The sequence below is a fragment of the Capra hircus genome, chromosome 13 (assembly GCF_001704415.2).
Source record: "Capra hircus breed San Clemente chromosome 13, ASM170441v1, whole genome shotgun sequence".
In the NCBI taxonomy this organism is placed as follows: Eukaryota; Metazoa; Chordata; class Mammalia; order Artiodactyla; family Bovidae; genus Capra; species Capra hircus.
Genome location: NC_030820.1, coordinates 41,974,978 through 42,044,848, shown reverse-complemented (window position 1 = coordinate 42,044,848; position 69,871 = coordinate 41,974,978). Strand labels below are relative to the sequence as shown.

The window sequence follows — 69,871 nt, the reverse complement described above, 5'->3', positions numbered from 1 at the left end:
TAGACACGCCCTATTTTCCAACTTACCTTCCCCATTTAGGGCTCGCCAGATAATATACTGGTACACACTTATAATTTAAAAACTCACTGTTCATCTGAAATTTCGATTTCACTGGACCTCCTGTAATGCAATTTGCTAAACGTGGCTTCCTTGCCCTGGCCGGGTTAGTCCTCTCAGGCCTGTCTCTACTTCTTCTCCAGCTCCCGTGAATTTTGCGACCCGGGACAGTCCGGCCGCTAGAGCGCTGGGGTGGGTTTGGCTGGAGGTGGAGTAGGCACGGATTAAATAAATGTTTTCCACTCCTTTCCCCTTGGGGATTTTCAGGGAAGGCCTTGGCTCAGGCGGTGGCATTGGAGGGCTGGCGGGGTTCATATTGGTGGTAATGGGGAGAGTGCGGCTGGGAACGGGGGTCTTGGTCTTAATGGACGACTGGATGCGGGGAGGGCGGGTCCGCGCCGGGCCTCCACCGGGGAATCCACCCGGAAGGGGAGAGAAGACTCCGAAGGAATCTGGAACTTTCGGCGTTTAGAGGTTTAGGGAGGGGACGACTCGCGCCGAGAACCGGCGTGGGGTTGGTAGCGGGGACGACTGGAGAGGAGAGAGGAGAGGGTGCTGACGGAGGGGACCGCAGCTGGGAGGGCGGCGACCAAAGGGAGGGGGACAGGTGGCGTCCCCATGTCGCGGGGTCCCGGGCGTGACGCGTCCGCGCCGCGCTGATTGGAGCCCTCCGGGAGCCCGATTGTATAAAGCGCTCTCAGAGCTGCGCCCCCTCCGCGAAAGTGACGGACCAGAGGGCCCAGCTTCGCCGCTGGAGAAGCCATGACCGGCAGAGACGCGCTTTCCGACGGGCGTGCCAGAAGCAGGGCGCTGGTGCCCGGAGGCCCATCCACCGGCTCGCGCCCCCGGGGCTTCGCCATCACCGACCTGTTGGGCCTGGAGGCCGAGCTGCCCGCACCTGCGGGCCCCGGCCCGGGATCTGGGTGCGAAGGCCCGGCAGCCGAGCCCCGCGTGGGCCCAGGGCTCGGAGGCTCCTGCCCAGCACGCGCAGCCCTTCCGTTGGGCCTCGGTCTCCTCTGCGGTTTCGGCGCGCAGCCCCCTGCGGCTGCCCGGGCACCCTGCCTGCTCCTCGCCGACGTGCCCTTCCTGCCGCCCGAGGGGCCTGAGCCCCCCGCTCCGCGCTTCCCCGGCCGCCCACTGCCCTCGGCCGCCCGCCAGAAACGCAGCGAGAGCGTGTCGACGTCGGGTAAGGAGGCCAGTCCGCGACCCTACTGTCTCTTCCCTCGGCTTGGGTGGGCAGAATGACACTCTGGCGCCCTGTCGGGCCCCACCCCAGTCCCCCAGATCTATAGAAGTGGGGACCCCAGAGCGTAGCCGCGCCGGGAGGCGCATTCTCGCACCAGCACCCTCTGCGCCCCCGCCCCCGCCCCCGTCCCGGCCTCTCCTCTGGGCTTGGTCGCCGCCACCCCGCGGACACCACCACCCGATCAGGACCCGCCCTGGGGTCTCGGCGACCCAGCCTCCGGGGGACACTTTCCGCCACGCGGGGCTCGGCCTCTGGGTGCCGCAGGGGTCGGGAAACCTGGGTGGGCCTACCTCGTTTATCAGCGGCACGGAACCCGGTACCCGCCGGCTCCAGGCGGGATTAGACGAATTGATTGACGGATTGACAGGCCCTTGACAAGCGCGGGGCGGAGGCCTGGATCTGTCCTCCTCCGGGTGCTGAAGAGCGAGTCTGGGCACCCGCTTCTCCCCTACTCCCCGCACCGGAGAAGCGAGCTCTCCCTCTTACAGCAGCTGTGCCCAGATCCTCAGAGAAGTCGGCACGGACTGTAGGGGAAAGCAGGGAGCGGTGGAAATCGACAAAGACAGGGCGGAGAAGTCGAAAGGTTTGGGGCATGGGGGAAGAGAACGGAGAATTTCAGAAGAGTTCGAGGGAGAACAGCTATGTGATAGTAGACTGCAGAGGTGAGCATCCAGGCGGCTGAATGCAGAAACTGCGCTGGTCTCCACTGCTGATTAAAGGAAGCAGGCGCGGTCGGCAGACACCCACTCTGAGAGGACTTTATTTCATGAGTGTCTACTAGGTGCCAAGTTGCTTCGGTCCTGTCCGGCTCTTTGAGACCTGATGGACGGTAGCCCGCCAGGCTCCTCTGTCCATGGGATTCTCCAGGCAGGAATATTGGAGTGAATTGCCATGCCCTCCTCAGGGGATCTTCCCGACCCAGGCATGGAACCTGCATCTCTTGTGTCTCCTGCATTGGCAGGGGGTTTCATTACCACCAGTATCAAGCAAATAACCACCTCCTCCATTAGTTGTCTCACTAAAAATGCAGGAACCGATTTCATACTGTGGATTTTTTCCCCCTGTGAGGACCCATAAAGCTAAGGGAAAATACAACCACATCCTAGCCTGTGAGGGTATTTCTCGAGACCAAGACCAATAGTGTCTTGTGGAATCGTCATGTGACTGGGAGTGTAATGAAAGTTTCTTAGAGCCACAATAAAAAGGAAAATAAATAGGTGAAACATATTTAAATACTATGTCTCATTTAATCCAATACCTACAAAATATTGTCTTTGTATGTGTTATCAATATGAGTTATTAATATTTTACTCTGAGGGGGTCTATTGTTTTCAGTCCATTGGATATTTCACGCTCACAGCTGGTCTCAATTTAGACTGGCCACATTTCAGGGCTCCATAACCTTATGTATCTAATGGTATCAGATTGGACAGCACAGATAGTATAATATCATAATCCAATCTTCTGGTGAACTCACTGATGTAGGAGTAAAACTGATATTATGTTACTACTTTTGCTTTTATTAATTTACATTTAGTATTTTGAAACATATATGCTTTTTAACAACAAACCTGACCATAGTTCTGTCTTCTAAACTTTCTTTCAACTTAAATCTTTCGATATAATGGATTTCAAAAGATAAAGCATAGTGGAGTGGGTTCTTAAAATTGTTGATGTGCATCTGTCAATCATCTGGGTACCCGTGCCAAGAATGAGTTTCCCAGGTCCCACTTTCAGAGATTTGAAATTGGTACAGCAGGGCAGGGGGCCAGCTCTGAGGAGGGTTTTGATGTCACAAACCTCAGTCTTCCCCTTGAGAAGTGGTAGCATAATGGCTAAGATGAGGAACGTGAGATGGAAGCAGAAGGAAGTGTATGAATTTGGAAGCTGAAGGGAACAGGAAATGCAATTAGTGTTCAAGTAGCTTAGGCTTCACACACATTTGGGGTTTGAATTCCAACTTCACTGTTGACAACCTTTGTGATCTTGGGACAAGTTAATCTCTCTGTGCCTTGATTTCCTCCTCTGTAAAAGGAGGATAATAATAGCAGCTGTCATGGAGTTTTTTTTTTTTAATTTATGAAGAATAATGTTGATATGCATGGGCAATCGGTTAAGTGCAGCACTTGGAATATGTCATCAGATGTGAAAACTGTGATCTTGTCTTGTTAAATATTCACATCCCAGACAAGTTCATAGCTTCAGTCCTCAAATTAAAATCCAGAGGGCAAAATGAAAAATGTGCTCACCTCTAAAATCCTCTTCTTCTCCTTGTGCTAACAGATGAGGACAGCCCTTCTGAAGACAGGAGTGACCAGAAGGCGTCGCCGGCCCCCAGCAAGAGGAAGAAGAGGAGGCACAGGTACTAAGATCCCACATGGCGTTCCTCACCCCGCCTTCCTCGAGACCTTGTGCCTGAGAAGGTCTGGTCTTGCCTTGGGGCGGCATGGGAAAGCACACAGTAGCCATCTGGGAATGTAATCCTGCCATTCCTGGGGGCTGCAGGTCAGCCTTTGTAGCATTTTACTAATGATGATGATTATTATTTAAAAAAAGTTTTTGCCACACCATGTTGAATCTTGGTTCCTCAACCAGGAATGGAACCCCCTGCATTGGAAGCAGAGTCTTAACCACAAGACTGCCAGAGCATTTTGAGCACAGCACTATTAGACCCTGGAGCATTTTGAAGACACAATTTTGTGGGCCCTTAAAGTAGTTCTTCTTAAAATGAGTTGGTGGAGTTTATTGAGGAGAAAAAAAAGACCTAAAGAGCTCTGTTTTGCTTGAACCAAACTGTGGACTTCCCAGAGGCTACTCATTTGGAGATGGGGTGCCCAGCTCTCATCTGGGCGCCTCATCTGGGCGCCCCAGATGAGGTGGGCAGAGGTGGGGAGCAGGCCCAGGGTCCCCTGAGGCTGGGAAGCCTGGCCACCTCCTCTGGTCATGTGCCCATGTGCCTCTCTGCAGGACTGTTTTCACTGCCCACCAACTGGAAGAGCTGGAGAAGGCCTTCAGTGAGGCCCACTACCCTGATGTGTATGCCCGGGAAATGCTGGCTGTGAAGACTGAACTCCCAGAAGACCGAATACAGGTGCAGGGGCCCCCTCTCCTCCCAAAGACACCCAGAGACCATGCTGTTCTCACATGCAGTGAGTCAGCCCACAGCCGCCTTGAAACAGCCCCCTCCATCCACAAAATGAGGGTCACTTAGATGCCAGAGTCTTCCTTTGTGTTCATTTAGAGAGGATGACCCCTATAGCCATCCAGCCTTTTTACCTTTTATTAAATCATTCTTAAAAATTATACAGTTTGTGCCACATCTAGAAATTATGTAAAGATATCAATGAAAAAAAATGACTATCCATCCATGGCAGACCCTCAAAGAAACCAGTGTAAGTAGCTGATGAGGACTTTCTGCATACCAGCCCCATGCCATATACACACTTGACCCTGAAATACACACTCATACACACACAGAAGACTGGTCTTTGTCTTCACGTTAAGCCATCTTATGTCTGATAGCACATCCTTTCCAAGTCAGAAGACATGCCATTCACTCCTTTTTTAAAGTTTTACTTTAATTAAAAAATATATTTATTTATTTTAATTGGAGGATAATTACTTTGCAATACTATGGTGGTTTTTCCTATACATTGACATGAATCAGCCATGGGTGTACATGTGTCCCCCATTCTGAAGCCTCCTCCCACCACCCTCTCCACCCTATCCCTCTGGGTTGTCCCAGAGCACTGGCTTTGGGTGCCCTGCTTCATGCATCAAACTTACACTGGTTATTTACTTTACATAGGATAATGTACATGTTTCAGTGTTATTCTCTCATATCATCCCACCCTCGCCTTCTCCCTATAGTCCAGTAGTCTGTTCTTTACATCTGTGTCTCTTTTGCTGCCTTGCATATAGGATCGTCATTACCATCTTTCTAAATTCCATATATACATGTTAATATACTGTATTGGTGTTTTTCTTTCTGACTTACTTTACTCTGTATAATAGGCTCCAGTTTCATCCATCTCATTAGAACTGACTCAAATGCATTCTTTTCTTAGCTGAGTAATATTCCATTGTGTAATATACCACAACTTCCTTATCCATTTGTCTGCTGACGGACATCTAGGTTGCTTCCATGTCCTGACTATTATAAACAGTGCTGCGATGAACATTGGGGTACACGTGTCTCTTTCAGTTCTGTTTTCCTCAGTGTGTATGCCCAGCAGTGGGATTGCTGGGTCATATGGCAGTTCTATTTGCAATCTTTTAAGGAATCTCCACACTGTTTTCCATAGTGGCTGTACTAGTTTGCATTCCCACCAACAGGGTAGGAGGGTTCCCTTTTCTCCACACCCTCTCCAGCATTTATTGTCTGTAGACTTTTTGATGGTGGCCATTCTGACCGGCATGAGATAGTACCTCATTTTGATTTGCATTTTTCTGATAATGAGTGATATTGTTTTCATGTGTTTATTAGCCATCTGTATGTCTTCTTTGGAGAAATGTCTGTTTAGTTCTTTGGCCCACTTTTTGATTGGGTTGTTTGTTTTTCTAGTTTTGGGCTGCATGAGCTGCTTGTATATTTTGGAGATTAGTTCTTTGTCAGTTGTTTCATTTGCTATTATCTTCTCCCATTCTGAAGGCTGCCTTTTTACCTTGCTTATAGTATCCTTCATTGTGCAAAATCTTTTACATTTAATTAGATCCCTATTGTTTATTTTTGTTTTTATTTCTATTACTCTGGGAGGTGGGTCATAGAAGATCTTGCTATGATTTATGTCAGAGTCACTCACTCTTTTTAAACAATATTTGACACTAATCTTTTGTTAAGATAAAGCAATCCAACAACTGCGGTTAGAAGAGACCATTGCTTGGTGAACATTCCCATCAGAGTAAAAACTGGCTTCTTTGCACAGTGTGGGATACTCTGACTTTGTCTTGTCATGCTTGACTCCATGGAAACTTCGGTGGAAATTGATCCGAATCACCTAGCACTACCAGTCCTGTGAGCTGTGAGACAGGCCGGGTGCTCCCAGAGAGGGTAGCTGGTCCTTGCACCCCTCTGTGCTGGGGTGGGGGTGTCCTCCTATAAGCCTCTCTGCTTCCCCTCCTACCTCAATCTAGGTCTGGTTTCAAAACCGGCGGGCCAAGTGGCGGAAGCGAGAGAAGCGCTGGGGCGGCAGCAGTGTGATGGCCGAGTACGGGCTCTACGGGGCGATGGTGCGCCACTGCATTCCGCTGCCTGACTCCGTCCTGAGCTCTGGGGAGGGCGGCCTGCTGGGCTCCTGCGCACCCTGGCTCCTGGGTAAGGAAGAGGGCCTTGTGGCCGCGCCGCTCAGGCAACGTCTGGGGTCCCTATGCCTGGAGGGCCACTGCCAAGCCAAGCAGTGTAAATTTACTCCGATTTTTTAATTAATGACAAGGCCTGGACTCTGATCGGTTGCCTTATTTTTCACTGGAACTGTGTAGGCAGTGTGTGGACAGGTCCAGTCAGCCCCTGGTTCTCTGAGTGGAATGATACACATTCATTACGTGAAATATGTATTTCCAGTGTTGAGTGCTGTCAACCACACAGTTCAGAGCTCATGGCAATAGAAAGCAAGATGGGGCAGGCAGTGAACCTACAGGCCGTTAACTGCATGCACCCTGGAGTCTGGAGGTCTGGTTCTCTGTCCCGGCTCAGCTGATAACAACCTGCGACTTAGCTGTTCTGTCCCCCAGTTTTTGTGCTAGAACTGTCTGCTCTGTTGGAGTTCAAGCTTTGAGGCTGGAAGTTCTAAGAAGCTGGCATCCTTACTGGTCTGTTGGTTATTATCAAAGAACCACAGGCTTGGAGAAATGAGTTATAGACAGCATCTAGGCAAATTAGGTGGAGAAAAAAACAAGGCAGAAAGTTAGGATTAGGGGGATGCTCGCAGGGGGCCAATTTTAGGCTGAGGAGGAGGAGGGTTTTTGTTCAGCGAAACTTTTTTGAACTCTACCCATCTGAAACTATGTTGGGACTGGAGATATCAAGTCATCTTTGCCCTCAAGGACTGGAGAGCTGAGAGGGAATGCTGGGCAGGTCACCCGGCCCACCCCTCTGAGTTTACATGAGCAGGTGGGGTGAGCTTACTGAGTCTACAGGTCTGCGGCCTTACAAGAAAGTAGGCCTCCGGTTGCCAGACTCCTGACTTTTTGAGAGAAGCTGGACATCTGGCTTTTGATGTAAATCTCTTGATTTTAAAATCTTGCCAACAAACTTTAAAATAAAAATTTAAAAACCATTATGTCATCCAAATAATTGTACACTGTTCCCAGTGTACAAACCCTAATGTTGAGAGTTACCTATAAGATTCTCCGGTAGGCCCCAGACAGGCACCAGCAACGGAAATCCTAATGGGATTTGGAGAGCAATGACAAGGAAGAAATTTTACTTAACTGCTATATTTAAAGACTGCAGAAGGAAATGGCAACCCACTCAAGTGTTGTGCCTGGAGAATCCCATAGACAGAGGAGCCTGGCAGGCTACAGTCTATGGGGTCATAAAGAGTAGGACACGACTGAGTGACTACGCACATATTTAAAGATAAATATTTTATTTATTTATTTATTTATTTTCTTCTTCTTTTTTTTTTTTTTTGCTAGGGATGCATAAAAAATCCGCAGGGACGATAAGGAAAGCAGAAAGTGAAGAAAAGCTGGCAGGACTCTGGGGCTCTGACCACCTCAAGGAAGGTTCTAGCCCCCATCAGCTGGGACCCCAGAGGGGCTTGGAGGAAGGCAGTCCTGTGAGCAGTGTGGAAGACGTGGTCATTGATCTCTCCAGCTCCACACGCCAGGACACTGAGAGAGTGCAGCAGGGGGTCAGGGCCCAAGGACGTCCAGACTCTGAGGGGCTAGAGGGGCTCCAACCTGGGAAGGAGGGGGCCTTATGAGACCGCAGGCCTCTACCCCTAACACGCAAAGGCTGGAAATGTGCGCATTCCTCACCAGCATTTTTCAGAAGACAAACGTTGTCCAAGACAAATGCTCTCAGCTGGATTTTCTTCTTCCTGTGTCAGGATAAAATGCAATGTCACTTGCTTTAAGAAGACACATGGTGACTCTTGGAACATTCCACTGCATTCTAGAATGGAAATCATTCCTTGAAGGCACGTGAATCAATTAATTAGATCTAAAACTTGCATTCTCTTCTGTAGGTAGAACTTGAGGAGGGAGGATTTCAAGCCCCAACGCATTCTCACTGCCAGACATCCTGAGGTTTGGTTCAGTAGACTGTGTAGATTCATAGGCTAAGTATGCTGTCCTTACACTGAATCCAAAAATACAGAAGTATTTAATCTACAGAGAATCATGTATCTTCATAAATAGTGAAGACTTTGGGCAGCCCCCATATGAATGAAATATGATATTCTTACCTTGAACCTGGCTTTAGACATTTCCATTTTCTTGTTAGACAATGCTTCTGTGTCCCTCTGAGTATCATTTGATTGGGTCTGTGAGTCTTGGAATGTTTCCTCCGAGGAAGCCCTCTCTCCCTTCCTTTCTGATACAGCAGGGAACCATTTTTGAACAACTGTTGAATATCTTATAAACAGTGTTTTAAGGTCAGATCAGGCTTCTCGGTTTTTTAAAATTTATGTTTGAGAGCACTTTAGAGACTTGATTTCATGAATGTTTCCTTGCCTCTATTTCCTTCCTTTATTTATTATTTAAAAATAAACGTTTTATGGTTTGCTCGGTTCTCATGCACCCCCTCTGTCTACATGTTCATCTACTGCCGCCCTGACCAAGCGCATCCCCATTTCCTGCCCCAAACATCATGCCTGAAGCCTTCATGCTTGGCTGCAGCTTTTACCCTCTGTTGCTCTGTAAACTCCTATAGGGCAGTGGCCGTATCTAACTCCTTTTTTTTTTTTTTTAATGGAGAACTTTTTATATTGAAGTATACCCAGTTAACAATGTTGTAATAGTTCCAGGTACACAGCAGAGCGACTCAACCATATATTATACATGTATCCATTCTCCCCCAAAGTCCCCTCCCATCCAGGCTGCCATGTAACACTGAGCAGAGTTCCCTGTGCCATAGAGTAGGACCTTGTTGGTTATCCATTTTTAAATATAGCAGTGTCGATCTCAATCCACCTGCAATGCAGGAGACCACCTGCAATGCAGAGACACAGGTTTGATCCCTGGTGGGGAAGATCCCTTTGAGAAGGAAATGGCACCCCACTCCAGTATTCTTGCCTGGGAAATCCGGTGTAGAGAGGAGCCTGTTGGGCTACAGTCCATGGGGTCGCAAGAGTTGGACACAGCTTAATGACTAAACCACCCTCACTACATGTCAATCTGAAATTTCCTAACTATCCCCCTCCCTCCAGTCCTTTCTGAGTTCAGAGTCCAGACAGAGCTTTCGGCTCACTGATGGGGAAGCTGAAGGGGAAAACATGCCCCCCAGTCCCCTGAAGAGGCAGAGAGGAAGGAGGGTGGGGACCTTCTACAGGTGACTTCCCCCAGGAATGGGCGCAGCACCCCTCAGCCCGTACATGGCTCTTTAGTCTCTGCAGATGAGAAAACAGAGCCTCTTCCCTGTGGCCTCTTTTCTCATCCTGAGCTTCTCCCAGACTACTGTGGAAATTAAATGTCACCTATCCTTACCGTCACAGCAGCAAACCACAAGCCCCACTTTCTCTCATTCATTCTGGCACCTGGAGATCTCGCTCGAAGCCTGGGCCTGATGGTGGGAGGGTTGTTTTGAGGAGAATCTGGACGTTGATTTCTCTGCCTCCTACTGGACTCACAGAGCAGGCCCCAAGTGACACGGCCACACTTATTCCATTCCGTCTCCTGCCTCCAGCCAGTTCTCAGATTCTTGCCTCCATCTCTTCCTAGTTTATCCAGAGTTGAGTTTGAGGGAGAGAGCTAGTAACCTGTACAATTTATATATATCCCACTCATAAAATAAAATATTCAGTCAGTTCAGTTCAGTCGCTCAGTCGTGTCTGACTCTTTGTGACCCCATGAATCGCAGCACGCCAGACCTCCCTGTCCATCACCAACTCCCAGAGTTCACTCAGAGTCACGTCCATTGAGTCAGTGATGCCATCCAGCCATCTCATCCTTTGTCATCCCCTTTTCCTTCTGCCCTCAATCCCTCCCAGCATCAGAGTCTTTTCCAATGAGTCAACTCTTTGCATGAGGTGGCCAAAGTACTGGAGCTTCAGCTTTAGCATCATTCCCTCCAAAGAACATCCAGGGCTGATCTCCTTCAGAATGGACTGGTTGGATCTCCTTGCAGTCCAAGGGACTCTCAAAAGTCTTCTCCAACACCACAGTTCAAAAGCATCAATTCTTCAGTGCTCAGCTTTCTTCACAGTCCAATTCTCACATCCATACATGACTACTGGAAAAACCATAGCCTTGACTAGACAGACCTTTGTTGGCAAAGTAATGTCTCTGCTTTTGAATATGCTATCTAGGTTGGTCATAACTTTCCTTCCAAGGAGTAAGCGTCTTTTAACTTCATGGCTGCCGTCACCATCTGCAGTGATTTCGGAGCCCCCCAAAATAAAGTCTGACACTGTTCCCACTGTTTCCCCATCTATTTCCCATGAAGTGATGGGATGCAGCCACTAGAAATAACAACCAGGCATGGAAACATGTTCATGAAATGTTGCTGAGTGGAAACACTTCTAAATGAATCCCCCAAAGGATACAAGTAGAAAAAAATAGGTAAAGTAGAATAAAAATGCAATAAAGAAACTTAACTGGCATAAAAACAATACAGATAGTGGACAAATTTCTAGGCAAAATTACCTAAAGGAAGAGAAGGCAGGTAGAAGCAAAAGAGAAAGGTCCTAGAGACAGTAATAGAGGCCATTTAAAAAGTATATAAGAACACTGATGTCTCTGTTTTTTCAGTCATGAAATGGGAATCATAATAGAACACCCTTGTTCCTGAAGAGAACGGAAAGATGTGAATAAAGTGCGTACCTCCGTTTCCAGCGTGGCAGAGAAAGAGAAAAATATTGACTATTGTTGCCACTGTTACTGGCACTCCTCCTAGTCTTCAAGGCTCAAGGAAAATACTTGTCATCATCATTAGGTAACAACATGGGACTCAATAAATAAATCATGGGATACAGGTCGGAGCACCGTGCAAAGAGCTGTTAAGAGCCCCAGGGGCAACGGCTTAACTCCACTCAGTGTCTGCGGGCACAGGAGAGGGACATGCCCAACACGGAGAAACGTGCCTTGCCTGGTGTACTTGAACGTGGGCTGGGCCTTCCAGCAGCTGGGGGACGCAGGCAGGGTCTGTCCTGACTCCTTCGCCTTTCCCCCTGGCTTGTCCCCTCAAAAAAGCTACCGGACCCTCCGCAGGCCTCCTCACTTCCCATTGGTCAGAATTACTATCACTCTTGGGTCTAAACCAATCGTGAGTCAAGGGGGCAGAATTCCTCCTTTGGCTTCAGTTCAGTTGAGTCGCTCAGTCCTGTCTGACTCTGCGACCCCATGAACTGCAGCACGCCAGGCCTCCTTGTCCATCACCAACTCCCGGGGTTCACTCAGACTCACGTCCATCGAGTCAGTGATGCCATCCAGCCATCTTATCCTCTGTCGTCCCCTTCTCCTCCTGCACCCAATCCCTCCCAGCATCAAAGTCTTTTCCAATGAGTCAACTCTTCACATGAGGTGGCCAAAGTACTGGAGCTTCAGCTTTAGCATCATTCCTTCCAAGGAAATCCCAGGGCTGATCTCTTTCAGAATGGACTGGTTGGATCTCCTTGCAGTCCAAGGGACTCTCAAGAGTCTTCTCCAACACCACAGTTCAAAAGCATCAATTCTTCGGCGCTCAGCCTTCTTCACAGTCCAACTCTCACATCCATATGTGACCACTGGAAAAACCATAGCCTTGACTAGACGGACCTTAGTTGGCAAAGTAATGTCTGTGCTTTTGAATATGCTATCTAGGTTGGTCATAACTTTTCTTCCAAGGAGTAAGCATCTTTTAATTTCATGGCTGCAGTTAGGCCAGAAATTCACTGCTGGGGAAGGACATGGCAACCCACTCCAGTACTGTTGCCTGAAAAATCCCATGGACGGAGGGGCCTGGTAGGCTATAGTCCATGGGGTCGCAAAGAGTCGGACACAGCTGAGTGACTTCACTTTCATTTTTCACTTTCACGGATTGGAGCAGGAAATGGCAACCCACTCCAGTATTCTTGCCTGGAGAATCCCAGGGACAGAGGAGCCTGGGTGGGCTGCTGTCTATGGGGTCGCACAGAGTCGGACACGACTGAAGCGACTTAGCAGCAGCAGCAGAGGTTCACTGCAAGGAGATTAAACCAGTCCATCGTAAAGGAAATCAGTCCTGAATATTCACTGGAAGGACTGATGCTGAAGCTGAAGCTCCAATGCTTTGGCTGCCTATGTGAAGAACTGCCTCATTGGAAAAGACCCTGATGCTGGGAATGATTGAAGGTGGGAGGAGAAGGGGACACAGGATGAGATGGTTGGATGGCATCACTGACTCAAGGGACATGAGTTTGAGTAAACTCTGGGAGTTGGTGATAGACAGGGAGGCCTGGTGTGCTGCAGTCCATGGTGTTGCAAAGAGTCGGACATAACTGAGTGACTGAACTGAACTGAACTGAAAAATTCACCTGTGGTCCCCAAGCTCCTCTTGCCCTGAAACTGGACTTCTCCCAGCAAAGAAGAAAAAGGAGTGGCTGCTGACCAGCCAAGGGTCAGGCTGGCCATGGGCAGGATGTGAAATAATGTAAGTGACACTTAAAAAAGAAAGCAGATGAAAATCCTTTGAAACCTTCAGAGCGTTTATCTATGGATCATGGGTTAATGGATACTTCTTCTTTTCATATTTTCTATATTTTGTAAACTTATGTAAAAATAAAACAGTTAATATGAATAGTAATAAAATGATAATTCCTCTTTCTTGATTTAGGGCCAAGTATACACAGGACAAGAATCTCATTTAAAAAACAGCGAAAACATTTTATGGTACAGAGTCTATATTTTGCCTGCATCTCTTGTTGTGTCGATAGAAGTGCCAAGTTGATAGGAAACACATGGTCCCTTTAAACCCTCACTCAAATCATGCAGCCAATGGGAATCTGACCACTGACAGTAGGGCAGAATTGTTCCCAGCTTTCAAAATTGCTTGCCAGCTGAAATTTTGGCTGTAAAAGCCTAAAAGGAGATTTTAAAAAATTATAATTGTAGCAAGGTCAATTTGGACAGATTCCTACTATGAACCAGTGTCACCCTGGCTGCCTTTTGGTGACAGGAGCAGTCCATCAGTGTATGAGAAACGTGTATGACCCCAGGAGATATTTTCAGAAATGACGGAAGAACAAGATATGGCAATCAGTGTTATTTCTGTGGGTTCACCAGTATAAATATAATAAACTATTGCTCTCAGTGGTCTATAAATCATGTCCATATTGTCTTTTTTGATTCTCACAACAGGTGAGAAACTGAGCTGCAGAAAATTTAAGTGAACTTGCTAAGCTGATTCTCAATTTCTAGGGCTCAGGGCCAGAAGAGCTAAGTCACCCTTGAAACAGACGGAGGTGGTGATTTGCTCGGCCACACGTGAGCCCTGCCTGAAACTGTCTGCTCAAGCCCCAGAGCAGACAGCCTGAAGAGCAGGGAGAACAAACGTGTGCAGATACGGAGGTGGCAAGGCTGGCCACCGAGGAAAGCAGTCCCTTTATGTTTTAAAATAGTTATATGGCTGCACCAGGTCTCAGCTGTGGCATGTGGGGTCTAGTTCCCTGACCAGGGATTGAAGTTCAGAGTCTTAGCCACTGAACCACCAGGAAAGTCCTGAAAGTGTTCACTTTTTGATACATTATTGGGACAATTGTTTATCCAAACAGGGAAAAATGAAATGGACCTCAGTTTCATGCCTTACAGGAAAATATGTCCAGACGAATCAGACAAACGTGAAAGGCAGAACTATGGAGCGTTTAGAGGTCTGGGTCTAGAAGATGCTTCAGCTGCCCCAAAGCGATGGTTGAAAACAACCACTTTATTTTGCTCACAGTTTCGTGGGTCTTCTTATAGCATGAGGCTTACCAAGCCTCAGCCTCTCTTTCCATCCATCTATCATCTCATCTCTCTGTCCACACATTAGATACATTTTTCTGAACCATTTGAGAGGAAGCTGTTATTTCTGTTTTTCCAGCATTTATTGAGATATAATTGACATACACCATTGTGTAAGTTTGAGGTATACAGGATGATGATTTGATACATGTATAACTTGTGAAATGTAATAAGGTTAGTTAAACCATCCAAATGGTTACTATTTTGTTGTTATGAACATTAAATGTCTAGTCTCATAGCATCTTTCGGATATACAATACAACACTGTTACCTAGAGTCACTGTGCTGTACATTAGAGCCCCAGAATGTACTGATCTTGTAACTAAAAGTCTGTACGCTTTGACTAACATCTTCCTATTTCCCCCATTTTTCTGCCACCTGGCCACTACCGTCCTACTCTCCATTTCTGTAGGTTTGATATTTTTAGATTCTGCACAAGCCAGATCATATCTTGTCCCACCTTCTCTGTCTGACCTGTTTTACTTAGCAAAATGCCTTCAAGGTCCATCCATGTTGCTGCAGATAGTAAGATTTCTTTTCTTTCTTTTTTTTTTTTTGGCTGCAACGAGTGGCACATGGGATCTTACTTAGTTCCCTGACCAGGGATTGAACCAGAGCTCCCTGCAGTGGAAGTGTGGAGTCTTAACCGCTGGAGGACTGCCAGGGAAGTTCCTGGATTTTCTTACTTTTTAATAGTGACTACCATTCCACTGTACACACGCACACTACACACACTACGTCTTTACCCATTCACCTGCCAATGGACACTTTACATTGTTTTCATACCCTGACTCTTGCGGATGAAACTACAGTGAACATGGGAGGTGCGGATAACTTTTCCAGAAGTGAGTTTTATCTCCTTTGGATAAATATCCAGAAGTGGAATTGCCTGATCATATGGTAGTTCCATTTTTAATTTTTTGAAGACCTCCCCATGTTGTTTTCCATAGTGGCTGTTCAGTTCAGTTCAGTCACTCAGTCGTGTCCTAATCTTTGCGACCCCATGGACTGCAGCATGACAGGCTTCCCTGTCCATCGTTAACTCCTGGATTTTCCTCAAACTCATGTCCATGCAGTTGGTGATGCCTTCCAACCATCACATCCTCTGTCATCCCCTTTTCCTCCCGCCTTCAATCATTCCCAGCATCAGGGTCTTTTCAAATGAGTCAGTTCTTCGCATCAGGTGGCCAAAGTATTGGAGTTTCAGCTTCAGCATCAGTCCTTCCAATAAATAATCAGGACTGATCTCCTTTAGGATGGACTGGTTGGATCTCCTTGCAGTCCAAGGGACTCCCAAGAGTCTTCTTCAATACCACAGTTCAAAAGCATAAATTCTTTGGCGCTCCGCTTTCTTTGTACCTACCCCTTTATCTCTTGATACTGTGTGTATTTTTTACGAATAAGGACATTCTCTTACATAACCTGAGTAGTTATCAACTTCAGAAAACCTGAGTACAATACTTGAAATCTCAATACAAAATTCTAAACCTGAGTAAAATATAGTACTCTGAATACAACACTTTTATCCAACAGAGTTAATTAGATACAATATCAAATACTAGATTAAATACAGTGCTCTCATTTGAATACAAAGCTATTATTTAGTGCCTTTATCTAGTATTGATTACAATATTCTAAATATGCATACCAGACTTTTATCCGCCCCTTTGCTCACATTTCAGTTCTGCCAACTGACAACAATGGCCTCCACAGTTCCTTTGTTTTCCATCCAGGATCCAGTCTAAAGTCTCACGTTGCATCTAACCATCATGTCCTTCATGACATGATGTCCTGCAGCCTTTCTTTGTTTTTTTGTGATATAGATATTTTTTTAAAGAAATTATTTATTTGACTGCACCAGGTCTTGGTTGTGGCATGTAAGATCTACTTCCCTGACCATGGATCAAACCCCAGCCCCCTGCATTGGGTTTTTGGAGTCTTACCTACTGGACTACCAGGGAAGTCCCAGCATTGATATTTTTGAAGAACACGGATCAATTATTTTACAGGATATCCCCTCAATCTAGGTCTGCCTAATGTTCCTTCATGATGAGATTTCAGGTTATCCATTTTTGGCGGGAACAGCACTGAAGTGAGCAGCTTCAAGGACTGAAAGGCTGACTCTGAGCAGAGAACGAGAGACAGGAAGCCAGGGATTCCCAAGTTACCTTCTGGACAGCTTCCCATGTGATTGAATTTTTAACAGGGACATATCGAGCTTCCCTGCCAATTCAGGAGATATAAGAGATGCAAGGTCGATCCCTGGATTGGGAAGATCCCCTGGAGGAGGGCGTGGCAACCCGCTCCAGTATTCTTGCCTAGAGAATCCCATGGACAAAGGAGCCTCCCAGGCTACAGTCCATAGGATTGCAGAGTCAGATACGACTGAAGCGACTTAGCAAACAGTATCGATGCAGTTTTTTAGCATAAGAGAAAGGTACTACAGGAGGGCACCTAGTTTGGAGGTAAGCAGGCAGGCTAATCATCTTCTGAATCCTTTGAGTAGGCCAAGATTCAGTATTTAGGAAAGCCTCCTTTCTGCCCAGTAGAGAAAGCCACTCTCCTCCCTCACCCCTGGCATTTACAGACTCTTGCAGCTGCTGTCCTGGGAGCCTGCTAAATGCTCAGAAGACCCCAGAAGGTTGAGAGTCCTGCCTTCTGTCTGCTCTCTTTTTCCATATTCCTGCTGGGCATGTAACGGCAGCCAGCAAACCTAGGGCTGTGGATCTGATCTTGCTTTGGGTATTCTTAGGGCCTCACTAGGAGAAGGCAATGGCACCCCACTCCAGTACTCTTGCCTGGAAAATCCCATGGACAGAGGAGCCTGGTAGGCCGCAGTCCATGGGGCTGTGAAGAGTCGGACACAGCTGAGCAACTTCACTTTGACTTTTCACTTTCAGGCATTGGAGAAGGAAATGGCAACCCACTCCAGTATTCTTGCCTGGAGAATCCCAGGGATGGGGGAGCCTGGTGGGCTGCCGTCCATGGGGTCGCACAGAGTCGGACACGACTGAAGCGACTTAGCAGCAGCAGCAGCAGCAGCAGCAGCAGCAGGGCCTCACTGTGGAAGCTATGCAGGGGCTGCAAAGGTTTCAGAATCCGTGGAATGGGATCAAGGATTTTGTCCTGTGTACAACCCTAGGGTGACTTCTCTCAGAGAATTACTGGGAAACTCTATGTTTTCCATGGGATTTTATCAGGGAGCCCCCCTTGAGAAGGGCATGGCAACCCACTCCAGTATTCTTGCCTGGAGCACACCCATGGGCAGAGGAGGCTGGCCGGCTACAGTCCGTGGAGTCGCAAAGAGTCAGACACAACTTAGGGACTAACACGCACACACACACGCACCAGAGCACCCACAGGGTGTTCCAAACCCTGTTTGGGTGAAGATCAGCTTCAGCCACACCTTCTAATGCTACAGAAGTTTTCTCCTCTGGGGAATTTCTCATGCAGCTGTATTCAGCCCGAACAAGCGTGCCATGTCCTGATCACCACTGACAGTCCCTGTTAGTGGTCGCCCCATGCTCGTGTAGGGCTCTCCAGTGATACAAAGAGTGCAACAACTTCCGGAGAGAAGAAGTGTGTTGTGCTCTTTCCCATACCTGTAACCTGGCTGGGGAGAGCAGAACTGCACCCATGACATCCGAGCTCAAGGCCCAGATGCAAGACTTCTCTTCCAGGAGCATCTTACATTAAGGCTTCCTCTGGAGTTATCTGTCAACAGGGAACCATAGGGACCCATGGCTTTGTTCTGACTTCTTTGGACCCTCTCCACTTAAAAATTCATCCAAGGCTGACTGCCTTCTTGCTCTTTCCATCAGAATGAATGGGTAAAGAAATCCTCACGGGAGCTTCCCTGGTGGTCCAGTAGCTAAGACTCTGCACTCCCAATGCAGGGGGCCTGGGTTTGATTTCAACTCAGGGAGCTAGATCCCACATCACGAATAACACACTGGCGCCATGTGTTGGCAGGACTGTGGCTGTGCTTGGGCCTGAGTCGAGGGTCTGACTCCGTTTTGTCAGACATCCCGCTACCCCCAGCCCACCCTCGGCCTGCGCAGTGCAGCAAGGGGGAATCCTAGTTCTCCCAGCTAGGCATCCAAGCAGTGCCTCCTGCATTGGGACCCTTGTGTTGGGACCACGGAGTCTTAACCCCTGGACTGCCAGGAAAGTCCCACAAGTCTGATCCATCTAAATGCACAGGTTGAACACATCTGTGTAGAGAAGTTTCTGTTTTTCTATCCTCTTCCTTCCAACCCACCTTCCGCTGTGGGCGTCTCCCTTTTGAAATATCTTCAGCCACATAATTGTCCTGTTAGCCACCTGTTGCTGTGGTTAAGTGCCCAATTTATGGTATTTTGTTATAGGACTCAGACACAAAACCTCTTCTTTTCTCAATTTATGGTCATTTAAAATAAAGAATCCACCTGCCAATGCAGGAGACATAAGAGACCCGGATTTGATCGCTGGATCAGGTAGATCCCCTGGAGGAGGGTATGGCAACCCACTCCAGTATTCTTGCATGGAGAATCCTATGGACAGAGGAACCTGGCAGGCTACAGTCCAAAGAGACGGACACGACTGAAGTGACCTAACTGCAATTCCCATTGTTCCTTCTGCCAAGTCCACCACCTTGATTTCTGATGGCTGCGTACAGTAGATCTCTTCCCTCCTTCCCCATTCCCAAGTTCAAGGCTGCCCTGGGCACAGTCTGACCTAGAGAGATGAGGACTGTTTAGAAGGCCTTGTTCAGGAGATGCTCGTGGACTTCCCTGATAGAGATGTGGCTTCAAGACCCCTGCTCTGTTCTGCCTGGTCCTGAAGCAGCTTAGTTAAAGGTAGAATCCATCACTTCTCTGGGCTTCCCTGGCATCTCAGACAGTAAAGAATCTGCCTGCAATGCGAGCCACCTGGGTTCGATCCCTGGGTCCAGAAGATCCCACGGAGGAGGGCATGACAACCCACTCCAGTATTCTTGCCTGGAGAATCCCCACAAACAGAGGAGCCTGGTGGGCTGCAGTCCATGGGGTCGCAAAGAGTGGGACACGATTGAGCGACTAAGCACAGCACACAGAATCCATCGCCAGGTGGCAGTGTTGGCCAGCTTTAAAGTTTGTCAAAATCCGCACGCCTAGAAATTTGAGCGCTGTTTTCTATCCCTCACCTTCTCTTTAAATCGGTCCACAATCTGTCAATCCAGAATCCTGGGGCCCTGACTCAATCCACACATAACCCTCCTGGGTCCTCAGCTGGCGCCTGCAGGGTTGGGCTCTGTTTATTCTGGGGCCCCCAGGGGCTGACCCCTGAGGAAGTAATCTTCACACTAGGAGGTCAGCACAGGTTTGCTGCTGACCTTTCTCTGCTGTGGCCTTTGTCTCCAAGTCATGCTCCTATTGTAAACCTCCACATTTGGGGTGGTTGAGCCGAGATGCAGAGGAGCCCGAGACTGGTGGTGAAGTGGTTTCAGCTACCTTTGCTGTCTTGGACAGGAAAAGGAACTTTACTTCTCAAATCAGCCCAGAGGCTGCTCCCCGGTTTCACTCTGTCCCTCTCATCCCCCTCTTATCCTGAGGAGCCCAGCATCCAGAGTGATCACTGCCAAACAAGCGTCTAAGTAATGATATCCCCTGGCCTGAGACCTGGAGGGGGCAGGGTGGCCACTGCCATCCTGACCAACCTGTTCCCTTGCCCTTGGCAGTAGAACCATCCTTCCCCCATCCCACCTGCCTGCTGCTCATGGTTGGGTCTCAAAGAAAATCCCGAGACTCAGCAGAGGGCATCCTCCCTAGCTGCCCAGCCCCTGAATGTTAATTTTAAGCATGTTAAAATACAAACCTTCCCAGCCCAAACTGCAAGCCGCCCTTCTCCAAAGCTACTGGACCAAAATCTGTCAGTTGGTCTACCCCTGATTGTACTTGAGTCCAGTTTGGTGTTGGTTCCAGGGGAACTGACTTCAACAGGAAACTAGCAATGATGAGTTGGGGGGTGGAAGGGGGTGGTGATATGGCTACTGGAGTCCTGAAGTGGGAAGAGAAACAGCAGCTGCAGACTGGGGGTGGGACAGCACCTCTCGAGCTGGGACGATGGCAGTCTGCTGAGTTGGGAGCCAAAGAAAGACAGGGAAGGGGTAGGGAGGGTGTAAGGTATGCAGAACTGAAGCCCCTCAGCCCTTAACTAAGTCTGTGCAGCCCCCAAACCTCAGAAGCTATGATTTTTACATAAATTGAAAAAGTCAGCACACCCTTATTGCGATAAACTCACCACTAGGCATCTGAGACCTGAAGGGTTCAGGATATCTCTCCCATTCATTCATTTTGCAAACGACAACACTGAGGTGCTTGCCTTACACACGGTGGGAAGGGGGCAGTGAAGAGGCCTAGTGCAGGGCTTTTGGCTCCTCCACTGTGCCCTCTGTCTACCTGGCTTCCTCGAGGTGGGCAGAGGAGGAAGCCAGGGCTTGGTCCACGCTGACAGTGGTCATGGCTCGCAGTTGTTAGAGACTGGCCCTGAGAGGGACCTCCTGTGTCCTGTGGTTGCCCCTGGCTTGCTGTCACAGCAAGTGTCCAGGCAGAGAGGCGGGAAGAGCCGTGGGTGTGAGGTCTCTGTGGACCTGGGCAGTGAGAGAACCGGTTCCTTCAGGTACCAGTGACACTTCACAGGCAAAGCCACCGTCTTCCCTGATGGCGCTCTTGACCACTGTGGGGTGTGGGGGGTGTCTTCTGGGGGCCACAGAGAACCCCAAGGCCAAAATCCTTTCTGTGCTGTGTGGGTGGTTGACACCCCAGTCTTTCCTGCTCACCGGGGGCTGGAGAAAGTTAAAGGCTTCTGGGGTCTGGTGTTGTCGGCATTTAGGGAATTCACTGAGGGAGTTGCCTGAGAACAGACCTACCCAGAAGTCTGGTGGCTCCTCAGATGGGGGTCCCTGGCTCTGGCGGACACCACTGCCAGCCCTGAGCCACCTGGAGTTCTCTCTGGTTTTCACCTGTTGTCTCTCCCACTCTTTGGTGGTGAACCCTCTCACCCTGGGGACACTGTTCACCCTCCCTCCCGGGGGTCCAGTGTGCATGTTATGGGGCACTGCATGGGGGTTGTGGAGCCCACCACTGCTGAAGCCTTGGAGGCATGTCCCCACTCTCCTTTGCTGCCACTGAGGTCATGGGGACATTGGGAAATGGCGACCAGAGGGCAGGAAGCCTGACAGCCTTGTGTGACCAATCCCAGACCTCCAGCGGCTGCATCCTTTCCTTCCTCCAACCCACTTCAAGGCTCTTAGTGTGGATTTTTCTTTTTGGTTTTGCTTTGCATTTCAGTCATTTGAGCTGGTGCCTGTCTCCCTGGCCCTCCCTCTCCTTGGGCTCAGGGGGTGTGTCTGGTTTATCCTTGTCCAGCTGACAGCCTCCACACTGGCCCATGCACACAGCAGGGAGGGACTCCTCAAATCCTGTCATTGAAGGGAGCTGGGGGAGTGATAACAAGGGCTGAGGAGCAAGGGGGTCCGGTGACTCAGTGCTGAGGGTCTCCTGGACCCTTATCTACAAAGCTGCTCCTTAGAAGGGTCCAGTGGCACAGCTTCGACCAACGCGGGAGGTGAGGCTTAAGAAGGCAAACACCTTTCAGCTGCTCAAGTTGTGAGCGCTGGCGGCTGAGGCTTCCCATTTGCCAGCCATGAGACCTTGGATGGCTTCTCCCCTCTCTGTGTTTGCTAAGTGAGGATCAGAGCATCCTCCTCTTAGGATTGTGAGGGTTGCCATCTCCGACTTGAACATCGGGGCTGAGACGTAAAGTGAGCCCAGTTTCCCTCTCACGCCTCCCGCGTCTGCACCTGCCAATGCACTGCTTTCTGCAGTGGAGGGCTCTGCTTCTATTTTAAGGGCCAGGGCTTCTATGATTCGGGCTGCCTGAAGGGCCTGGCTGTTCTCAGAACAATCCAGGCCCCATGAAAAGCTGTTCTGCGGACGTCACTGGGTGTGGCTCCACCTGCGTAGTTCCCGGAGGAGAGCCGCTTCCAGGAGGCAGTCTTGGCCTTGGCCTCTGTGACCTCACCTCAGGTAACGTTGGGCCACAGGACATGCAGTTCTGTACCACCTGGTTGGCTCTGTAATGTTTTCTGTACACACAGTCACTTCTCTTTATCCAGCCTGAAGGAAAGCCAGTTTCATACGTCTTGAGAGTCAATTCCGTGTACTTTCCCTATTGTTCTTGCAGTAGAGGCGGGCAGGGGGCGGGGCAGGGCTACCCAGCAGTTCTTATCGCTCCACAGTGGCGGCAGTTAGAGGCCCCGCTGCTCCACCAACAGTCAGCTTGCAGCTGTCCCCGGCGGTACAGAGCGCAGTGAGAGGTGGATTGTGGCCTTCTTCCCCGGGCCCTCCAGGCCTTCCAGCCTTGGGGTGGTGGGTAATCCTGGGGCCATAGGGACGGACTGAGGACTGTGTCTGGCAGAGTCCTCACCACAGCTGCCCGCCACCAAGCCCAGGCTCTAAGCGGCAGCAAACCTCTCCCCTATCCCACCTCCAAGACCTGATGGCAGCAGCTGTCTCCATGGGTTGCCGTTTGTGGAACCCCGCCCCACTTTGTGTGGCCTGAGGAGACTTTGTGTGGCCTGTGGCACTTTGAGTGCCATCTGGGGCTGGGTGGGATCTAGGGACCGGGCTGTGAGGGGCTGCCTGCTGAGATCTGTCTCTTCAGCACACTGTGCACTGGTGGGAGGACCCAAACTGGATGCTGGACAATTGCTCCAAAGCAGGGTAACTGGCCTGCACAGGGACCCCTCCTCTTACCAAAGACCTGGGCCTCGCAGGGCAAAAGCTGAGCCTTGGGACCTTGAACCCGTAAAACGAGGGGTAATCATGTTGTTTTGCTTACGAGGTTTGTTAAACGAGGGGTAATCATGTTGTTTTCCTTACGAGGTTTGTTGCGTGTTAACAGCTGCAAGGAGGCACGGAGACAGAATTAAATGACTCCCCTTCCCTTTCTGGTCAGAACAGATACTAATGTTTGTTTTGGTGGAGGTTTATAGGAACATCATGACTTGACCATGAGCTGACCTCAAGAATAAAGGCTCTGACAACATGAAGTCTGCAACAGCTACCCCACCTCTACCTTTCCCAGAAAAGGGCTTTGCTGAAAAGTTTTGGGGAGTTTAGGGTTTTTAAGGCATGAGCCTCCTCCCTCCTTGCAGGGCCCTGCAATAAACCTTTCTCTGCTCCAGACTCAGGTGTTTTGGTGTTGGTTGGCCTTATGTGGACTTGAGTTTGGTAACATTCTCTGCAGGGGTCTCTAGGGCCTGCTTCTGTGGCCTCTCAGGGCCTGGGCTGGGATAGTCGGAGCAGCATTGCTTATCCACTTGTGGGGAACAGATCCTTCCTCTTGAGGGGGAGCCTCTCACCTATAGAGCAAATGCCTGGGAGTTTTCACCCACTGCTCCACCATCTGTAGTCATCTTTGGGACCCCTGGCCACACTTACAGTCTTTCTGTATTTCAGTTTTATTATTTATTCTATTAAAAATGGTGATTCAGGGAATTTCCTGGCAGTCCAGTGGTTAGGAATCTGTGCTCTCACTGCGTAGGGCCCAGGTTCAATCCCTGATTGGGGAACTAAAATCCTGCATGCTGTGTGGTGAGGCTTAAAAAAAGAAAAAAGTGATTCAGGCCAAGTGGTGAAGCAGAAATTGAGGCGGGAGTGGGGTTGCTGCCCAGCACGTGTTTATTTCTTAGGGCTCAGCGTCCTCATATGTTCCACTTGGGAGCTGAGAGTGGGCACGACTTGATAGCACCAGATAACTTTTAAATTAAGTAGAAAAATGCAGGTCAAGCACTTGGCACAGAGCAGCGCCCATGTGTAAGTGCTAACTGTTCTCACTGGACCCCAGCACCTCCAGCCTTAAAAAGCAGGCACCATGTGCAAGCAGGCAAGTGCACGCAGGCGCACAGGAGAGGGGGCACACACACACACACACACACACACACACACACACACACACACTGGGGCTGACAGCAGAAGTTCCTCTTACAGCTAATGGGCTGGAACTCAACCGACCAACTAACTTTCAAAATTCCCCTCTCCCTTCTGTTTATCTTATTTATTATGTGTTTAGTTTGTGGGTGTTGTGATATTAGAGTCTGGCTGAGGCAAGTTTCTGTGGGTTCCCTTCTATCTTTCCTGGCTTGATAACTGGGACATAGCCTCCATTCCCGGGCTTCCTGGGTACAGCTGGGGGAGAGAGATATCATGCGTTTCCCCCTCCCCAGGGCTGCATAAGAATAAATGAGTTGGTGTCTGAAACTTGCAGCCTGGGAGGGACACCCAGGGAGCTCAGTAGCCGGGGTGGTGTAGGCACAGGGACCTTTAAGGAACTCACCCGAGGTCAGAGAGCTAGAAACGTCAGGTTTTGAACCCAGGACACAGAAGCTGCAGCAGCAGGCCGAAACCCCCGGGCGTTTGCTTCGTTGTCACAGGAATGCGGTGGACCCTAGACCACCTCCCTGGGTACCCCCACGGCCTCTTGGGTAGAGAACCCCACTTAGTCCACGGAGCGGGGGTGCTGCTTGTGTGTGTATAGTTTGGCGGGGGTCCGGTGCAGGCAGACCTGCGTGTTCCTTTTCCAGGGCGCACGAAGAGACGAATGCCTTCGGCCTCTGAGATGCTGAATGGACCTAACTGGTGGTTCGCTGGCTCCGTGATCGCTCCCGCACTTGTAAGAGCCTGCGTCCCCGGGTTCCCCATCTTTGCGGTTCCCCGCGCCGCGTAGCCGTCGGAGCTGGAGGACGCACCGGTTCAAGCGCCGGCAGCCCGCCCCGGGACCCCGTACCCTGCGCTCCGGGAGGCCCCCCTTCCCCAGCTGCTCCCCCTCCCTTGGTGCCCAGCTCTGGAGCGCAAGCTGAGGGATTGGGAGGGGCGGGGCGGGGGCGGTGCCTGAGGGCGGGCCCGGGGCGTTGGCCGGAGGGGCGGGGAGGGGGCGGAGCCAGGGAGGGGCGCGAGCGCGCGAGGACTGGGAGAGGGAGCGGGATTGGGCGAGGGCCGGGGCGTTGGCAGGGGGGCGGGGCCTGGGGCGGGGCGGGGCCGGGGCGGGGCGCGGGCACGCGGGCGCCGGGTTGCCACAGGGCTCTGAGGCGCGGGACTCTGAGGCGCGATGGCGGCGCGCTGCTTGGGCCGCGGCGTCGGACGGCTACTGGGGGGCCTCCGCGGGGTGGGGGTGCGGGCGCTGGCGGCCCCGCGGCTCTGGAGCAGCGCCTCCGCCCCCGCAGCGCCGCCCGGCTCCTACCAAGAGCGAATCAAGCTGGCAGCTCGCGAGCCCGCCGCCTTCTGGGGGCCGCTGGCGCGGGACGCTCTCGTGTGGGACACCCCCTACCACACGGTGAGCGACTGCGACTTCCGCAGCGGCAGGATCAGCTGGTTCCTGGGAGGCCAGTTAAACGTGTCTGGTGAGTGGGCCTGGGGACCGGGGAGCCCCAGCTCGCGCGCCCAGGGGACCCCGAGCCCAGCGTGCGGCGGCTCCACACGCCCCCTCCTCGGCGCTCCGGCATCGCTCCCCCGCAAGCGACGCGGCCACCCCGCCCCCACCCCGCCCCCACCCCGCCGGCCCGGCCCCGACTCCTCGGTCGTGGCTCGCGCTCCCCGGCGCCCCCCCGCCCCGAGTCTAACGGTGGCCCCCACCGGCCCTAACACCGAGCGTGCCGCACGGGGGGTGGAAGGCAAGGGGCGCGCCAGGAGCAGGACTTCCCGCCCCCGGGGCCGGCCGGCGACAGAACCGAAAAGCTTCTGGCCGTTGTTACCGCCAGGTGCCGGCCGGCGACCCGTCTGGGGAGCAGCCCTGCCCATGTAAACAAACGGGGCTTCGCCGGGTGGCGGGGAGGAGGAAGCCGCGCCGGCAGCCGGAGTCAGCCCGCGGGCGGGCGGGCGGGAAGGAAGCAGTAGTGGGACCTACCCGCTCTCAGTTTCACCTTCGCCCCGAAGACCCAGGGGGCCGGTCTTCCGAGGTCTCAGAAGCCAGCTCCATCGCCAGTCTGTCCTCTCTGGCCCCTACTGGAGATTGAATCCCCTACGGTTCTGTCCAGACTTGGGACTGGGGTTCACACTGCCAGCCATGCCCCGGCCCACCAGGGGCAAAAGGCCCAGCAACTAAGGGAAGGAGGAGACAGGCTAGGCCTGGAGTGTGAGCAGCCAGATGGGGGGGCGGTCAGAGGGGCTGCCTGTCAAGGAGGAAGTGGGTAATGGGATAGATGGGAGTCTAGGGGCTGTTTAAGGAAAGGTCTTCCTGACCAAGGCCTGAACTGGGCAGTGGGGTCTAAGTTTCCAGGTTCCACTTCTTTACTGGTCCAGTTTTTCTGTTCCTCTGAGTTTCAGCATTCTCCTGTGTAGACTGCTGCTGCTAAGTCGCTTCAGTCGTGTCTGACCCTGTGAGACCCCATAGACGGCAACCCACCAGGCTCCCCCATCCCTGGGATTCTCCAGGCAAGAACACTGGAGTGGGTTGCCATTTCCTTCTCCAATGCATGAAAGTGAAAAGTGAAAGTGAAGTCGCTCAGTCTCTCTGACTCTTAGCGACCCCATGGACTGCAGCCCACCAGGCTCCTCTGTCCATGGGATTTTCCAGGCAAGAGTACTGGAGTGGGGTGCCATTGCCTTCTCCGCCTGTGTAGACTAGAGGGCACAATACCCACCTGAGGGGCTGGGTTGTGATGACCAGGCACACAGGGTATGGAACAGGCCCAGTACTTACTAGTGAGCAATAAGTGGTAGTGATTTTGACTCGTGAAATTTAGAAGTAGCCAGAGTTACAGGTAGTTTCTTGCGGTTATTTTTCAAGCAAAGATATTTAAAGGAACTTTGGACCAGACTTTTTTTTTTTATATTGTATATTGCTTTGCTGGTTTAATAAAAATGACTCAGTAGATAAGTGTCTTCTCTAAAATTGAGTCAGCACAAAGTGTCCTTGGACTAGTGGGAGAAAAGCTAAACCCTTAGGTTTGCAGGGTTGGTGGAATGCACCCTGGATCGAGAGAGCTGCGTGCAGGGGGAAGGGGTGGAAGGTTGCAATTCCTTTAGAAGCTGCCTTGGACTTGGGAGACCTGAGGCTGCCAGGGACATTCAAGGTGAACACGTGCCACCTTTCACTCTCAGATAAGAAGGGGGGAGTGGTGGTGGTGTAATGACAGATCCGGTGCGACGGGCAGCCAGGGCCTTGTGAGCCCTACTCGGTCAGGTTCAAGGTCAGGGTTAGGGTGTACAGCAAGACACTCTTCTGCCTCTTTTTCTTCATTTATTTCTCCTTTATGGTTACCTTAGCCAGAAACTGAACTTCAGAAAACTGCCTTGTAGAAAAACAGCATTTCAGCCACATTCTCTCATCAAATGTGTATGTGACGCACTCATCTGTCAGAAATATCTCTGATGGTCGCCAGTGTCTGCAAATCAGAGGTGATCATATGAAAAAGGACCAGACCAAGTTATGGCTATCCTGGGAGCCACTAGAAAGTTGTGGGCTGGGGTGGAACGGGGTGTGTTTTGGCATGCTCTGTCTGTCTGTGTGATGGTCATGTGATGTTGGCTTATTCCAAAGGAGCATCACTTAAAACTCCATTTGCTCCTTCAGGAAGGTCTGTATGTACAGTTCTCAAAGTGTGGTCCCTGGACCAGCAGCATCGGCAAGACCTGTGAACTTTGTAGAAACATCCTAGATGGCCAGAGCCAGGAACCTGGGGGTGGATCCTCCAGGTGATCCTGATACACACTTAAGGTTGAGAACCACTGACCTGTGTCCAACCAGGGCAGGTGGGGCACCACTTAATGGGTGGATTGGGATGAATGCCAATCTGTCTCTCTCAAACAAACAAAGAGTCTGTGGGTGGTACCGTACACTTCAGTGGTGCTGGGTGTGTTTTTGGAATCATACCTGAGTTTGAATACTTGTTTTCCCCTGATCATTTTTTTTTTTCTTTCTATCTAAAGTCTCGCCAAGTGCTTAATTTTTTAAAATTCATTTTTTTTTGGAGTATAGTTGGTTTACAATTGTGTTAGCTACACAGCAAAGTGAGTCAAGTATATATATACACATATCCACTCTTTCAGATTCTGTTCCCATATAGGTCATTACAGAGTACTGAATAATTCCCTGTGCTTTACAGTAGGTTCTTATTAGTTTACACTATTTTATGTATAATAGTGTGTCTGTGTCAATCCCACTCTCCTAATTTACTCCCCCTGCCCTCCCCTGAATGTTCTTTGGTGTGTCTCCTCATTTGTAATGTGAGAACAGTGCGTAACTGAAATTCTGTTCCAGTTCCTATCCGTGCCATTTTCTTAGTCTCTCGGATTCCGTGGGTCAGGACTTTGGACAGGGCCTGACTGGAGTGGCTTGCCTCTGCTCCCCACCTGTGGGACTCTAGTCATCTACCTTGCTCACTCCCATGTCTGCGGCCTGGCCTACAGGCTGGGCTTAGTTGGAGCTGTGGCCTGGAGCACCCACAAGGAGCTTCTCACAAGGTGGTGACTAGACCCAGGGCTGTTGGCTACCAGAGGTCCCAGAGACCAAGGCAGAAGCTGCTAGGCTTCTGACCAGCGGCAGGTGACCTGGGACTACTGTTAGCATTGAATGTGAAAACGCTTGTGAAGCATTCTGCACTGTCTTCAGAACATTCCTTGCACCCAATCACTGGCCTTTGTTATTTATTAATGAATCCGGGGAGGAGGCTGTAACCTTGAACCTGCTCTTCAGCCGTGCTGCTTTGCCTCTGAATGGGACCACACAGGTTTTCCATCTGACCAGCCTATTCTGGGAAGCAGGCTGGGGAGGGCATGCAGGTGGCTGACGTGGCTCTGAAAGCCCTCCTGGACCATGGGAGAGCCAGGCCGGTGGGGGGTTGTGGTGTCAGAGGGCCCTGGGCGGGGTGGGGTTGGGGGGGGTAGGTAGACCTGACACCCCCTGCAGTGAACTGGTTTGCATGAAACCCGAAACTCTTTAGAAAGCCACGTTCTGATAAGGACTCTTTTCAGCTTTTGAAGTTTGGCTCTTTCCCTCACAGGACTCAACAGATGTCTTTGCTCCGTGGGTATAAACTTGAGACATCAGGAAGCTGCAGATGCAGAACTGGAGGGTAGTGACGTGTTGCTTTCAGAATACAAAACGAAACTCTATTTTGAGTCTGAATTTGAAACACGCGTGTGTGTATTCTTACTTTCAAGCTCAAGGATAGACTGTTTATAACTAGCATTGAACACAGAGATTCCTTGGACGCTTTTTGGAACATTCCTTGTAGCAGTGGAAACCATTTCGCTGTAGCTCTCTCCTCTTCATGACGTGCCTCGAATAATTCAGACGGCAGAAACGTTGAGATGGCAAGAGCCTGCCTTTGAGGCTGCATTTCCTCCCAGTGGCTGAAGTAGCTCACTCAGGTCCTTCAAGGAACTCTCAGTGAATACATGACCTCAGGTCTCAGGAGGAGGGACCCTCGGAAAGCTCTGAATCCTCCCCAGTTGTTAGAGACATGACTTGCTTTAAATAGCAGATGTTTCTGGAAAGTTGGCAAATATAGTTTTTGTGATTGACGTAATACCTCAAATTATGCCAGGGAGGTTTTCTTTAAATAGAAGAACCTATTGTGACTCCTCTTGTGAATATTAACTCTCTCATCTCTTTGGATTAAAATTAAATTTTTGTAAAAGGAGGAGGGGCAGGGATGCATTTAAACAACCAACAAGTTTGTTGGATGGAAATGCCTGCATTTTTGTGTACATGTTTATGATGAAACTGATGACCCTCTGGTCACCTTTTCTTTTTTAATAATGTCTTAATTTTTTTATGTGGGCTATCTTTTAAAAGTTTTTATTGAATTTATTACAACATTGCTTCTGTTTTATGTTTTGATTTTTTTGGCCTCAAGGCTTGTGGGATCTTAGCCTCCTGAACAGGGGTCAAACCCACACCCCTTCATTGTTACGTGAAGTCTTAACCACTGGATTGGCAGGGAAGTCCCTCATCACCTCTTCTTAAAAACAAACCCAAACTCACCACACATACCCACTTACCTGCTTGCAGAGCCACATCAGGCCCGGGTGCAGACTTGCCCTTAGGTGAACTTTGTGATGCCTCATCTCATGACATCCTTGTGACACCAATTTGAAGTGTCTGGTGGCCCCATTGTACAGATGTGGATGTAAGGGCTCTAGCTCGTGTTTGGTGGGGATCACGCATAAAATGCCCCAGTGCCTCAGAGCCTGCGTTCTGATGAGGAGAAGGACCACAGATCAGTAAAGGAGCAGGTCCACACTGGTGACAGTGCTCAAGGTTTTACAGCTGCTAAGGGGAGAATTAGGAACTTTGTCCCATCATCCCCCCCTTCCGAGGTGAAGGAATCGTAGGGAAGTGGTCCCTGCCCATAGGGACCTTGTGACCCAGTTGGGGGCGGATTTAGCAGAGCTGATGTTGTGTCAGAATGGGGGCTGCTGGGAAGATGAGTCAGTGCCGAATGGAGTTGTGGGAGGAGAGATTGCTGTGTGCTGGGAAATTTGGAAAAGGATCAAAATAAGAGATCGGGTTTGAGCCAAGCCTTAAGTTGCTCTCTCCTTGCCCAATTTTTCTTGGAAATACTTGGAAATGAAATTCTGTTGTCTTGCTGCCCAGTTCTTTGGTGGAGACTTCTTTTTTTTAAATGAGAGATGTAAGGGTTTCCTTCCTTTCCTCCACAGCAGGAGCCATGCAGATGTGTTAAAAGTCAACATACACATGGCACCATAGAGCCACGTCGCCTCAGACCCAGCCCTGTGCTTTCTCTGGACACTGTCGTCTGAGGGTTGTCCATGGCAGCTGTGAACTCAGTTTCCCTTGGGGACACAGTCGCACCCCATGGCCGGAAAACTCCAGTGGCATCTAATTATTACCATGCCTCCTAGAGTCCGGAACCATTACCACCACCAATTAGGAGAGTAAGATTTAGAGGTGGTGTTTAGAGATAAATAGACGAGTCTACGGTTAGTGAGTGGTCAGACAGTGGCCTGACTCTAGAGTGTGATTTTAACCGTGACCCCAGGCTGCCATCCAATGAGGGCACGGCCGGATGTCTTGCAGAGATGGCAAGGGTCTTTAATTATTCCTATCCAGGAGTTGGACACGACTTAGTGGCTAAACCACCACCACCACCACTGGAAAAAGAAAGCTCCCCGGGACTCTGGACTGTACGCACCAGAAGACATATGTGTGTGTGTGTATGCACCCGCCTGTGTGAAAGAGGTCCCGGACCTGCAATCACACATCAAGTTGGATCCTGGTAGAAGTGAAATCCTCAAGACCACCCAGACCTGTTCAGTCAGAGACTCAGGGTGGGGTCTCGAAAGTTACAGGCTCACAAGTCATCTGGGATCCTTGGGAAATCAGAAGCCTTGATGTAGGCCCCAAAAGGAAACTTCTTGAGGGACAAAGCCAGGAAGATGAGAAGAGGTCTGTTCCCTCTCCCAGGCACGCACCCAGCCTGGTGTCACCTGGACCCCACATCATCCTCTAACTTGAGGACTTGGCAGGTCCATCCATCATCCAGAACTTAGGGCTTCCTGTGCTCGGAGCCCTGGGTCAGGCTGCAGGTGTCCAAACAGGAACTGGGCATGTGACCCCTGCCCACAAAGGGGCAGCAGGTTGGAAACACCACAGGGGCTGTTACAGTCTGGGAGGCATAAGGTCCCAGGGAGGAGTAGTGCTCCATAGCGGAGTGAGGACGTGTTGGCTGAGACCTGGGGGAGGCTGGGTACCAGATGGTGTGCAGTGGTGGGGAGGGTGGGACGATGTCCCCCAGGGAGGGAGAAACTGCAAAGGCCCTGAGGCAGGACCCTGAGCAGACTTGGCATGGCTAGCAAGGGGAGGTGCCAGGACCCACTCCTGCTGAGAGTGGTCACCACCTCAGCTGCAAGGTGTGGGTATGGCCTCATCTGCTGATTGTTCAAGAAAGCCAGAAATCTGTGGTCTTAATGTGAAAACTCTTCTAAAGTTTGTACCAGGACTTCCCTGGTGGTCCAGTGGTTGGGAGTCTGCCTACCAATGCAGGGGACTCGGATTAGATCCCTGGTCCAGGAACTAGGGTCCCATGTGCCGTGGGACAAGTGGGCCTATGTGTCACAATTACTGAGCCCATGAGCCACAACCACCGAAGCCCGTGTCCCTAGAGCCTGTGCTCCACAATGAGAGAAGCCAGCACGATGGAAGACCCACACACCACAACTAGAGAGTAGCCCGCATGATGGAAGACCCACACACCACAACTAGAGAGTAGCCCCTGGCTTTCTGCAACTAGAGAAAGCCTGTGCATGGCAATGAAGACCCAGAACAGCCAAAAATAAATAAATATTAAGAAAAAGAACTTTGGACCAGACTGACACACACATGACTGATGTCAGGTTTATTCTGTAAATCCAAGTTTTGCCACCAAGCCCCTTCTTCTCAGTTTGTCTTTCTGCTTTTGTCTCTTCTTTTTTTTTGGGGGGTGGGTGGGGATTTATTCTCTTCTGTTTTTCTAGTAGTTCAAAGAACTTTCCTGTGGCAATAAGTAGGAATTTTCCCCATGACATCCCCAACTTCATTTATCAAGTTTGTGAGGTATAGCTTATATACCTGTTAGAAACTTGAAATTAAAAAAAAAATTATTTTTAATTGAAGGATAATTGCTTTACAATATTGTGTTGGTTTCTGCCATACATCAACAGGAATCAGCCATAGGTTTACATATGTCCCTCCCTCTTGAACTTCCCTCCCACCTCCCAGAGTAAGGGATAGATAAAATATCCTGAGAGGGAAAAAATGTGATTCATATGCACATAGGCACACACAGACACAAGCTAAAGTTTGTAAATGTTTCCATGGGAGTTCACCCTCTCGAGGATTATGGGTTTGTTATGGGGAGAGTCTCCCATAACTTCTGTCAGAATGGTTTTCCATCAGGAAATATTTGTAGGAACTCCCAGCAGGGTGATTATCGGGTGGTGACCGACCTCATATTCTTGTAACCTCTCAGGATTGCTTTCCATCTGATTCTGACCCAGCCCTGTGAGTTAGACTTGGCAAAGGGTACATCTCCCATTTCTGTAGAAGATAGTTTGGGAGAAGATGAATAACTGCCCCAAAAAGACAGGAAAGGAAAAATTTATATACCTTGACATGTGGGTGGCCCTGAAGACCAGGTGGGCAGTGGCTGCTGGTCTGAAAGCTGTTTTTAGGTATTTATTTCCCTGCTGATGGGGAGGTGAGGAATGAAGACAGGCCACGAGGGCCGGCTGGAAGGGGCTCTGGCAAAAACTGGCCAGAGCCAAGCTCACCTTGAAGTCCAGTCAGTGGTGGTGAACAGGAAGTTAGCAATGAACATGATCCTACTGATCTTCAGGTTGACAGTAAACCACCACAACCGACCTGTTTTTGTGGGCAGTCATATGACCTGAGCTTCGGTAACGGAGGGGGAGGGGAGCAAGCCTCCTGGAAAACTAGCGAGACGTTTCCCTTGTCAGTGCATCACTTCTGGGAGCTGGGTGCTGGATGGACACTTGAGAAGGGATGTGGGTCCTTGTCCTGGATCGCACCCCTACCCCACGAGCACCCTCCCCATGCACTGCACGGAATCAGCCCCTGTTTGCATTGAGTCTTCTTTCCTACAGCCTAGGCTGCAGTGCTCAGCCCTGGCTGTGTCAGAATTTCCAGGGAGCCTTGAAAACCACAGGGCCAGTTGGGTCAGGTCGCTGGCTGAGGGTGGTGGTGGTGGGGGCGGGGAATGAGGCTGGGGATTGGGACTTGGGGAGTGCTCCACACATGAAGCACCTGCTTCAGAATTCCCAGTGGTCACCTGCACCTGAGAGGTCTCTCAACCTAGGGAGAATGGCGCCAGCCAGGCCAACTGGACCCTCCCCGTTCTGACTCCAGTGGCACCAAGTGTAACGTCCATGCACCTGTTTTTGTGCAGTCAACTGCTTGGATCAGCACGTTCAGAAGTCCCCGGAGAGCATCGCTTTGATCTGGGAGCGAGATGAGCCTGGAACTGAAGTGAAGATCACCTACAGGTACGGTGTGTCCCCTGATGGCGGGTGCCTCTGCGTGCACATGTGGGCACCAGTGCCAAATGCTGCCACAGAGCTGTGGATGGGAGGAAGCCTGGCGTCCTCATCCACCTGGGCAGTACTTGGTGTCTTTGGATTCTGCTGGAGAGAACAGGGTCCTCAGAAACAAGTATGACGAATGTTCGAGGCACAGGGTCACTCTTGGTCAAGCAGTTCCGTGTGCCTGTGACCAGTTCTTGGCAGGGCATTATATGGGTATCAGGGGGCATTTCCACTTTGGAACTGTTCTTTGGTCTCAGGAAAAGTGAATATGAACATGAGCTGAATCACATACATGCTGGGGTAACTAAAATCAGCCCCTCTTAGTGCGTCATGATAGTGGCACAACAGTAAACCCAAGACTTTGAAATGAGGCTAAAATAAAACAAGGGCCATGATATTTAAGGGATCACAGGGTATCTGTGATCACGTATTCTGTACACCAAGTGTGTGCACTGGGGGATTTGAGCAGACCTGGCGTCGGGAGCAGGTACTTGTCTTCCTGAAGCCTTGCTCCTTCCTGGGACTGTCTTGCTCAGAGGTGTCTGGTCTGTGGCCACATCCTCGTGGGAAAACCCCTTGGCTCAAGCTTCAGTTCACCTTTATAGGGCTATTTCAGGCCTACTGGGAGCCTAGCTTGTGGTCCCTTAGTACCCCAGGTAGTTGTGGGCATGATTACCCTCCTGGTGGGTGGCTCAGGGCTTCTTGGCCAGCCATTCAACAGATGTCACTGAGCGCCACTGTAGCAGTCATGGCAGGCTGGGGTACATTACAGTGATGAACATTCCCAGGCCCATGGCCCCGGTGTGGGCCAGCGACCCGGTGAAGGTCACTTTACATGCTGCTGACAAGGAGCGGCCTCAGGAAGATGGTGCAGCCTGAGGAAGATGGAGAGAGAACATCCAGTCCTAGCCCAGGGATCCCAGGAACAGAGAGAAGGTGCAGGTGTGCTTGGCTGATGGGGAGGTAAGGAAGGGGACACGGCAGGAGGAGAGTTCAGAGTTCCAGGCCCCAGGGACCCCTGGTTTCCTGCTTGTTTCTCAGACTCAGGTTTTATCACAGATCGAGTGCACCAGGCCTGGTGAAGCTGTATTCAGGTGGACTCCTAGAAGTAGCAAAGTGACGTTAGTTAATCTGCTGTGGCTCCTAGCGGGCCCTGCCCTGCTTATCCCTCCCCTTGCGCCCAATACCCTCAGCTGTCACAGTCCCTTTCAGCCTTTACTGCCTGTCACTGCATTGAGCTGGGTCCCCTGGACAGATAACCTCTGAACTCCATGTGGCCTGGGAGCCCTGGGCTCTGCACACTGGAGTCAGGGGCACTGCTCTAACAGGTGAGCTGCTCCAATGTTCTTCACCCTCACTGGCCCAACTTGATCTATGTGTGATTGTTCAGTAGAAGATGAGGGCTCTGATGAGGGTGGAGGAGGTGAAGGGGGTCCAGCTATGGACTAATTTCCTCCTGTCCTCCTGTGGACCCGGACCATGAGCTGGTGTTGGGCCATGTCGGGCCTCTAAGGGCCTCTGGGTGAGCCTCTGAGTGTGTGGTTGTCACTGCGGGGGAGTCTAAGGAAGATTGCCAGCTTGTTAAAACAAAGAACAACTTTATTTCCATTGCAAAGCTGCCCTGAGCAGGTATAAACCTATAAGTGCAGGCAAAGAATTTATTATTCTCTCTAAAAATAAACAGACTCAGCCTAACAAAATGGTTTTACAAACTTCAGCTCGTCTTAATGCCCCGTGACTGTTGCTATTTACTGTTTGAGGGAAAAGAGAAGCGTGTGACTGGGTTGTCTGTAATGGCAGCTAGTTTTTGAGGGACCTGGATTAATCATTTTCCTGGTCATGTTAGGTTTTCAGTGTGAGGTTTTCTCCCTCCTGTCTCAGAGGAGAGCTGCCTACACTTGGTGCTGGTTGTCCTGCCAGCATATAAACTGCCACTAAACTGAAGTGCCCTCCTGCCAAGTGACTCACGTGGTGGCACCCAAGGTGCCCCAGGACGGTCACAGGCCTTGGTGGCCTGAGGACAAAGTTCCAGATCCGTGACCTGAGAGCCCTTGAAGGAGGCTGTGTGGGGCTGAGGTTCTCAGGGACCAGGGTGCCGAGGGCAATGTGGTTTCCCAGGACCCCACCTGCCTCGTCTGTCTGAAGTTTGGGGGACCCGTCTTGTTGCTCAGGGGCACAGGCTTGTCCTTTCTGAGTCTGCTGAGTTCTTCTGAGGAAGTGCATCTGAAGAATCAGCAGAGAGCTTGTAACATGAACCCCCTTCTGCCCCAAATACTAGTGACACGTGGATCCACATGTGCACACACACCCTCACACACATGCCTGAAACGTGCATGTATCTACAGCCTGCTCTCCATGTCCAAGGATCCTCCCTGGACTGCTCTCCTGGGTTGTGGAGACGCCGCCCTGCTCCTGCTCTGGGAGTTGGGCCATTGCCTGGGGGTGGGGTCTACACTGTCTTCAAGTTCTCAGTGCTGTTGGCATGTATTTCCAACCGCGCCTCCCTAGGGTGCGTGAGGTCTGGCAGGACCCACTTTGGGAACCCCGGGGCAGCCCAGTGTCTCCATCCTGTCCAACACCTGTCTGTAGCACTGGCAGTGCCAGTTCCCAGGCACATCCTGCCCACCAGGCGGAGGCACGGGGGTGGCTAGGCAGCGCGATCGGCCTTGTGTGGTACTGGCCGCGTGGCTCTGGGAGAAGGACAGCCTCTTTGGCTGGGGTTCTGTCCTCCAGACGCGCTTCCTTCTTCAGGCGTGGTGCTCACTTCCTGATGGGAAGCAAAGGGGCAGGGATCAGCCTGGGATGGCCGGCAAGCATCTCCCAGGGAGGAGGGGCAGCCTGTGACCTGAGGCCGGAGCCCAGGCCACAGGGCTGCCCAGCTGATTTCCAGCCTGCTTCTGCACAGAGGTGTGTCTGAACCCGTCTGAGGGAGCCAGCAGGCCGGCAATCCTGGGCCCTCTGGCACCGCCTGAGGTCTGTAACGCCAGGCAGGCACAGATAACCTGGGTGTCTCCCTGAGGGGGTCCAGCCAGATAGCACTGGCCACTGCTCCTCCCAGCTGTCCACATACCTATTTCATAAGCTGATTCTTCACGGTCAGCTCAAGCAGAGAGATTCTAGAGATGCTTGGGGGTGGGGATGTGCACAAACACAAATCCCTTTCTTCTAGACAGGTGGGGGGCAGTTCAAGACCACTGCCTGCCTGGAGCCTGGGGTCTGGGCCAAGGATTTCCAAGCGGGGAATGGTCAGAGGGCGGGGAGCAGAGCAGACAGCTGGTCCCTGTGTACTGCACTCAGGGCCTCTCAGCGGGGGTGCCTCTGAGCCTGGTGCCCAGTCAGAGCAGAGAGTGGGCTGAGAGTCTTCACCAGGCCCTGACCCAGGATCTTCCATCTGAGACTCTCTGAGGAGGGGTCCAGACATGAGCCTTTTACAGTTTTTTTAAAACTTTATTTTATTGAAGTATAGTTGATTTATAATCTTGTGTTACTTTGTGCTATACAGTAAAGTGATTCGGTTATGCATATATATATATATATATATATATATATATTCTTTTTCACATCCTTTTCCATTATGGTTGATCACAGAATATTGAATACAGTTCCCTGTGCTCTACAGTAGAACCTTGTCACTTATCCAAGACGTGACCTTTTAAAAAAGCTGGAGCAGATTTTAGCCCTGGCTTGGCCTTCCGCTGTGAATGTGGGTTACTGTGAGGGCAGCGCGGCTGCGGTCGCGGGCAGGCTGTGCAGCTGAGCTGGGCGGCTGGGCTGCAGAGTAGAGCAGGCCTGGTCCCCCCGCCCCCCATGTACCCACACGTGAGCTGAGTGGAGTTTCCACTGTGGCCTCAGCCCTGGAGGGGGTGATTTCTGTGGTGGTTCCAGCTGGGCTTTCTTATGTAGAGGGTGCATAGTGAGGAGGCCCTGTGGAGGCACAGAGCAGACCCACGTGCCCCCACCCCCGCCCCACCGTGGAGGGCGCCTCCTCCCTGGGCCAGTCGGCACTGAGCATTACTGCGCCCAGTGTGGAGGGGCCACTGGGAACACAGGATAGGCCCCAGGCTCTGAGGCGCCCCTCTGTCTGCGGCAGTCAGACAGCAGCCCTGGGCAGAGGGAGCGGCGAGGTCTGAAGCCTGGAGGTACCTCCTCAGAGGCTGGCTCTTGTCCCGGTTGTGGCCACTTGTTACTGTCACAGAAGGGCCCCCTGGGCTCTGGCGGGAGGAAGCAGGAAGTCTCGCTGGGATGTGGCTGGAGACGACGTTGAGGAAGTCCTGGGAGTGAGTTTTGAGAGGCCAGGAGGGTTTCGAAGGCCAGTGCGCTGTGGGGCGGGGCAGCCGGGTGGGTGCCCTGTGTTCCCACCCGCTTTGTCCCTGACTGTGGACGACCTAGAGAACATTTCTGGCTCCCGGAGCCTGTTTTCTCCTCCCCTGGGTGCTGGGTGCTGAGCAGCCCAGGGGAATGAAAGCCCAGGCCAGGATCTGGGAGGATGCAAGCCTCATTTAGCTGTAGGTCAGGGCTAGGTGAAGGGATGCCAGGAAAGGATTTCAGATTTGATGAGCAGAAGGGCTGGTGGCCCTGCTGCTGGTGGTGCCGGGAGGGGTGGGTGGGTTTTCCAGGGAGAGGACCTCACCTTGGGAGAACAATTTAGGGTCTGCTAAAAGGCAGCACTTCTGCCCCTCCCAGCCCCCAACCTTGCACCTGGTGCTTCTCACCCACAGATTAATTACAGTTTGCAGCAAGCAAACTCCTGTATTAACAAATGAGGGCAACTGAAGGGGAGGATTATTAACTGGTATAGTGAGGTGGAGAGGTGGGGTGCTTTGGGATGAACCAGCCCCGTTACTGTGAGGCACTGGAACAGGGGCACCTGTCCGGCAGGGAAGTGGGTTTGTGGGGGTGGGCTCCTCTGGGCGGGGGTACAAGAGGCCAAGGGCCGCCAGGCTTGTGTGCGGTGTCCCCTGCTGGCCTCTGAGTAACTCTGACTGCAGAACTCGGTCAGGAATCCCCGTGCCGGCTCCCAGAATCAGGCAGGAGTCCTGGGTTACTTGGATCGAGCTGGTTTTAAACCAGTATTTAAGTTTCCTTGAGACTTTAGTTTGAAGCTGGCAAGTGCTTTGAATTCTTCTCTACACGATGCTGTTCTTCCCCCTTCTTCCGCGCAAGCTCTTGAAATCTCACATTTTAGAATGGCCCTATTTTGGGACCGCACGAGAGTCGGTCTCGTGGGGAATGACCCCCACGAGAGTCGATCTTCTTGACGGGGGCCTTTCTGGGAAGCCCCTGGCTGACGTTCAGTGTGAATAACAACCGCCTGCCTTGGCACTGGCCCCCTGTTTCTGTGAGCCCCTTTCGGCTGTGCAAAATGCGGCAGGGGCTCGCCTCGTGGGAGGACGAGCTGCCTGCCGAGGGGAGGGGCGGGGCGCAGGCACCCGAGGGTGGGGAAGGGGAGGGGCGAAGGCCTCCGCCTGGCCTCTTGAGACCAGCCTTCCGGTAGGGGAGGGGCTTCTATTTCAGCTGTGCGGTTGGGCTTCTGGCGGCTGCAGACCCGGTGGGCTGGGGGTGTGGGGGCGGGAGCTGTGCCTGGGTGGTGTGGAGGCCCAATCGGCCACGCTCCTCCACCACCCTCCCCGCCCCCTCCTTGGCCACTTCAAGACTTCAGGAGGTATAAAATCAAGACCCCCGGAGGGAACGGCCCAGGGGGCTGGCAACCCTGAGATCCTGCAGGGCCACCTCGAGGCTTGGCAGACATGCAGCCCCCAGTGCCCACGGTGCCATACCCTTCCATCTGCTGCCCAAGACCTGCTGCCTGGAGGGCTCCCTATAACCAGCGAGGGGCCTGCTGTCTTCTGGTCACCTGACCCTAGGGCTGGGCAGCCTTTGCTGTGTGGGTGGCTGACGCCTACAATCTTCACTGGGATTCGCGGTCGTCCTCAGTAGTAAAGGTGGGACCTGACGCCTAGCCAGCCTCAAGGACTCTCAGGCTCCCCCAGCTGGAAAGGCCAGAGACGGGTCGGACAATGCAGTGTCTGCTCTGTGGGTTGTGCTCTGGAGTCTCAGAGGTGGTGAAGGTGTGAACAGTGGGGTTGCCGGGGGGCAGAGCCTGGTGACAGGCCTGCACACCTGTGTACAGACAACACATCCCTTAACCGACCCAGGGCCGTGTGTTCCTGGCACCCCCATGCCCACCCCAGGACAAAGTTAACCATGAATACTGACTGGAGAGGTCAGTGCCAGAGAGCTCCACATGGCCTCCAAGGGACAAGGGACGGCTGCAGAGCAGGTAGGCCTGAGGGCGGTGGAGTCCTGGTGTGGCTGTGGGCTGAGGTACAGAAAGTGCAGGTGCTGGAGCGGCTTGGGGGCAGGGCTTGGTGCTCTCAGGCCCTTAGAGGCAGGAGGGGTCACTGTGGGTACCAGGGGAGGGGTGATGGCCTGGAGAGGGAGGAGGGGCTGCCTGGCCCTTCATTTTCTCTGCTGGCCCCCCGTGACTGTTTTGGACCTCATCCGAACCTGGGAAGAAGGGGGGTCCAGATCTGGGGAGGCTTGACAATTTCCCATCAGCAAATCCAGTTCAGTGTCCTCTGGGAAGCTGGTGCAAGGTTTCTGGGCCGTAGGGAGGGTGGATTCCTTTGCTCTGTCTGGGCTGACAGCCCCATCCTCCCTGCTGGTTATGGTTGGACTGGGGCCGCAGACCGCTCTCGCCCGGGGCTGGCAGGAACCTCAGGGGTTCTTAGTGGGTTGGTGTTGGCTCTCTCTTTGTGAGCAGGGCTCTGAGTCTGGAAAGGAAAGAACTTTTCCGGAGACAAAACTTGGGCTGAAGGCCTGTGCTGAGGTCCAAGGGAAATCAGGTGTGAATTAGGGAAGAAGTCTGACCTGTCACTTCTGTGCCACAGGGTGGTGTCTGGGTGAGAAAGACAGGATGAGCGGGAGACAGACCCTGGGGCAGGTGGTTCTGAATGTGGGGCCAAACACTGAATCGTGAAGTAAATCCATCCCCCACCCCATTCTCCTCCATCCTGATTAGGCTCAATTCCACTACTGTGAGCGGCCTGGAACACTTCTCTTGCTAATTTGAACCAACCCAAGTAAAAATGTTGGTCTTCCCTGGTGGCTCAGTGGTAAAGAATCCACCTGCGGTGCAGGAGACCCAGGTTTGATCCCTGGGTCAGGAAGATCCTCTCCAAAAGGAAATGGCAACCCACTCCAGTACTCTTGCCTGGAGAGTCCCATGGATGGAGGAGCCTGGCAGGCTACTGTTTATGGGGTGGCAAAGAGTCGGACAGGACTTAACAACTAAACAACAACAACAAAGAAAGATTGTTACATTGGAATTGGCCAATGGCAAAATTGTCAAGTCTGGGAACCTTTATAATAGAATTCAAGTTGTTCTGAAGCTGTGGGTTTTGAGAGCAGCCCTTGGGGCCAGACTGGGTTTTAATCTTGACCTGATTCTTGACCCTTTCAGCTGAATAGCCTTGAGAAGTCACCTATCTCCTCTGTGCCTCAGTTTTCTCATCTGGAAAATGGGATGGGTGATGGTAACTTCCAACCCTTGGGCTGTTGTGAGGCTCCATGGATGTGCCTAGGATTCAGAGCAGTGTTGGGCACAGGACATCCTCTCAGTAGCTGTTGTCACTGAAGGAACTGTGAATGGGAGTGGGGTGGGAGGGGTAGGAGGAGAGTGCTCTGGGCAGTGACTTGGGGGTTCAGGAAGCCTCAGGGGCCTGGGGGTAGCTGAGGCTGCCTGGATAGCAGGGTCCTTGTGCTCACAGTGGGTGGTGAGCGTGGCTGAAGAAGATGGGGCAGCTGGTGGAGGTCGGGGGGAGACACGACAGGTGGTGGAGGGGCAGGGTGCACCTGCCTTCCCCCAGCCTCTCAGAACCCCGGGCCGTGGCTGAGTACCTAGAACCTGCCACTGGCAGCGGCCCCGACTGTGGGTGATGTATCCTTCTCAGACCCCTCCCACCTCAAGCAAGGGCTTCCCATCAGTACCCATTGCAGGGCACAGGGCTGCAGGGGAGGGGTTCTGTAGCTGTATTCAGATACAGCCGTGACCCTTATTCACCCCGAGCCAATGACACAGCTGCCTGCGATTCACACAAAAGCAAACTGATATCCTCATACTCCTTCTTGCTGTTAAGGAACCACCCATTGTCACCCGTTTTCTTTTTCTGCAGTAATTATAACTACTGTTTATAGGATGATTTTATATGTGCCTGGAACTTCAGATTTGGTCCTGTCCTTTTTTTTTTTTAATTGGAGTATAGTTGCTTTACAACGTGTTTTTTGGCTGTACAGGCCCTGTCTTAGGTCTGTTTGGACTTCTGTAACAAAATGCCACTGACCGAGGGGGCTGAGAAATAATGGAGACTTATTTCTCAGTTGTGGAGGCTGGAAGCCCAAGATCAAGGTGCCAGCATGGTCGTCTGCTGGTTGGGTTCTCCTGGTCATAGCCAGCACCTTCCCTCCATGTCCGCACCTAGTGGAAGGAAAAAGGGAGCTCCATGGGGTCTCCCTTATAAGGGCGCTAATCCCATCATGGGGCTCCACCCTCATGACCTAATTTCCCTCAAAGACTTCCCTTCTAATGCTACCCTCTTTGGGGGTAAGGACTGTGCAGACATTCAGACCACAGGAGTCCTGGAGACCATCTTAGAAGTACTGCTATTATTGGACCGTACTATGGTTGGGTCAGTCAAGACTGAGGTGTATGGGGAGTTGGGGGGTGGGGGGGGAGCCCTACCTCTAATCAGATGTCCTTCGCTGAGACACTCTCCTGAGAGGGAAATTCTCTGAGTCCAGAACTTTCCCTAGAGTATAGCAAAGCCTCAGGGAGAATACATTTACTTTTTGTAAGGAATTTAGAAAACATGCAGCTTCAGTGGGCCCCAGTTCACTGGCTGGCCCAGGGTCAGCAGTTGTGTTTCAGCTCTTGTTTGCTTCGAACCCTGAGTGTGTCCAGGGCTTCGTTGGCAAGGGCAGCTTGGGTATATTCGTGTTGGCATGTGGCAGTGGCTTTACAGTTCCCTGCAGCTTACCTTTGCTCAAGGTCATGGTCACGAGATCGAATCATGACGTGAGAGGAATTTCATACTTGGGTTATGAGCCCGCTCAGCTGAATTTCCTGGGCTTCTGTTCTCTGGTGGCAGTAAGTAGCAGAGTAAGCACATGGCCTCGCGTTAGATCAGATTTAGTGGCCACAGTAATGTCTGGGCCAGAGGAGTTTTGCCAGAGGGAAGGGGATGGTCCTGAGGCCTTGCAAGCCTCTTCCCGTGGGAGGGGGTCCCTTCTGCCATGCCCCACTTCTCCTGCCAACATTCGCTTCTCTTACCATCTTCACCTTCCAGAAATGGCTTACTGAACAGAATAGCAGTCTAGAGAAGTGGGGGCTTCGCAGGTGGTCCGGTGGTTAAGAATCTGCCTTGTAATGCAGAGAAGGCAGGTCTGACCCCTGGTTGGGGAACTCTGATCCCAGATGTTGCAGAGCAACTAAGCCTGTGTGCCACACCAAGATCCCACATGCTGCAGCTAAGACCTGGGGCAGCCAAAGAAGTCAAGTCTAGAGAAGCAGACTGAAGGAAGACCTGTCCTGTCTGGTCCTGCATCTGGACCCTGGGCTTGACCCCTCCCCTTAGCACCAGGCTAGGGGAGAGAAGACACTGTCACAGGCCTTCCACACACCCAGTGACACCATTCCCTGGGCTCCATCCCTTCTCGGCAGAAGGAAATGTAGACAGAGGAGTAGCCATGGGCAGGCCTATCAGTGGGGTTGTCCTGCCCATCGCGCTCTCTGAGGGGCAGGATGTTTCCTCCAATGTGACCCTGTCTCAGTGCAGGAGGCTGGGAGGCATCTGCAAGTGGACCAGCGCTCACGGTTAGGCCCCAGGCTCCAGTCACCCTGTGCCTGCCTGGGCTCTTTCAGGCTTACCTGCTGGTCTCTTCCATTCCACAGACATCTGTCACACACCTTTTCTGCACTAGGCCCAGTTCTGGATACTGGGAGGAAGGCAGTGAACATATCCCTGCTGAAGGGAAGCTGATACTCAGTGGGGCAGGTGGACAATGAAGGGGGTAGCCTCTTAGCTAGTGTTTAATGAACACAAGAGCCACAGTAATTGTAGCAAGTAAGCAAGTTGTGTGTTCCACATTAGTTTCTTAAATACAGCAGCAGTGCGTGCGCGCACACACATGTGCCCCTGCACGTATACACACACACACACACACACACACACACACACACACACACACACACACACACACACACACACACACACACACAGCTATCTTAATTTTCCAGGTCTGTCCAGCTGTGTCCTGTTTTGGATTGAGCTGGACCAGAGATGGCTTTCTTCTGTCTGTGTTCAGGCAGGTATTGTGTTGATTGCACATACTTGTGGTTGGGTTAGCATTGGATGGACCTTTCTCCCAGCTGAAGCTTAGAGTTGGCTGTGAAAGGTCTCCTTTCTTCCCCAAGGCCAGGCAGCCTTTTGCTGTTCAGCACCCTGAAGGCGAGGCCAGTCTGTGTATTCATGCCTGTCATTTTCATGCCTCCGCATGGAAGGCGTGGCCTTGAGGTGTCTTCTGGCAGACAAACATGGATAGCTTGTTCAGAACTTGATTGACAAATAATGTATTGCTCCTCGCACTGGAAAATAGAACTAGAACTTATTTTGTTAGGTGATTTCTCAGAAAGCTGCATGTCACTGTCCCTTGGAAAAACCCCACAGGCAAGGAGGAAGCAGTGTTTCCTGCAGGGACAGCCCAGAGCACTGGTCACTGAGTGACTGCACCATCTATTTGATATAGAGGCAACATATCGATCGGTTTGTGAAAGTCTGAGAAGTCATGAATATCCAAGGACAGCTTTTGGATGATTTTTGAGTACCCTGGAGTAAATTTTTAAGTACCTGGAGGATCGTTTGCATAACACTTACATTTTCGTGATTTGAAGATCTAGGTTTGCTGACCTTATTCTCCAGTGGTGTAAATCTGGAGGAAATTGTTAACGAAAATCCAAATTAAAAAAAATAATGGGTGGACTGGAAAGATGAATAGAAATTGAGGTGGAATTAGATAGGGACAAATAGTCCAGAAAGTCTGATTTTGAGAACTAATTCTCTGATTGTGATAGGGCAAAGCCCTGGTTAGAGTCCTGTTCTGGGTGTGGTGATGGTTAGTGGGTTAGTGACCTCATGTTGAATTGGGGCCACCTGTGTTAGGCATTAAAAATAAATGCGTTCTTCATTTACATGGTTAAATATAAAATTGGGGTCAAGGGTCTGGGTTTCCTTATTCTGACCCTGGCAGACACCATGGGAGTGCTGGGGTCTGTTTTGTGACCTGGGAGTTTCTAGGGTGTAAGAGTCAGTTCCTGGAGGGCTGGGGGAGAGAAGCTGGGAGAGAAAGGCTTTGTGGGATGGTGGAGGGAGTGTTCTAGGAATGTGAAGGGTTGTTATTGCATGACAGAGTTATTCTGGACATCTTTAAAGGCCTGAGCTGGACCAAGGGCTGGAAGTGGAACAGCCACAAATCTTGGCCTGATTCTAGGAAGACTGTTTCTCTATTGAAGTAGCAAAGAAAGAGGGAGTGCTGTGTGAGGTGACTCCCAGCCACTGTTTAAGCAAAGGCTGGACTGATGAGGCCAGGAATCCCAAGGAGGTTTCAAGGATTTCTTTGACCTTGAGTTTTATGGCCTTGGTGGAGAGGACAGGAAGGGCAATGAACTCAAGAGCTTTACCCGGATCAGATTCTTTATCAGAAACTTCTCTGGAGGCAGCAGCAAGAGTGCAGGACCCAGGCTTCCCAGGTGCCTCAGTGGTAAAGAACTTGCCTGCCAATGCAGGAAACACGGGTTCCATCCCTGGTCCAGGAAGATCTCACATGCCATGGAGCAACTAAGTTCGTGTGCCTAGAACCTGTGCTCCACAACAAGAGAAGCTACCACAATGAGAAGCCTGCGTACTGCAACTAGAGAGGAGCCTCCACTCACCACAGTGAGAGAAAAACCTGCACAGCAACGAAAATGCAGCACAACCAAAAATAAATAAATATAAAAAAAGAGTGCGGGACCTAGCGGACTCAGTTGCAGGGCCCGTGGGGAGGCCCCTTGATCCTCCAGGGAATACCTTGGCTACTGCCGCTTGTCTCAACACCTTCCCAGGGCCACACAGGCCGGTTGCCCAGCTCTGGTCGCCAGGCAGCTTCTGGCTGGAAGGAATCCTCTTCCTTCTGGTGCCTTCCTCCTCTTCCCCACTGCTGGCCTTTCCCGAAAGTTCTCCCTGCTGCCCTCAGCAATCGTACCCGAAACTGAGGCGGTGAACGTCCTTCACGCTCTCACGTGCCTTCACTTCCCCATCAGAGCTGTGCTGCCAGAGGACACTCTCCTCTCATTTCCTTGGTCTGGTGCCCAGCTTGCCCTCATGGTACCGAGAACAGAATTTTTAACATCTTACGAATTCACCAAAGTGAATGAGTCTATTTTAGTACTTTTAGAACTTTCAAACACAGACGCCTGATGGTAGAGATAATCTCTACTGAATGTTTGGCAGGGTCCTGAGTAGGTGATGCTTCTCGGTCACACGTGTGACAGTCCAACAAAGTGGAGGGGCCTGCTGTTTCTCAGGTGATCTCGTGCCGGCTGTGAAAGCTGAGCTCCCACACCTGTGCAGCTACTATAGAGAGTAACCCAGGCCACTCTGTCTGGGCCGTTCTGTTCCTTCTTTCACTTCAAAATGCTGCCTTCCATCCTTCCATCTGTAGAAAAAGGACAGGATTTCATCACCACTGATCTCTGACACACTTGAGCCTCCATCTCCTCAGCACCAACCGTGTCCTTAGGGCTGTTAAAAACAGCATGTGGGCTGCGCTTAAGTCACCTGGGTGACTGACCATGACTGCCTCTTCAGTGGTGTCACATACAGGAGGCATGTTTCTGGGCCCTGGTTCTGGGGCGTTTGCTGTTGGGGGCCCTCTGGGTGCTCTTTCTTTTATCACAAGCTCAGGTGCAGGGTGGACGGGGCGCCAGTGAGTGGTGCTTTTGTCCTAAAGCCTTAAGAGAGGGGATGGGGTCTGTGCCAGTCTGGGCGGGAGTCGGGGGAGAGTGCAGGCTGCACTTGTGTTACCAAACCAGACCTGAGTCAGTCTGCTCTCCTGTGCACAGTAGAGCCAGCTACTGACAGTAGGTTGTGGTGAAGGAAAGTGCAGCGTTTATTGCAGGGTGCCAAGTACGTGTCCAGGGTAGCTGGTGCTTGAAACACCTGGACTCCCCGATGGGTTTTGGAAAGCCTTTTAAAGTCCAGGTGAGGGAGGGGAGTCCCAGGGTATGTGACCAGCTTGTGCACAGTTCTCTGATTGGTTGATGGTGAGGTAACAGGGCTGTTAACATGATCAGTCCTCAGGCTCCAGTAGGTCTAGAGGCTACAAGTAGTTCATTTCTTCCATTCAGTGGGGGTTTTAGCATCTGTAAGAGAACTCAGGAACGTGTGTGAGATACGATTATCCGAGTGCTTCAGAGAGGAGCTAAAGCGGAGTGTATGGGGGAGGGCGTGTCCCACGGGTCCTGCTTGGTTACGCCAGTGATCTGCTCCCATCTGGGCTCCCACCCACCCACCCTTTGTTTCCTGGTGGCCCTTGCCAGGCTGCCCCTTTCTGGGTCTCTGACCACGGGGCAACCACAAACACTCCTGGGGCCTGGCCACAGGGGTGGAGCCATGTGTGTGGGGCGAACTCGCTCTGCCTTTCCATGCCAGCTCTTTCTGTTAAATAACAAATACAATAAAACAAGAGCAGCAAAAATGGGGAACTTCCCTTCCTGTGGGAAGTGAGGTTCAGCAGGACCACTTGGGAAACAGGGTTGAACTCATTGTGCAGCTGCTTCTGCCCTCCTGTACGTCCCCCACCCCTGGTTCTGCTGCAGACCCTTGGTTTCCGGGGGAATGTCATCCTCTCTGGGTTGGGTCGGGTCATATGCAAACCTCAGGCCAATCAATCAGCTTGTTCAGGGGGATGCGGCACTCTGATCAGCCAGCCGAGTCTAAGCCTGGGAGTGGAGGCAGGGGCCTCGTGGGTGCATGAGGTGAGGGCATGGTGTTCAGCGTCCCCATCCCTCACCTCCGCAGCCCTGCCCCAGGCCATGGGCTGCCTTCCTTCCCAAATTTCGGTGGCTTCACAGAGTTGGGAGTGCCCTGCTCAGCAAGGCCTGTGTTGAGCCAGAGAACTGGGGCCTCTCAGGGTGGATGTGTCAGAAGCCTTGGGGACAGGATAACCCAGGTCTGAGAAGCCCTGTTCTCTGTGGACGATGGGCAGGTGATTTTCCTCAGCAGTGTGATCGTGAACCCATGTCAGTACCAGCCTACAGAGTTACAGTGTTTTCTGAAAACATTGTTCCATGCACCGGGTGTTTGAGCCGCTGCCCTCTCCAGGCTGGTTGGGGTTGCAATGCCTGCAGTTTGCAGAACTGTTCCAGCCCTCCCCTTCTCTGATGGCCCTCCCTCCCTTGTGCTGCAGGGAGCTACTGGAGACCACGTGCCGCCTGGCCAACACACTCAAGAGGTATGGAGTCCGCCGAGGGGACCGAGTGGCCATCTACATGCCTGTCTCCCCACTGGCTGTGGCTGCCATGCTGGCCTGTGCCAGGATCGGAGCCATCCACAATGTCATCTTTGCTGGCTTCAGTGTGGGGTCCTTGGCTGGGAGGATCAACGATGGTGAGCATGTGGGCAGTGGGATGGGGGAAGAAATCTGGGTCCCCCTTGGCCTTCAGGGACTCAGGGTGGTGGCAGACATCACTGAAAGTCACAGAGACAGATGATGGGCACTGCCAAGCACAGTGCGTGGCTGAATGAGCATTTGCTCTATGAGCTGAGATCCAAGTGCACAGGATTGAACCACATGAAGAAGGAAGATTCCAGGTGGAGGGAATGGCATAGGTATCTGCTGGAGGAGGCAATGTGGCTGCAGTGGAGGCAGGAAGAAATGTAGGGTGAAAGGAGGCTGGGAGGCTGGGGAAGCTTCTACCAGTCAACAGATGAGAGCCTTTGTGGTGAGGAATGATGGAGTCAGGTATGGGCCTTGTGGTGTATCTTTAAGACTTTGTGTGCAGGTAGGTCAGAGGCTCCCAGACAAGTGTGTAGAGCAATATCGTCTCCTTTTTTTTGTGGTGTCAGAGGGCAGAGTGTCTGCATGGTGGCACCGTGTTTGTACAGCCAGATCCCTGGTCCCTTGAGATCCTAGAGGGCTCGCTGAGCTGGCTCCCCCAGGAGGGTGCCAAGTTCTGGGGGCTGTTGGGAATTCTTTTGTGTCTCACAGAAGACTTGCCTTTGGGTAGTGGACAGACTTGAAGGGCAGAGTTCTCAGACCTCAGCTGACGACCCTTTTTAGGAAAGACTGGGGAGCCTTTCTGTTTCCTCTCAACATTTCCTGTTGCTTTCAGGGTTAGTGCTGCCATTCCCTTCTCTTTCTCTCTCAACGTTAGCACCTACTGTGTGCCAGGCTCTGCCTAAGCAATCTGTGAAGGTCATCTCCTATAATTTTAATTTAGTCTTCATAAATACCATATGAGATAAGACTTTTGCCATTTCCACCCTATCCTTTTTCCTATTACCATTGCATCACTTTAAAGTGTACAATTCAGAGACATTAAGCACATTTACAGTGTCATGCAACCATCATCACTATTCCAGAATTTTCCATCCCTCGAATGGACATCCCATACCCACAAAGCAGGCATTCACCATTTCCCCTCATCCAGCCTCTGGCAACCACCGATCTGCTTTCTGTTTCTGTGATTTGTCTGTTCCGGATGTTTTGTAAAAATGAACTCCTACAATGTGTGGCATTCTGTGAGCCACTTCTTTCACTAAGCATGGTGTTTTCAAGGTGGACCTGTGTTGTAGTGTGAATCAGTATCTCATTTATTTTTGTAGTTGAATAATATCTCACTGTATGGATAGATTACATTTTGTCTGTCCATTATTCTGTTTATGGGCATTTTGACTTGTTTCTAATTTTTGGCTATTGTGAATAGAGCTGCTATGAATGTTTATGTACAAGAACACCTCCTTTCAATTGTTTTGGGTGTATACCTAGGAATGGAATTGCTGGCACATGTGGTAAATCTATTTTAACTTACTGACGAACTGCAAAACTTTTCCAATGGAATTGCTCTGTGTTCCATGTCCACTAGCAATGTGTGAGGGTTCCAATTTCCCCAAATCCTCATCAACACTTATTTTCCTTTTAAAAAAATTATAGCCATCCCAGTGGGTCTGAAGTGGTATCTCATTGTAGTTTTGATTTGTATTTTCCAAATGACTAATATCACTGGATGTCTTTTCATGTGTTTGTTGTCCATTTGTGTCTTCTTTGGAGAAATGTCTACCTAAGTCCTTGGCTCTTTTTCTAATTGGTCATTTGTCTTTTTTGTTGTTGCTGAGTTGTGAGTTCTCTATATATTATAGATACTGTACCTTTATCAGGTATATGATTCGCAATTATCTCATTCTCTGTGTTGTCTTTTTGCTTTCTCAATATTGACCTTTTATGCACAAAAATTTTTAATTGTGATAAAGTTCAGTTCATCTATTTCCTTTTGTTGTTTCTGTTTCTGGTGTATTATTTAAGATTCAGTTGCTGAATACAACATTATGAAGATTTGTCTCTGTGTTTTCTTCTAAGAGTGTTTTAATAGTCTTAGCTTTTTCATTTAGGTCTTTGATGCATTTTGAGTTAGTTTTTGTATATGGTGGGAAGTAAGGGTCCAACCTCATTTTTTTAAATCTGTGCATATCCAGCGATACCAGCACCATTTGTTGAAGAAACCATTCTTCCCACGTTGAATGGTCTTGACATCCTTGTCAAAACTAACTTGACTATATATTTGAGGGCTCTTTTCTGAGTTCTGTGTTATGCTCCACTGATATATATATCTATCCTTGATTTTCGTATGTTGAACCATCCTTGCGTTCCAGGAGTAAATCCCTCCTAGTCATGATATATAACCTTATTGCTATGCTACTGGATACAGTTTGTTAGCATTTGGTTGAGAGTTTTTGCCTCAGTGTTTATAAGGGATTTCGGTCTGTAGTTTTCTGTTCTTGTGATGTGTTTGTTTGATTTTGGGATCAGGGTAATGGTGGCCACATAGAATGAGTGAGAAAGCATTTCCACCTCTGCAGTTTTTAGGATGAGTTTGAGAAATATTGATGTTAATTTATTTTGATTTGGTAGAATTCTCCAGTGAAGCCATCTGGTCCTGGGGACCCAGGCACAGAGAAGTGAAGTGACTTGCCCAGGAGCATACTTCTGCTTAGTGACAGACCCAGAGTTTGAACCCAGGCATCTTGCTAATGCTTTTAACATTACATTAGGCTGCTCCTTTTCTGACTTGCTGATGTGGTCATAGTTACCAAATGTTTCTGTTAAGATTCTCTGAAATAAGAAAAAGCAGCTGATTCTGGGGAATTGGTAACTGGATGCAGGGCAACTCCTAGACTTCAGGAATCCTAAACAGCCAGGCCATGGGAAGGCAGGGCCCAGTCAGCTCCAAGTGCCTCAGTAGGGAAAACTCCTATAGCTTTTCTCCAGAACTTTGCCATTAAGCAGCTCTTCCCCAGTACCCTACACCTCCATTCAGGTATCAGTTTCCTGGGGGTAAGACCCTGTTGGGACAAGTGTCTGTGTCCTCTTGGGTCAGTGAGTGTAGTATTTTGGTTATTTGTTGCTGTATTACAAGCTACTCCAAAAGTTAGTACTTAGAATAGTGTATTTTCTTATTATATTTCGTGATTCTGTGGGGCAGGAGTCAGGTGGGCATAGTGGGAGTGGCTTCACCACGCTCTGTGGTATCTGGGACATCAGCTGGGTTGGCTTGGATGGTTGGGGGGCCAGGGTCTCTTCCTCTTCATGTGGCCTTGCACGTGATTGATGTAGACTCCCTCATAGCAAAAGCTATGAAGGCAGAATAGTGGCCCGAGCAATTGCCAGTGCCCCAACCCCCAGTATCTGTGAATATGTCCCTTCCGTGGCAGATGACCTCTGCAGGTGTGATGGGGTGCTAAGATGGGGGAATGATGCTGGTTGTCCCAAGCTAACTACCTAAGTCCTTAAAAACACAGAACTCTCTTTGGCTGAATCTGTGGCAGAGAGGAAGGTCAGAGAGATTCAAAGTGGGGCAAGGACTTGACCTGCCTTTGCTGGCTTTGAGGATGAGGAGGTGTTGCCCTGGGGGGGGTGGTGTAGTGGCTCTAAAAGCTGAGGACAACCCCTGACCGACTGTCAGCAAGGTGGGGGCCTCAGTCCTGCAGTCACATGGAACTGAGTTCTGCCAACACCCTGAATAGCCTGGAAGCAGATTCTACCCCGAGCTTCAGGTGAGATTCCCAACCCCTGACCCCTTGATACTGGCTGTGAAACTCTAAGCAGAGGACCCTGCTGAGCTCACCTGCTGGCTACAGAACCATAAGCTAAAAAAAAAATCAGTGGGTGTTCTGAGACACTAAATTTGTGGTAATTGGCCATGGGAGCAATTAAAACCAAATATAGGATTCGCCTGGTGGTCCAGTGGTTGGGAATCTGTCAATGCTGGGGACAGGGGTTCAATCCCTGGTCCCAGAAGATTCCATATGCCAAAGGGCAACTAACTTTATGTGCCACAACCACTGAGCCCACGAGCTGCAACTCAAGAAGCCCTCATGTCCAAGAGCCATGTTCTGCAACAAGAGAAGCCACCGCAATGAGAAGCCCACACACGGCAACTCGAGAGTAGCCTCTGCTCACTGCAACTAGAGAAAGCCCATGCACAGCAACGAGAACCCAGCATAGGAAAATAACTAAATATTAAAACAAAGACAAATACAGATGCTGAGATCTGGGGAAAAAAAAAAAACTGGGGTGAAAGCAAATTCCCACAGACAAAGTGTCTGTGGTCCTACCTGTGCTGATGCACTTGCCACAGCCCTGCTGCCCGTCCTCAGGGGCCTCAGGGAGTGGAGGCTCCCCAAGCACCTCCTGGGGACTGGACCTGCCAGGGCTTGGAGGTTCCAGTCCTGGAGGACCACTCGGGCAGGGAGGCCTTGCACAGGTGGGCACCAGGAGTAAGGCCTGCATCACGGAGGCCAGGGTCCCAGCACCCAGGATGGGCAGGGGCTGCTGTCTCCTCCAGGGGATCTTGAGCATCCTGCCTCATACGCCGTTGAGGGGGTCCCTTTCCCTCTCTTGGTCCGTCTCCCTTCCTGCCTGATGCAGAGCTTCCCTGGACAGTCCCCGCCCAGGGAGACAGGCCTGGAGAGTCTTGGGCAGGCTCTGTCCACCTGTCTCAGGTGGCCGGCAGAGCTGTGCCACCTCCAGGGTTCTTGCTTGGGAGGAAGAGAGGTTGTGAGCATGCCTTTTGAAAGTGTGTCTCAGACTGCAAAACTGAGGGAGACTAGTGCCTTGGGTAGGGCCCAGGAGCTGGTCCTGGAGTGAGAATTCAAGTGCAGGCAGTTCACTGGGGAGGGGGTCCTGGGAGGCACTGTGGGCTGTGGGGTGTGAGGCCAGGGAGCTGCCCCTGTGGGTGCCCAGGTCTCAGACCGCATGGGAATCCCCAAAGCGATGGGGCCCCATGCATCAGCATGACCCCCAAGGGGCGATGGACCCGGTTGAGGGCTGCTGGGTGGGGTGGTTCCCCAGGACCTCTGCCCATGGCTCCGAATCAGGCCTCTGTGCCTACATCACAGGTTGAGGGCCGTGTGTGGTCGTCAGCAGGGCAGCTGGATGTTTGTTCCAGGCTCTTCCTCAGGGGCCAGTTGTACAGTAGCCCGCCTTATCCCTGATTCTTTCAGTTTATTCCGGGTTTGGGTGTTGTGGGTGGAGGGTGGGTGGTGGAGGGTTCCCCCAGAGCAGGTGGGAGTGGGAATGGGAATCTGGAAGAGTTGAGATGGCTCCTCTCCATTACACCCACTTCTCCCAGGTTCTGAGCACGAAGTTCCCAAAGCAGATGGAACTTCACATTTCTGTGTGGACTCTCCTGCTCAAGGATGGACTTCCTCCATCACACCCTTAGGCCTGGGACGTGTGGTGGTCTAGGCTGTGAGAGTCAGAGTAGGGAGGAAACTGACCAGAAATTCCTGCATTTGACTCCGATAGCCCAGTGCAAGGTGGTTATTACCTTTAACCAAGGACTCCGGGGAGGGCGCGTGGTGCAGCTGAAGAAGATCGTGGACGAAGCCATAAAGATCTGCCCATCCGTCCAGCATGTCCTGGTGGCTCACAGGACAGACAACAAGGTCCACATGGGGGATCTGGATGTTTCTCTTGAGCAGGTGAGTCTATCTTTTTTTGTATAGTTTGAGCAGAAGAGTTTGCCATTGGATTAACTGGGTCTTATCAGAGTGTAGTTCTCAATCTGGGTCCCTCAGAGGTACCCAGTGTTCCTCTGTGTTATCTGATGGGCTTCCACCCTGGTGGGGAAGATGGAACTCAAAGTCCACAAACAGAGGGAAACACTTCACATAACGAAATGATTGGATCCATCCTTTTATCTTCTATCTAGGGCGGGCTAGATAAGGTGAACCCTGAGCCTGGTCTCCCAAGTCCTGCGGCTGTGGGGAAGAGGAGGTCTCTGGGAGGCTGGGTGTGGGGCAAAGTCTCTATCCTTGATGGGCCATCTAGTCCTCTCCCTCACAGGAGATGGCCAAGGAGGAGCCGGTATGTGCCCCAGAGAGCATGGGCAGTGAGGATACACTCTTCCTGTTATATACCTCGGGGAGCACTGGGAAGCCCAAGGGGCTCGTTCACACCCAGGCGGGCTACCTGCTGTATGCTGCCCTGACGCACCGGGTAAGGCGCCACCCTGGGGAGATCTGCAGGAGGGGCTAGGGGCGGCTGGGCTGGGGGGCCACAACTGCTGCTGTGTTCAAGAGCAGGGCCAGAAGTCCTGGCACCAGTGTGGTTGGAGGGGTGGGCTTGCGGGGCAGTGTCTATGCCTGTCAGAAGGGCCTGGGTCCCGCGTGCCCTGGTTTCCTGCTTGTCCTCAGCCCATCACATGTGTGCTGAGTCTTTGTGGGGCCTGCCCTGCTGCTGGCACAGCTGCTTTCTGGCACTGGGTGCCCTGGACACTCCAGCCTTCCTGGACCCTTCTCCCGTATGACTGCATTGGTGTAAGGACGAGTACATTGCTGTTATTTGTTAAAATGCTTGCTTCTATTTAAGAGATCTTTTGGGTCTGATTTTAAAAGAAAGTAAAACATTTTTATGGGCCTCTAAAATGCTGTGGCCTCTAGGCTCTGCTTAGTGGGGCCTCAATTTAAAAGGAAAAAAATTTTTTAAAAGATTTGCTTTTATGAGGAGACTTAAATTTAGCCCATGGAGATTGCATCCAGGGGGCCATCCTTTAAGGATTATGAAGCAAATGATCTGGAACAGCTTTATTCCAGTAAATGCATTTAAAAATCAGCACTCGTTTAAATATGAGTGGGTGGGTGGGGGCCTCTGGTTACTGTGCATCCCTGGTTGCCTTGGGGAGGAGCTGACCCTTTCCAAGGTGTCAGAGACACGCTCTCAGGATACTGTCTGTGGACCTGATTTTCTCTGGCCAGAAGCAGAACTCAGCCCCTACCAGCATGAGCAGCAGTGGAGCAGACTGGCCAGGTGACCCGGAAGCCCAGGTCCATCCAAGCAAGGCTTGGACGCTGAGAGCACCTACATTCCGGCTGAGGTCCAGGGCCCCGTCCCCTCAGTCACTGGCGGGGTTGGGGCGGGCTATGCTGATCAGCCAGGTCAGTCACTTGGAGGCGGACCTCATGGATGAGTGTGGACTAGGAGCCAGTGGTGGAAGGCAGAGATGCGGCGTGTGAGTGCAGGCCACTCGTGGGCAGCTCTGAGGATGTGGAAGTGAGGCAGAACGACAGATATGGCTAGAACCAGGCCAGACAGACGAGGTATTACGCTTGACACTATCCATGTTAAAGCTGCTGTCTTCTGGCTGCTGGGTGACTGTGGTAATCACGGAGCCGTTCTTGTCTGAAAGTCTCTTGCTTGGCTCTGGGGAGGTGTGTTGCAAAGACTGAAACGTTGCGTAAGTCAGAACACTTTGGAAAATGCAACTACTGAGACTAAACACCAAAGAAGTCGAAGAATGGGTCAAAGTGTTTCCCTATTTCCCTAATGCTAACGAAATTAGCATTAGGGGTTCCCTGGTGGCTCAGATCAGAGAAGGCAATGGCACCCCACTCCAGTTCTCTTGCCTGGAAAATCGCATGGATGGAGGAGCCTGGTAGGCTGCAGTCCGTGGGGTCGCTAAGAGTCGGACACGACTGAGCGACTTCACTTTCACTTTTCACTTTCATGCATTAGAGAAGGAAATGGCAACCCACTCCAGTGTTCTTGCCTGGAGAATCCCAGGGATGGGGGAGCCTGGTGGGCTGCCGTCTATGGGGTCGCACAGAGTCGGACACGACTGAAGTGACTTAGCAGTACCAGATGGCTCAGATGGGAAAAAATCTGAATGTGGGAGACCTGGGTTCAAATCTTGGGAAGATCCTCCTGGAGAGGGGAATGGTAACCCACTGCACTATTCTTGCCTGGAGAATTCCATGGGCAGAGGAGTGTGGTGGGCAACAGTCTATGGGGTCACAAAGAATCGGATACATCTGAGCATGAACACGACTAACACACACACAGCATTAGGGAAGCTGTCAATGTGGTGAAATAGTTTCCATTTGTTTTCAAGCGTTACTAGGGCACTGTCTGCATGAGCAGAAGCAATGGGGATGCAAGGGCAGGACCATCTTTTGAATTTCTCTTCAATACAGTGAGGCCATTTTAAAGCATTAGGAATAGAAACTTTCAGCCTTTTGTATGTAAGTGTATGTCTGTGAGTGTGCATATATGTGTGTGTCTGTGCATGTGCTGAAGGTGTTAGGGCTGTTGGTTTCTTCAGGGAAAGGGAAGTTGAGTCTGCAGGGGTGGTGGAGATGTGAGCAGGCTTCGGGGATGTGAGTGGTGGTGTCGGGGTGCCTTGCTGGTCCCAGGCACCTGCTCTCCTTCCAAGAACGGCAAGGAGACAGAACACCAGTCTCTTGAAAGACGTGGCACAGTGGGTATGCATTGTATTAAAACCCTCTCAGTCTCAGGATGCTGTGGGCTTTGGGGTGTGGGTATCCTGCTTCACTGGTGGAGCGGGAGTGCTGTTTCCTTGAGATTCTGCCTCGGCTCACAGCTCCGCAGGGTCCCGGCCAACTTGGGACCACTGTGTTGTTTGGGAACTACTGGGGGACCTCAGGGTGTGTCTGTGGCAGCAGGAGATGGGACTGCTTGTCCAAAGGTTAAAAAACACCTTTACTGCCAAAGAGAACACAGACACAGGGACTTCTCTGGCGGTCCAGCAGTTCAGACTCCATGCTCCCAATGTAAGGGGTCCAGATTCAGTCTGTGGTCAGGGAGCGAGATCCTGTATGCCGCAGCTAAAGATCCTTCAGTGAAGACTAAAGATGCAGCCTGCCACAACCAACACCTGGCCCAGCTAAATAAATAAAACAAAAACACAGATACAGAAAACCATCAAAAATGAAATGTGTGGTTTCACAAATGATTGCTCAACAAACCTACTTCAGTCAAAAACTGGAATACCTCCGCCTGACATGGAAGCCCCTTCCTGGCCCACCTGATCCCAGTCCCCCTGGCCCCTCGACGTGCATCCGGGTTTTATAGTGTCCCTGCCCCGGTTTCCTGGTTTTGTCACCCTAGCGTGCATCCCTAGATACTGAGGCTTACTATTGCCCACTGATTGTTGTTCAGTCACTCAGCTGGGGCTGACTTTGCGACCCCATGGACTGGCATGCCAGGCTTCCCCGTCCTCCACTGTCTCCCGCAGGTTAGTGGTTGCAGGTAGGCCATATTTGGCTGGTGGATTTCGCTCTACCCTGTCACTGCCTTAAGTGCTGTCCATCGTGGTGCCCAGCCCTGTGTCCCTCTGTCCCTTTGTCTCCCACAGACGGGCAGGTGGACCTGCAGACTGAGTCAGGCTCAGGTTTGAGCCTTTGGCAAGAATAAGCAGACGGCCATGTCTCAGGCTCTTAAAAGCTGATGAGGCTTGATGTGTTTCTCGGTCGATTTGGCTTTTGTTTTTTTGCCTTTTTTAAAAGATTAAAAAAAAATATGGCTTAACTTAATATGGAAGAAAATGGCAACCCACTCCAGTAATCTTGCTTGGGAAATCCCATGGACAAAGGAGCCTCGTGGGCTACAGTCCATGGGGTTGCAAAAGTCAGATATGACTTAGCGACTAAACCACTAAAGGCAGAGGTGCCCTTATTTTAGACACAGGACTGCATGGAGTTCACCTGTGGGTACACGTGTGGCTCCCACCTGTGTTAGGATGCAGGCTTCTCCAGCTCCCCCAAGGCCCTGACTTCTGCCCCGCAACCCCACCTCAGGGTCAGTGCTGGGTGACTCCCGGCACATGGGTGGGCTTTGTGCTGTGGAGTGTCCTCTCTGGGGTCTGGCTCCCTCTGCTGTCCCCAGTGGCCGTTTCCTCACCATGGCTGTTCTGCCCTGAGTGCTGCTCTCGGGGGCTGTGGTAGCAGCCGGGCTCTGACAGGACACACCCAGCGATATGCAGGAACTGCTGCCAAGCTCTTGATAGCCCCTCCCCTGTCTCTGCAGCTTGTGTTTGACTACCGGCCAGGTGACGTCTTCGGCTGCGTGGCTGATATCGGCTGGATCACGGGACACAGCTATGTGGTGTACGGGCCCCTCTGCAACGGAGCAACCAGCGTCCTTTTTGAGAGCACTCCAGTTTACCCCAATGCGGGTGCGGGCTGCAGGAGGGGCCGGAAGGAGGAGCAGAGGTTGGGGGGTGTGGGGCAAGTGGTGGAGAGTTCCGGTGACAAAGCTGCCAGGCCGGGCCAGGTGTGCAGAGGGGTCACACGAGCAGTGGAGAGGGTCTGACCTCTGAAGGCTTCAAGACACCACCCACCCTAACATCTCTCTCACCTCTGTGGCCACCTGACCGGATCCTGCCCTTCCTCGAAACCCAGGCCAGTGGCCAGCCTCCTGGGTCCCCTGCTGCCTGTCCTTCGGGCTATTCGGGCAGTGTGACCTGGAGCCGATGCCATGGAGTAGCATTCCTTTGAAGACCCCCATCTTGCTCTCTTAGCATCTCCTTCCCTCATGCCACCGCGTCCTCCAGTGTCTGTTCAGATGTGACCAGATGTTGGAAGTTGTGCTGAGGCTGTCGCCCAGGCAGTCCACGGCGATGATAGCTCCGTGCCCAGAACTTTGGTCCCTTGCCTGGGTCCTCTCCAGCCTCCTGCAGAGGCCAGCTGTGCTGCTGGAAGACACGCAGGGGGCCTGGCTAGGGATGGGAGGCGCGTCTCAGGTGGCCTCAGTGAGTTGGGGGTGATAGGGCCCGTGCATCCTGTGTGTCACCCCTGCTCCTGGGAGCACTGGTCACCTCTGGAGGCTGTTTATGTCCTCCTGGACGTGGGTTCTGCATTGGTGCTACTTCACCGTAGCATCCCTTTGACTGCTTCCTTGCTGTGTCACGTGGGTCAGGACGTGGGCTGGCAGGCCCAGGGCCAGGTGGAGGTGGTGCACGGGGAGCCCCTCCCCTTCCAGCAGTGGTGCAGAGTGGGTTTCGTGGACACTGTAGGTGTTTGCATGCGTCCAGCACATGGTAACGTGGGTCACCTCTGAGTGAGGCTCACGGAGGTGACATGACCCGGGGCCTCTCATAGGTCGGTACTGGGAGATGGTGCAGAGGCTGAAGATCAATCAGTTCTATGGCGCCCCAACGGCCTACCGGCTGCTGCTGAAGTTCGAGGACTCCTGGGTGAAGAAGTATGACCGCTCTTCTCTGCGGACCCTGGGCTCAGGTGAGCGGCTGCAGGCGCGTGTGTGTCGGAGCCGTGCAGGCCTCTGGATGCTTCATCACAATGGCCATGTCTGCGCTGAGTCCACTTGATGTGGCCACAGCTGTAGAAAGCAGATGTCCTCCCTGGAAGCCCTCTTCCAGAGCCCACAGCCGTGGAGGGACTGGAGCTCAGCACTGCGACCTTGGCTGTGCTCCGTCTTCATTATGAAAACTCAGCATTGTGGGAAGGTCAGGCCCTGGCTGGTTCCCCACTGCTGCCCGGGAATTTTACCCACTCTGTTCCCAGCACGGGCATCTGTGCCGTTCTGCCCTTGGGTGTGTGTCTCCAGGCAGGGATGGTGTTGCGAGATTAGAGGTTACCTTCACTTTTATGATAATTTGGATCCATGTCACCAGGTCACGTGAGGGCATTTTGGAAAGGTGACCTTGAGTTGAGGTGGTCCTTGGAGGGGGAAGGTTTCAGGACTGTTCTCCCTTAGGGGATTTAATTGCTAAGGAAGCAGGACCAGGTAATGAGGGAGACGCTGCTTGAGGGTCTGTGTGTCCCCCAGGCCTGGCAGACTCCTGTGGGCCTCACTCCCTAAAGCCCATGACCAGAACCACTCTCTCGGACCAGGAGTGTGCTGAAACCCCCTGCCCCAGGGAGCCCTCACAGGCTAGCCGGGCCTCTGTAACGGGGCAGCCCAGCCGCATAACCAGTGCCAATAGCAGAGGCCTGTGGGGTGTTCTGAGCCCAGAGTATTGTTGAGGAAAATAATCAGTAACCAGTGTATAATAAGAATTGTTATTTAGTCACTTAGTCGTGTCCGACTCTTTGCGAGCAACTAATAAAAATAGAAGAGAGTTTTATTGAAGCTGAGCTGAGGAGGCTAGATCTGAGGAGCTGCTCCAGAGAAGTATGTTGTTGCTAAGTCGCTTCAGTCGTGTCCGAGTTTGTGCGCCCCCATAGACGGCAGCCCACCAGGCTCCCCTGTCCCTGGGATTCTCCAAGCAAGAACACTGGAGTGGGTTGCCATTTCCTTCTCCAATGCATGAAAGTGAAAAGTGAAAGTGAAGTCGCTCAGTTGTGTCCGACTCTTAACGATCCTGTGGACTGCAGCCTACCAGGCTCCTCTGCCCATGGGATTTTCCAGGCAAGAGAATTGGAGTGGGTTGCCATTGCTTTCTCTGCCAGAGAAGTATGGTTTTTAGCAATTCTATGTCTTATCAGAACAAAGTACATCAAACAAGTCAGGGATACATGCCTTCAAGGTTCTGAAGAAGCCCATCAGCACGTATACAGAGTCAGTACAGCCGCGGCCCTAGGAGAAGAGTCTTATCATCAAAGGAGTCCCAGTGTCGGCATCCCAGGCAGGAGGCATTTATCTCTTATCTCCTAAACTTCTGGTCGGTGTGCCCTTTTCCCTGCTTTTTAATGACTAAAGCAGATTACAGGGTCTGTTTGACAGGCCACAGATGAGCTGTTGTCGTCAGCCTAAGTCCAAGTTAAATGGCTTGTGAGCCAGAACGACTTCCCCGCATCTCGACGTGTGGCCGCACTGGCAGAGGGGTGACCAGCACGGTGGCTCCTGCACTGGGACTGCTCCGTGCTTTGGCCAGTGCTGGTCCATCAGGAAAGTGCCATGGCTCACTTTGCCATTCTCTGCTCCACGGACCGTTTTTAGCTGCAGGCTGCAGGAACACCCTCGTCCATTTTTCCTTCTGGGGCTGGGCGCTGCCTTCTCATCACAGAACGAGCATGTGTGGCTTTACTGCATTCTGCCAGCAGCAGGTGCCTAGAGCAGTTGCAGCAGGAGTGTCACTTCTAAACAGGAAGAGAGGGATTTCCCTAGTGGTCCTGTAGTTAGGACTCTGAGCTTCCACTGCAGGGGCATGGGTTCGGTCCCCAGTTGGGATGACCATAAACAAACAGGAAGAGAAATGCCTGCATTGCTCCCAAGCTGCACTCAGGTGGTGTATATGCTGGTGTTTCCTCCACACTCTTGCCAGCCTCTTGGTTTTTGACCCCCTGATATTGAAAATATCTCACTGTCATTTGTATTCTTCAATGGCCATAAAGGGGATGATCTCACCGCTTTCTCAAGTCTCCTGTGTGCCTTTCAGGACAGCTAACAGATCTGTTTTCCTCATGAAATCCGCTCCTTTGGTTTCAGCCCTGTGGAGTCTCTTAACACTTCTGTCTCGTATGGTTGCAGTGGGAGAGCCGATCAACCACGAGGCCTGGGAGTGGCTGCACAGGGTGGTGGGGGACGGCCGGTGCACGCTGGTAGACACCTGGTGGCAGACAGGTGAGCCTGTCCATCGGGGGAGGCTCAGCCCCATGGGCGCCTGGCGTTTGGGGAGAGGAGCTCGGGGCTGCTGCTGCTCTGCAGCTCTGACACCTGGGTGTGAAGGCTTCCCCGAGCCTCCTTTCCTCGTCTGTAAGGTGGGGCCTGGGTGGGCGTGGAGGGGGCGACACAGGAGCCCACAAGGGTCCCGTCCATGGCGGCCCACCTCCTGAACCCAGCATAGTCTAGCCTGGGGCCTGCTGTTTAAGGGACCTTGAGTCTAGGATTAGATGTTAGTGGGAAAAGAAGTTTTATTTGCATTGTTTTGCTTTGATTTGCCCCTCTCCTCTGGGGTGTCTGACTTATCAGAATTTGGGGGCCAAGAGACCCCTCACTGAAGTGGCTGAAGTCTCATCCTTCAAGAAGCCAGAAAGAGATGTTCCTGGTTTGCAGGCCTCGTGGTTCAGAAAGGCCCTGGGTGTTCCCTACAGCGGAGCCCCGGTGGGCCTTCCCCTGCAGGCTGATGAATCCAGAGAAATGACCAGGGGCAGAACCTGGGGCTGTTCTCCCTGTCTGGGGTCCTTGCACTGAGCATTCTTTTCCTCTGTCCTTCTTTCCGCTGCCCCCATGTCCCCATGACACAGGCTGGGGACCTCAGCTCCTGGGGCTGCCCTAGGTGTGTTCTTGTTTCCACAGTGGAGGGACCAGCACTCTAGCCTGGTTTCTCCTCAGACAGAGGTCCTTTTGTCACCAGGGCCATTTCCTTGCCCCGGATGGCAGGTCCTTCCCTCCCTCTCTGGAGCGCACCCTTGTGTGCTCTGTGGACCCAGTGCCCATGCGGTCTGGACGCACGTGTCAGTAGCCCCAGGCCCACTGGCGTTTCTTCTTACCCCCTGCAGAAACGGGGGGCATCTGCATCTCTCCACGGCCCTCAGAGGAGGGGGCAGAGATCCTGCCCTGCATGGCTATGAGGCCCCTGTTCGGCATTGTTCCTGTTCTCATGGATGAGAAGGTGAATCACCCCTTCCACGCGCTCTGCCCAGCCCCACTGCTTGTCCTGCCTCCCTGGCCCCCGCTGCCCTCTCCCCCTCACAAGGCACCTACCGCAGGGTCTCCTCTTAGAGGGGAAAGCCCCTCTGGGGTGCCTGTCCTGTTCCTGCGTTGGGCCCGGCGGTTTGGAGAACAGGAGATGGTCATTCCTTCTGTCTCCTGGGTCTGCAGGGAAATGTCCTGGAGGGCGGAGATGTGTCTGGGGCTCTGTGCCTGTCCCAGGCCTGGCCGGGCATGGCCCGGACCATCTACGGAGACCACCAGCGATTCCTGGACGTCTACTTCGAGACCTACCCTGGTGAGCCTTTCCCTGCTGCTGCTGCTGGACAGTCCCAGAACTGTTTCCAAGGGGCCAGGGGTTATGTGAACTGTCCCTATTTTCCTTCCCTCTGAGTCGGAAGTGGCCCTGCTTGGGGTCCTCCTGGGGGCTCAGGCTGTGGGCTCCCAGGAGAAGCACAAGGACACCACCCTGGCAATGACAGTGGTGTCCCCAGGCCTTCCCTGTCTCCCTGTTGTCGTCCTCCTGACTTGTGTAATGTTGTTGGGCGGAAGTTCACAAATACGTGTGCCGGTGGGAACTGATGCCCAGCAGTGGCAAGCCCATCAGAGACACTAATGGGGAAGCTGGAGTGGGCTCCTTGCAGCTCCTGCTTCCAGGCTCAGCCTCCGGCCATCTGGCAGCCGTTCTGCCCTTTACTGGCACCAGCCAGGCAGCACCTGGGGAGTGTCTCCCTGCGGGGGTCTGCTGGGGGGGAGGGTCTGCACTTCCTCCTGTTCAGAGGGTCTCTCGTGGAATGACGGGAGCCCTACCGGTCCTGGCTGGGAGCTGGGGCCGACTCCCGCGCTGTGGTGCAGGCTACTACTTCACGGGAGACGGGGCTTACCGAACAGAGGAGGGCTACTATGAGATCACTGGGCGCATGGACGACGTTATCAACATCAGCGGCCACCGAGTGGGGACCGCGGAGATCGAGGACGCCTTGGTAAGCACGGCCGCCGCTGGTCTGGGGGCTGAGTCTGAGTCAGTGCCTCACCTCTGTGTGTTCTGTCCTGCCCAGGCTGACCACCCTGCGGTGCCCGAGACCGCTGTCATTGGCTACCCGCACGACATCAAGGGAGAAGGTGCGTCCTCCACCCTCCGGCCCTGGGGGTGGAGCCTCTAGGAGGCATGGACTCGTGGGCAGGGCCAGGGCTTTCCCTGGGGTCAGGCTGCTGGCTCACCCCTCCTTCAAGCGGGGGTTTGGGGGAGGGGGCCGAACAGCACGAATGGTAGAAAAAAGTCTGGATTCTGCAGCGCCGCAGCTCTGTCATCTTTGAGGAACACTCACTTGTGGCGAGCAGCCCTGACCTGTTGGCCCAGCTGAGCTCGGGGCGCTTCCTCCTGGTCCACGGCCTCACCTGGCCACCCTGCTAGGGAAATGTGTGCAAGTGCCCCTCACTGCCCGCACGTGGAAGGCCCAGACTCTCTCTGGGGAAGTCTGACCTGGGTTCCCCTGCACAGCGATGGGCCAGGGAAGTGCAGAGCCTGTGACAGGACTGATCCTCACTGACACACTTTGTTTCAAAGCCTGCCGGTTTCTAAGTGGTGGGTCTGGGAAGGGACAGGCTCATCTGAGCTGTAATGCCAGGCGGGCAGTGGTGACACTGGCCTGGTCTGACTGACTCTCCGTGTTGCCCTTCAGGACAGATGGAGCTCTCTGTCTGGAGCAGCCCAGGCACACTTCCTCTCGGGGTCCTAGCGTCTCCAGCCTCCTGGCCATGTCTGCGTGCTGCTCTTCTATGAGTTACTCACTGTCTCTAAGCCAACCTTTAGGAAAACTGATCACTTATTAAGTGCTTTAAAAAAGCATTTTCAGTTACCATGAAGGACACACCTGTGAGGCTGTCTCCCTTGTGAACTGGCTGAGACTCAAGGTGGGGGTGTCAGGGGTTGAGGGAATGAGACAGGCCAAGTCCTCGTGTATGTGTCTCAGGGCCCTTGGCCCATGCCACGTTCCACCAGCCTCCCTTGCCTCCTAGTGGCTCTGGGTGTTGCCTGCCAGGCTTTGGGAGAGAATTTGTGTATTGGCTATTGTTATGTGCATTTTCCTGATTTCTAACACATTTGAGCATTTGTCCACTTGTAAAACATGAACAACAAAAACTGTGTGTGTGTGTTTTTCCCCACTCTCTCTGCACTTGACCTGACGGAGGAGAGCTCCCCAGGTCTCGTGTGATTAGGATGCAGACCTAGGGAGCGACCTAAGTCCCTGCCCTGTGGGCTCATGTGCTGGAGGGGCCCAGGGAGAGGGGAGAGGCAGCTGGATCGGCTCAGCGGGGATCGTAGGCGTCTTAATCAGGGGTGGGCTCGGGGCAGGCATATGCAGGCCAGCGAGCAATATGGAGGCTGTATGTGAAGGGAGCTGCGGTAGGAGGGGGCAGTGCAGGTCAGACTGTCCAAAGTGACGCTGGGACAGTGACCACTCACGGAGAGAAATGGAGTTGGGTCCGTATGTGACATCGTAGTTAAGGAGATGCCCGGGAGCCCCTCTGATCCTCTCTCGAGTACTGAAAACAAAACCTGGTGTTTATGCTAAACTATTGGTGACCAGTGCAGCCCAATAGAGCTTCTTGCTGAGCAATTCATCTGTGCTGTTTGCACAGTGGCTCCCAGCTGCATTTTACACTGAACTCGTGTTTAAATAGCTTCGGATCTGATGCCCACAGGCTGGACACAGGTCCACAGACTAGTGCCTGGGGAGGGATTCCATGCCCGATGCACATGGTGGAAAGTGAGTCTCTGACAGCCCATGTCATGGCTGTGTTACAGGCGTAAGGACAGAGGTGAGTCACGGCTCCAGGGTCTCTCCACACGTGTCCGCCACCCCAGGGCCCTCAGAGGAGCTCCTGGAGTCACTTCCACCTTGAATGAAAATGGAAATGCACCTTCAGGGAGGCAGCTACAGGGACCAGTGGCCACGGGTGCATTGGCCTCTGATCTAAAACCCCTTTGGACTTAACGGCAATTGTGTGAAACATGCTGCCCTGGGAGGTGGTTCGTGGTCTGAACCTCTGCTCTCCTTCCAGCTGCCTTTGCCTTCATTGTGTTGAAAGATGACGTGGGTGATGTGGACGTGGTGGTAAAGGAGCTCCGGTTGGTGGTGGCCGACAAGATTGCCAAGTACGCAGTGCCTGATCAGGTCCTGGTGAGTGGACGCCCCTCAGGGGCCACCAAGCTGCTGCTTTTCAGCCTTCTTTCTGCTTCCTACCATTGACAGGGTGGCAGCAGGAGGTGGGTGAGGGGGTGGCTGCTGCGTCCTCGGAGAGGGGGAGGAGATAGTGTCAGCGTGGACAGTGCCTGGGCACTCAGGCCTGGCTGGGTTGCGAGTGTCAGGCATTGTAAATAGAGAGGCCTGGGTCCAGACCAGATGTCCCCGGGCTGATGGGGAGATGCCACCAGAGTCTGCCTGGGAGTCTTTGCCGGGGTGGGTTTTGGGGGAAGACTGGGCCATCTTCTCATCCCCGGTGGCTTTTCAATCCTTTCAACACCAGCCCACGACCTTCTTTAGCTGGGAGGTAGGACTCTGAGGCAGGAGGGCCCAGCCTAACTTGGTGCCACATGAGTGACACTGTTGGCCTGGTGACCAGAGCTTCACCTGAACTCCCCGTCGATGAACAAGTTTCTTTCTAAGGACCGGCCGCTGTTATAGGCCCTAAATGCAGTCCTTCATGTATTGCCTTGACATTGAATGCCTGTGGATGGATAATGTCAAATGCTAAGTTTCAAACACTGAGCAAGATGACATTTTCCTCTCAAGCAGCTCCTACTTCTTATGTTAGAAAAGCCAATTATGGTCCCAGCCAGGGGAGGAGACAAGGTGCCCCTCGAACACCTGGTTCTGCTGTCACCCGAGAGCCCTCCCAGCTTAACTGGCGGGAGGAATGGGTGTCGGCAGTGAGGTCCACCAGGTATGGGTAGAGCCTCTGCAGTGGAGATTCAGCTAACCCCCGGGCAGTGGATGGTTTCAGCTTTAGGTCCAGAAGGAGGAGAACAAGGGCTTCCCAGGCACAGCTAGTGATAAACAACCCACGTGCCGATGCAGGAGATGTAACAGATGCGGGTTCAATTCCTGAGTTGGGAAGATCCCCTGGAGGAAGGCACGGCAACCCATTCCAGTATTCTTGCCTGGAGCATTCCATGGATAGAGGAGCCTGGCGGGCTACAGTCCATGGGGTCACAAAGAGTCAAACACGACTGAAGTGACTTAGGATGCAAGCTTGGAAAATAAAACTGGAGGCCACAGCCCCGCCGCTCTCTGTGTCGGGGGGCTGCACCTCAGCCATTCCTATTGGGTCCTCGGGGAGGGGTGTCTTCCTCCAGGACACCCTCATCTCAGTACAGCTGGACACCGGCTGGGAGTCTGAGCACCACCCAAAGGCTAATGCTGCGTCTTCCCTGCCAGGTAGTGAAGCGTCTTCCAAAAACTCGGTCTGGAAAAGTCATGCGGAGGCTCCTGAGGAAGATTGTCATGGGCCGAGCTCAGGACCTGGGGGACACCACCACCCTCGAGGACCCTGGCGTAGTCACGGAGATCCTGAGCGCCTACCAGGAGTACAAAGACAAGCGGGGGTGTGCCAAATGATGGCTCTGCTGAGACCAGGCCCCTAATGCGTGTTCCTAGAACACAGCTCCCGAGTTGGCTTGTTCCTAGACGCCCCAGCAGAACCCAGGCTGCCCTCCTTGTGAAGCCTGAAGTCCCCGCCTCCCCTCCCCGGGGACCCATGACAGGTCCTCGCCCAGGGAGAGCTTCCTCCCTCTTGTCCCGAATCTGGTTTCCTGGTGAAAAGTCCATCCCTCTGTCCCCCTGACAGCACAGGAAGGTGGAGCCCCTGTGTCTGCTCAGGTGGACTGGGAGCAAACAAACAGCAGTCATGTTTCCTCCAGATGTTTCTAGAAACAAAAGGTGAAGATTTTATTTTTATACTTTTATATTTTAGAAGAAACATGGTGCCCACACACATGCAGTGTGTGCTCTGCTTGCACACACTCTTCTTAACAGTTACGAAAAGCTCCTTTTTTGCCTCGGCTCGTGGGGAAGCGTGGCGGGCTGGAGGGTGCACTTTGGGTTACTGTTTGGCTTGTTGGAAATGTAAGTTGGAAATGTTTGTGCCTCTGTCTTAACACAGCTATGTTGAAACCTCTCAAGCCCACAGCATCTATTTTTGGTGTGTTTCCACTTCTCTTGATTTGTGTGTGATGAAACCTAGCTGCTAGAAGCACCTGTGGGGATGGGTTCTGGTCCTGTATGTTTGTGCAGGCTGTGGTCTGGGATGATTACTCTCCCCTGGCCTAGGACCCTCTTAGCCGCCGGTTGGTGTGCTCCACTCTTGGGGCTCTTCAGGGAAGCGGGGACTCACTAATGCAGCTGAAACTGGGTCCCCACAAACCGTCCTACCTCCCTGCTCTGAGCCAGTCTTTTCCCTTTGCCAGTGTGCCTTGAGTCCTCTGGACTTAACAAAATGATGGGGACCGGTAGGCTGCAAAGGGTCTATTTATAGCCAAGCACATGAGGGCCCACTTGTGGATCAAGGGGAGGATGGCCTGCTGAGCTGGGTCCCGGAGAACAGGGAGGGCTGCCCCCACCTGGCTCTGTGCCCCACAGTGGGCGGTGCCCTGCAGGTGTACAGGTGTTCACAGGGCATCGGGTTGCTTAACACCTGCTGTGGCCATGCTGGGTGGCCAGGCGAGGATGGGTGGCCTCGGCTGTAGCACACGGCTCTAACAGAACCACATACCTGCACCTGTAGTGTTTCACTGGACTTGGTTCATTATAGTCAGGGCACTACTTAGGAAATGACTTCACTATAAACTGGGACAGTGACCAGGGCCTCAAAATGATCTGCAGGGCCGTTCAAATAAAGCTTTATTTTGTTCATTCTCTTCTTTCTGTGGTGACGTTTTCTGATTTTAAAAAAAATTGCTATTCTTAGTTGCTGAATATAATCCTTGGAACAAAACTGGAAGAGACCGGTTCACTCAAAAGAGAAAACTTAAAAAATTCACTGTCTTCCTGGAGGAAGTACAACTCCAGGAACCCACCTATCTTAGGCTGTTATTTGGTTAACTTAATGTGTCTCTAGACCACTGGTGCTGGCCAATCACTAGTTACATGTGTCTAGGTAGATATGTTAAAAAACAAACTAAAGATGTAGTTCCTTGGTGGCACCAGCCAATGACGCT

General features: G+C 52.0%; 2 protein-coding genes across 2 annotated transcripts; both read left to right on the top strand.

Moving 5' to 3' along the window:
* On the top strand, nt 750-9,031 carry VSX1 (visual system homeobox 1). The gene is made up of 5 exons (XM_018056889.1): nt 750-1,243; nt 3,587-3,665; nt 4,271-4,394; nt 6,437-6,617; nt 7,940-9,031. The coding sequence occupies exons 1-5, from the start codon at nt 820-822 to the stop codon at nt 8,227-8,229; spliced, it is 1,098 nt and encodes a 365-aa protein (XP_017912378.1). The 5' UTR covers nt 750-819; the 3' UTR covers nt 8,230-9,031.
* ACSS1 (acyl-CoA synthetase short-chain family member 1) lies at nt 25,532-69,569 on the top strand. Its single transcript, XM_018057282.1, has 14 exons — nt 25,532-25,844; nt 34,353-34,449; nt 48,991-49,190; nt 54,607-54,782; nt 55,147-55,299; nt 59,125-59,272; nt 60,198-60,335; nt 62,530-62,622; nt 63,501-63,613; nt 63,823-63,949; nt 64,507-64,634; nt 64,710-64,773; nt 66,718-66,836; nt 68,094-69,569. Exons 1-14 carry the CDS (start codon nt 25,553-25,555, stop codon nt 68,271-68,273), a joined length of 2,028 nt encoding a protein of 675 aa, XP_017912771.1. The 5' UTR covers nt 25,532-25,552; the 3' UTR covers nt 68,274-69,569.

Coding starts and splice junctions, on each gene's coding strand:
- VSX1 (XM_018056889.1), top strand. CDS start 820: ATGACCGGCAGAGACGCGCTTTCCGACGGGCGTGCCAGAAGCAGGGCG. Junction 1,244..3,586: donor CGAGAGCGTGTCGACGTCGG/GTAAGGAGGCCA, acceptor TTGTGCTAACAG/ATGAGGACAGCCCTTCTGAA. Junction 3,666..4,270: donor AGGAAGAAGAGGAGGCACAG/GTACTAAGATCC, acceptor GCCTCTCTGCAG/GACTGTTTTCACTGCCCACC.
- ACSS1 (XM_018057282.1), top strand. CDS start 25,553: ATGGCGGCGCGCTGCTTGGGCCGCGGCGTCGGACGGCTACTGGGGGGC. Junction 60,336..62,529: donor TCTGCGGACCCTGGGCTCAG/GTGAGCGGCTGC, acceptor GTATGGTTGCAG/TGGGAGAGCCGATCAACCAC. Junction 64,774..66,717: donor GCACGACATCAAGGGAGAAG/GTGCGTCCTCCA, acceptor CTCTCCTTCCAG/CTGCCTTTGCCTTCATTGTG.